The sequence below is a fragment of the Myotis myotis genome, unplaced genomic scaffold, assembly GCF_014108235.1.
Source record: "Myotis myotis isolate mMyoMyo1 unplaced genomic scaffold, mMyoMyo1.p scaffold_m19_p_9, whole genome shotgun sequence".
Lineage (NCBI taxonomy): Eukaryota > Metazoa > Chordata > Mammalia > Chiroptera > Vespertilionidae > Myotis > Myotis myotis.
In genome coordinates, this window is record NW_023416401.1 from 61,713,740 (window position 1) to 61,783,796 (window position 70,057).

Below are 70,057 nucleotides of genomic sequence, written 5' to 3' on the forward strand. Positions count from 1 at the left end.
CCATTGGCGATGACCGCCTTTGGAGGTAAAGGGTGTTGAGGGCTTTCTGGTCTTCAGGGCGTCTCAGCTGATGATGAAAACCCCTGCAACGAGTCCTACGTTCAGTGCATGTCAGCCGTTCCCAGGAGGATGAACTGGCTGACAGGCAGCCAAGGGTGAGATGCCGTGGGAAGGAGATCCTGAATGAGGGCTGGAGGAATGTGGGAAGCACCAAGGCAGGCAGAAGGATGGGGGCAGGGAAGTCAGCCATGGAAAGGGTGGGGCTGCTGTGAGAGCCCTGGGCTGGGGAGCGTGCTGTGCGGTGCTGGGCAAGTCTCTTTCCTACCGGGAGCTCCGATCTGGGTCAGTGCTATGGAACAGGCGTGTTTCTGGGTTTATCTTCAGGCTCTTGGTGTCAGGAAGTTGGCACCCCCCACCCCCCAGGGTGGTTACCGTGACAACTATCTCTGTGGAACTAGTGACCAAGGGGATTGTTGCTAGGACTACAGTTACAAGGTACAAGGGCCAAGTGATTGGCTATCAGTTCTGCATTGAGACAGGTTCCTCCCCTTCACCTCCTTCAATCACCCCCTGAAGTTCAGTGTGTGGGGCCAGATAAGTTGACACCCAAGGGAAGTGTCAGGTGCCAAGGACCTGTGTTCTAATGTCTTTTCGTGTACAGACAGGCATGGACCTTGGGCAAGTCTCTACTTTTCTCTAGGCCAGCGGCTCTCAACCTGTGGGTCGCGACCCCTGAAAATACATCCCGCATATCAGATATTTACATTATGATTCATAACAGTAGCAACATTACAGTTATGAAGTAGCAACGAAAATGATTTTGTGGTTGGGGGTCACCACCACATGAGGACCTGTATTAAAGGGCCGCGGCGTTAGGAAGGCTGAGACCCACTGCTAGGACTTAGTTTCCTCATCTGGAAAAGTAAGAGGTTACACAGGGCCCTTTCACTTCTAAATTTCTACCAATTTGCCTTTCAACAAAAGGCAGTTTTAAGCCAAAGGGTTGTTTCCAAGAGTAACAGGAAAATATTTACAGCCCAGCCGGTGTGGCTCAGTGGTTGAGCGTTGACCTATGAACTAAGAGGTCACAATTCAGTTCCCGGTCAGGGCCTACGCCTGGGTTGCTGGAGCTGCAGGCTCGATCCCCAGTGTGGAGTGTGCAGGAGGCAACTGATTAATGATTCTCTCTCATCACTGATGTCTCTCTCTCTCTCTCTCTCTCTCTCTCTCTCTCTCCCCCACTCCCTCCCTGACTCCCTCCCTCTCCCTTCCTCTCTGAAATCAATAAAACTATATTTAAAAATATTAACAGCTGTTATGAGTGTCATTCACCAATCTGCCCACAAGACCTGGACTACGCTGCTCTGGCAGGTGTTAATCTTCCAGTGCCTGTAAGCGAGGAGGCCTGGGTGGCCCCAGAGGGAGGGGCTGCAGTGGCCTTTGTGCTTGGAGGCGACTCGGAGGGAGCTTGGGACAGGGGTTATTAACAACCAGTTAGGACGTATCTAAATATGTTGATGACTGGTATGGCCATGCCTTTACATACTGAGCACCAGCCTTGTTTGTGTGTACGGTGGTGGGATGACAGGCACTGTGAGTAGTGAAGGGAGGTTTTCTGAGCCGAGGGGCCACCCTGAGATCACAGAGATCTGGCTGCTGCTGAAGCCGATGGATCGCGCTCCAGGCAGCTCTGCTCAAGATCTCCGCGTGTAGGATCAATCCTCCTTCCTGGCCACGGCACCTCCCTGAGTCACCCGTGCACGGTCCCCAGAGAGTCAGATTTGCCAGCGTCTCAGTTCCAGGATGGCCGATGCCCAGACGAGTGGGCAGGGCACAGCAGGAGCTGCCAGAGCGGGGGAGCCCAAGGAGGAACAGGAAGCTCGGGAGGCCTGCTCCCCCTCTCCCAGGAGACCAGGCCTTGGGCAGATGCCAGGTCCTCAGCCTCCCAGAGCTGTTCCTCTCCCCCCCACTCCAGGCCCAGCACCCCCCCGCCCCCTTTACCCGCCTTGCCTCTTTCAGCAGGACTTTGCAAACAGCTTCTCCGGATGGATGCGGCTGCCGCCTCCTCCCTGCACACTTTCCATTCCCAGCCCTGAGCCTCAGCCAGGGTTCCTCAGGAAAATTGGCTGAAAGAGACATTTTCCATGCTCTTGACTCCTCTGCCGGGTGGCTGTCCCTGCCTCCACTCCTGCAGTCTCTTCCCCAGCGGGTCACCCAGACCCAGGAGGAAAACATATTTGGTCAACTGTTTGCTGCTCACTCACCGTTTAACGTAGTGTGTCATTTTATCTCTCTGGGTCTCAGCTTCTTAATCGATGAAATGAGCTAGCTACCCCGGGAAGCAGGATGGGGAGTCAGACATTTTTTATTTAGTCCTTAGCTCTGCTGATTACTGTGTGACTTTGGACATGATACTCACCATCTTAGAGCCTCGGTTTCCCTCATCGGTAAGATGACGTTGTCTCTTACTGTTGTGAGGATTAAAGAAATGATCTGAGAAAAGGGCCTACCTCAGTGTTCTGCATATGGCAAGTGCTCAATGAATACTGTATTATTTTTTAAAGCCAGTGGACTTCTTTTTCTAAAAATATGTTTTTATTGATTTCAGAGAGGAAGGAAGGGGGAGAGAGAGATAGAAACATCAATGATGAGAGAGAATCATTGCCTCCTATACACCCTCCACTGGGGATCGAACCCACAAACTGGGCATGTGCCCTGACCAGGAATCGAACCATGACCTCCTAGTTAATAGGTAGATGCCCAACCACCAAGTCATGCCAGCTGGACTGAAAACCAATTTTTAAAAAATTAATTTGTTATATTAGTATCTACGAGGTGCCAGATGCTGTGCTATGTGCTTTACATACCTGCTTTCTTTTCTTTTTTAAAAAAATGTATTTTATTGATTTTTTACAGAGAGGAAAGGAGAGGGATAGAGTGTTAGAAACATCGATGAGAGAGAAACATCAATCAGCTGCCTCTTGCACACCCCCTACTGGGGATGTGCCCGCAACCAAGGTGCATGCCCTTGACCGGAATCAAACCTGGGACCCTTCAGTCCACAGGCCGACGCTCTCTCCAGTGAGCCAAACCAGTTAGGGCTGCATACCTGCTTTCTAATCCACCTAACACCTGTGCAAAATGTTTGTCATCCGTTTCGTGAAGCTGAGGCTCCAAAGGTTCAGAGAGGCTAAGTAACTTGCCCTCAGTCACACAGCCGTCAGATGGCTGAGCCAGAGGGAGTCCAACTCAGGTTTGGCTGATTCCAGACTCCCTGTTCTAACCAAGGCTCTGGTAACTGGAAGAAAAAAACACATCCCTCTACTCTAGGCAGATAATGAAGGGTGAAACAGCCTCGACTAAGAATTTAATCCAGCCCTTAGGAACTGTAATTTCAAAGCTTCACTGGGGGTTTTGGGCAGCTAAGGGCACAGTCATTGGGAGGAATATTACTCAACTTTGTTATAATTAGGGAAATGCAAAGTAAGCAATGAGACACTTTCTTTCCCAAGAGAATATCAAATGAGAAAAGACCGGTCTTTTGGTCCTGAACCCAATTCCTGTGTGTGTGTGTGTGTGTCCAGACTAACAAACAATTCTCAGACTATCTACCTGGAGATAGATAGCATCAGACTCCACAGGTAAAGGGCTCAGTCCCACAACACTGCCCTCCAATTCAGACTCCAACTGCAAGCTGAGGTTGTTACCTGTGCTTCTGACTGACCCACTACAGACAGGAGGCTCCAACGACCCCCTCCAACTCAGGATGCCAATCGCAAGCCCGGCGTGTTATCTGTACCTCTGACCAACTGGCTATAAATCAGAGGTTCTCATGACCCTCTCTTTGTATTTGGTTAATTTGCTAGAATGGCTCACAGAACTCAGGAAAACCCATTACCGACAAAATAGTTGATGTATTACAAGAGGATATGAAAGGATACAAATCAGTAGCCAGACGAAGAGATGCACAGGGTGAGGAGCGTCTGTCCCTGTGAAGCTGGGGGCCCTGTGCCCTGGCTTGTGACGTGTTCCGATTCTGCAACCGGGAGGGTCTCTGAACCCCCTGGAGGCTTCATTACTTAAGCAGGACTGAGTGACTCATTGGCCATGGGTGGTTGACTCACCTCTAAGCCTCTCTCGCCTCCCCGGAAATCAGGGGGTGGAACTGAAAGTTCCACACCTCTATTCATGGTGGGTTCCCCTGGCAGCCAGACCCTGTGCTTAGGTGCTTTCCAAAAATCACTTTCACTAACATAAATCCAGTTGTAGTGGAAAGGGGCTTGTTATGAATAATAAGACCAAATATTATATCAAAAGATGTTCCCATTGCCTTCTCATTCAGGAAATTTCAAGGATTTTGGAAGCTGTGAGCCAGGAATTGTATGGATGAAGACCAGATATATCTGAGAAATACATTTTGATCATCTGAGTGATCAAATATGTCTATTTCTTATAAATTGTAATACTGTAACTGGTGATACCTATGTGGTTCCTGGGGTGGGGAGTTGGACACTACTGGTGTGAATATGAGCAAAAGCAGTCCTTTTGGAGGCCACTGGGCAGTGTCTGTCAACAGGCGACATGTACATGCCCTTTGACCTAGTAATTTCGAACTTGGTAATTTCTCCTATGTGTGCAAGAATTCAGTGCCACACTATAAGGGCAAACCATTTCCAATAGCCGTAATGTCCTCTAGGGGGGAAACGTGTATATCCATACTGAGGAATATTTTGCAGCAATGAAAAAGAACAAGGAAAAGAAAAAATGGACAGACCAAAAGGAGATTTCAACACTCCTTTCTCAGCAACGGATAAGACAAGTAGGCATAAAATCATTTCGGATATGGAACACTTGGACAGCATTATCAATAACCTTGTCCTGATAGACATTTTTAGAACCCCACAACCCACAATGGCTGAATGCATATTATTTTCAAGTGCACATGGAACATGGGTCATGAAAGACCACAGGTTGAATTATAAAACAAGTCTCAAATTTGCAATAGAATTAAATTATAAATCAATAACAAAAAGACATATAGAAGTCCCACCCCAAATATTTGGAAACTGAGTCACCTATGGAAAGAAGAAATCACAGGGGAAATTAGAAAATATTTTAAGCTGAATTATAGTGAAGACACAACACACCAGAATTTGTGGGATGTATTTAGAGCAGTGCTTAGAGGGAAATTTAGAGCTTTCTATAAACTATATAGCTTTTTTCTAAAAGAGTTAAATGCATGTATTAAAAAAGGAGAAAGTTCTCAAGAAGTCTAAAAAAAGAACAAAATAAATTTCAAAATAACAAGGTAAATTTGTATGCATTGGCTTGGATAGAAAATCAGGATAATTGAACAAAAAAAAAGCAAATTATATTGAATATTTACAGTATCATGGCAGATATATATTGCTTGCTGCCCTTCAATGTCTGTCCTATCTTTCCTTGAACATAGAATCCCTGATTTTGAGTTGGTACATGGCTATTCAGAATAAAATACCCTAGACACCTTTGCATTAAGTGTGGTGATGTGACTAATGAGATGTAAGCAGTGGTAATGTGTGCATCTTCTGAGAGACGGTGCTTTTTCTGGGCTCCTCACCACTTCCTGCTGGCTGGAGTTTAGGCTGTGATGGCTGCAGCTTGAGCAGCATATGGGATGGAAGACGGTGGACCCAAAAGATAGAAGGAGCCAGGGTCATGCACTGTGGAATGCATGCCAGCCTTGGGCTGCCTGCCTCTGAACTTCCTTTCCGTGAGAGGGAAATATACTCCTATCTTCTTCCGATCACTGCTATTTTGAGTTTCATCCTTTGCAACTAAATTCAGTCCTAATGCATATAAGTGTGATCCCATTTATGTGAGAAATAAAGCAAAGGAAGCCCGGCTGGTGTGGCTCAGTAGTTGAGTGTTGACCTATGAACCAAGAGGTCATGGTTAGATTCCGATCAGGGCACATGCCTGGGTTGTGGGCTCGATCCCCAGTGTGGGGCATACAGGAGGCAGCCAATCAATGATTCTCTCTCACCATTGATGTTTCTCTCTCTCTCTCTCGCTCCCTTTCTTTCTGAAAGAAATAAATATATATTTTTTAAACAAGCAAATTAAACCTATATACGTCAGATGATTTTGACTTTGATACAGAAATCCTCAAGATAATTCGCTTCAGCATTGAAAACATGTTATCTAACATAGCAACAAGTTCAGAGGTGGGGCCGCCTCAGGAATGGTTAAGTCAGTGGCTGGACTGCATTGTTAGTGACTTAGGCACTTCCCATCTTCCTGCTTTGCTGTTCTCTGACTAGATTACGTCATAATTTCAGGATGTTGGCTACAGTTCCAGGCGTCATTCATACATCTTGATGACCATTAGAAGAAAAGGGACTGTCCCTTTCTGCTGAAGCTCTGTTTTTGTTTATGTCTTAGCACTTTTGTGAGAGCAAAGAAACTTTTTCTAGAACCTTCCAGCCAACTTCCCTCACACCTCATTGACCACAGCTGGATTGTAGTCCATCTTTAAGCCAATCTCTGTCTTAGAGCAATCAGGTTTATTCTTGACCCATGAAAAAGAGAAGAACAGCAAAATTGTAGCCTTGACAGCGTGGAAGAAAAGAAAAATCGCCAAATGTCTGCTTCGGCGTATATGTAAGTGGGCAAAAACATCTGGAAGGATACATCATAAAATGCTGATGGTGGGTAACTCCAGGGAGAAAGTGGAACTGGGGGAGGAATGAAAGGAGTTCTGTGACAAATGCCACATCCACCTATTCAACGACCCATACCCACTTCTCCATTGCTCACCAAAGCCATCTTGTTAGGGCAGCAAGGGGTGAATTGTAATTGGCCCACGCCAGGTGTGGCAACCTCATTCATTTTTGCCAGCTAGTTGCTTTCCCAACCTCTCTTGCAGCTAGAGGTGGCCATGAGACTCAGTCTGGCCAGGGAGATATAAAGGGGAACTGCTGGGAGAACAATTTCCTCCGTGGCAAAAAGGAAACGTCTTTCTGGCCTTTCCCCTCCCAGCCTGACTTGAGATACTGGTGTGAGGATGTGATGTTTGGAGCTGTGGCAGCCATATTGCAACCATGAAGAAAAAGCCTAGAGTGTTATGCAGATGCACACTCAGTGTCCTGGCATTTTCAGGCGGATGAATCAACCTTAGAATTGCCTACCTCTGGACTCTTGTTAGGAAATATCCTTATAAGGATTTCTATCATGTGTAGCTGAGAGCAGCTTAACAGACAAATGCAGCTATTTTCTATTGTTTTGACAGAGCCTTGTAATGAAAATCTATTATTTCTGTAATTCCAAGTTCAATTTAAAAAATAGACCCCTGGGCCCGGGCACCTTTGATATCCTAGCAGGCCTGGAGAGGCACTCTTGGAAAGGGGACTGAGAGAAGCTGAGCAGAAGGAACAAGCTGTTCTTTATAATATGGTATGAGGGGTGACCTTGCAGGCCGGGGGTGACTGAGAATACATTTCTCTATCACTATCTGGGTTTGGATCAGACGTTACAAACTGTCAGCCTCCTGTCAGAATTTGGCGGTGGATATATTTTGTTTCTCCTGTCTAGGGTTTTTAAAAGTTGGAATTAGCAATAATGATTTAAGGATTGAGATACTTCACACAAATATCTGGCTTGCTGGCTTTTGTGAGAAAAGAAGAAGAAGAAGAAGAAGAAGAAGAAGAAGAAGAAGAAGAAGAAGAAGAAGAAGAAGAAGAAGAAGAAGAAAAGGAGGAGGAGGAGGAGGAGGAGGAAGAGGAGGAGGAGGAGGAGGAGGGGGAGGAGGAGGAGGAGGAGGAAGAATAAGAATAAGAATAAGAAGAAGAAGAAGAAGAAGAAGAAGAAGGAGAAGAACTACTACTACTACTACTACTACTACTACTACTACTATCTGGCAACACGGGGTTCATACCCTAACAGCAGCAATAGGCAGCTTAGCTGTGCCCCTGCCCAGGGGGCAGGATGGGTGCTTCCAATTGGCCACAGACCCTGATGCTCCTGAACGTCCTTCACCCAGTCTACTCCACTGATTTATATCACCTTTCTGAAACAGTGGGCATTTGAGTTAGTGCCTTTGTGTGTAATATTCAACAATTACTTTCTAGGCAACTGGCCCTGTAAAATGGTCACCAACCTCATTCACACGGGTGGGCAAACCTTGAAGGGACCTGGATTTGGAGTGTGACACTCTGGACTGTCCTGTAAGCCTGGAAGAACGAAGAACACCTTTGATTGTCCTGCTGGGCCACTTGGAGCCTTAATCTAACCCCCAATACCTCAGACTTCCGAAGATGTACTGCTCGGGAGGGAGATAATTCGGAGGCGAGACTTCCGTCGGTGGGTAGGGAGTAGGTTTCTAAAAGGCAGATGGAGATGTGCCCACTGGCGGTTTGAAGAAGCGGGAGTTCTTGGGGAGAAGCATGGACTTGGGGAAGGAGAGTAAGGCCAGGCTCTGGGAACAGCATCCCAGAGCTCCTGACATTCCACTAGGACGCTACCCCTTTAGTGCAGGGCCTCTCCATTCATTAAAACGAGGTGGACTGTGTATGTGCAGAGAGAGGACCCGGCCACAACCTTCCTCCATCCCTCACTCTCTCCTGTTATGGTGGGCAGAACAGCAGCTCCTCGAATTGTCCATGTCCTCGAGTCCCTGGCAAAGGCGGATGAAGGTCAGAAATGGAATGAAGGTTGCTAATACACTGACTTTTTTTTTTTTTTACTATTTTTTTTCTTATTGCCTAAAGTTTTACATATGTCTCCTTTTCCCCCAATTAACCCCCACCCCCTCCCAGCCATTCCCACCCCAGACAAGCCCCCACCATCCCCAGGGTCTGTGTCCTTTGGTTGTGCTAATATGCATGCACACAAGTCCTTTGGTTGCTCTCTGACTTTTAAAATAGGGAGGCCATCCTGAATCATTCGGGTGAGCTCAGTGTAATCTCAAGGGTGGAAGGAGGAGGCAAGAGAGGGAGAACCAGGGAAATGGCAGCATGAGGCAGACTTGTCCCGGCCTTGTTGGCTTTGAAGATGGAGGAAGAGGTCATGAGCCAAGGAAAGTGGGTGGCCGCTAGCAGCGGAAAAGCAAGGATATAGAGTCTCCCCTGGAGCCCCCAGAAAGAAATGCCACCTCGTGGACACCTTGATTTTAGCTCAGCGAGACCCATGTCGGACTTCTATTCTACAGAGCTGTAAAGTGATAAATTTGTGCTGTTTTAAGCCATCAAGTTTATGGCAATTTGTTATAGCAGCCATAGGAAACAAATTCACCAGGCCAGGTGTAGGTGACATTCCAACTTCCTGCCAGTATCAACCTCCAGACATGCGAGTGATGACACCAGATCCGTGAGATAATTCTAGTCACTCCAGTCCCTGAGTTGCCCCGCTGGGGCCCCCAGAGAGAAGCTGTACGCATTTTGCCCAGATTCCTGACTCACAAAATATGTAAGTATAATAAAATGACTGTTTTTATGCCACCGAGCTTCGGGGTGGTTTGTTTGGCAGCACAGCAACTGGAACAGCCTTCTCTTCCAGCCTTGAACTTGAACCAGATGGGACTGGGGAAAACTGCACACACTGCTGAACCCAGAGCTCCCATTCCATCGTTCGTATTATTTTTAACTGAGCCCTGAACTGAACAGAAGGGAGCACGGCTGAAATTGAAACCGAACTTGTATATTTTTTCAAGCTGTGGAACTAGATTATTCAAATATTCCTGAGACAGCATCACGTAGAGGATTCTACCTTAACCCCTTCACTCTGTGTACTTTTATTGGCCTGAGGTCACAGGCTCATGGCAGAGCTGAGAGATTCATAATCTTTATAAACAGCCAGCGATGACCCTCTCTACCCTCCTTCCCTTCCCTTCCCTGAATGCAGGAAGGATTGAGTTGCCCCATGAGACGTGAATTTCCCACCATCCAAGGAGTCCCAGCCTGACCCTGATTCCTTGGGGGTCCCTGAGTGGTAGCTTTGTGTCCCTGGCTGAGATATTGGAACTTTCCATGAAGGTCAGTGATCCTCATATTCGAGCAGCCCGGCTGGGGTGTGTCAGGATCCAGGTGGCCTCCATCTCGCCTGGGTCAGGCCGGCACAGTTTGTGGCAAGGGGGGTGGGGCTCCGAGGAAACTTGGGGCCCCTGGGAGACGTTCATCTTTCCAGAGCTTTATCATTTTTTCCATAACACTACCCTCCCTTAAGGTGGAAAGTCCCAGCTGTCAGCTGAGGATACTCTCAATGTGCTTTTGTTCTCCACCCTGCCCCCAGCCCAGGCAGCAGGGTGCTGGCAAAGGACACCTCCCTCTTTATACCAGGCTGCTCCAGACTCGCTGTACCGACAGACACTGCAATAACACCATGGGACTAGATTTCTCTGGTTCAAATCTTGGCTCTGCTATTTGCTAACTCTGCAATCTTGGCAGGGTATTGAACTTCTCTAAGCTATAGTTTATCTGAAAACTGGCATGGTGATAATATTGAGCAGTTTTTTTAAAATATTTTTTTTATTGATTTCAGAGAGGAAGAGAGATAGAGACATCAAACGATGAAAGAATAAAAAAAAAATGAGAGAATCATTGATTGGATGCCTCCTGCACACCCCCTACCAAGGATCGTCCCAGCAATCCCATCATGTGCCCTGACGGAGAATCAGAACTGTGACCTCCTGGTTCATAGATTCAACCACTGAGCCATCGCAGCCGGGCAATACTGACCAGTTTTGAGGATTTAATATACGCAAAGCACTTAGCACAGCACCTGATACATAATAAGAGTGATATGATTGTTTGCTCTTATTATTACACTAGAGGCCCGGTGCATGAAATTCGTGCATGGGTAAGGTCCCTAGGCCTGGTCAGTGATCAGGGCCGATCTGTGGGGTGGCAGGCAGGGTGATCGGGGGTTGGGGGTGGGGCCCTGCTGGCACCTGCCTTGGCTGGCCTGGGGCCTGTGGGCTAGGGGCAGCTCCTGCGTTGAGTCAGTATGCGTTATAGCGACCAGTCATTCCACCATTCAGTTGATTTGCATATTAGGCTTTTATTATATAGGACTAGAGGCCCGGTGCACAAAAATTTGTGCACTCGGGAGGGAGGAGAGGTCCCTCAGCCCGGCCTGTGCCCTCTCACAGTCTGGGACCCCTCGGGAGATAATGACCTGCTGGCTTAGGCCTGCTCCAGGGTGGCAGAGGGCAGGCCCAATCCCTAGGTGCAGCCCCTGGTCGGGCTCAGAGCAGGGCCGATTGGGGAGTTGGGGCGCCGCCCCTGTCATGCACAGAGCAGGGCAGATCGGGAGGTTGCAATGCCACCCTCAGTCACGCTCAGGGTAGGGCCGATTGGGGGGTTGGGGCACCGCCGGCTGTCACACTCAAGGCAGGGTTGATGGGGAGGTTGTGGCGCCACCCCCTGTCACGCACAGAGCAGGGCCCATCAGGGGGGTTGGGGCTCCGTACCCTGTCACGCACAGAGCAGGGCCCATCAGGGGGTTGGGGAGCTCCCCCCTGTCAGGCACAGAGCAGGGCCGATCAGGGGGTTGAGGAGCTCCCCCCTGTCACTCACAGAGTGGGGCCGATAGGGGAGTTGGGGCACTGCCCCCGTCACACACAGAGAAGGGCGGATCAGGGGGTTGGGGTGCCGCCCTCTATCACCCACAGAGCAGGGCCGATCAGAGGGTTGGGGCACCACAACTGTCACACTCAGGCAGGGCCGATGGGGAGGTTATGGCTCTACCCCATCACACACAGAGCAGGGCCGATCAGGGGGTTGGGGCGCCTCACCCTGTCACACACAGAGCCGCAGGGTGATCAGGGGGTTGGGGAGCTCCCCCTATCAGGCACAGAGCAGGGCTAATCAGGGGGTTGGGGTGCCTTCCCCTGTCACAAACAGAGCAGGGTGGGTAGGGAGGTTGTGGCCCTGCCCCCTGTCACACACAGAGCTGCAGGGCGATCAGGGCGTTTGGGCGCTGCCCCCTGTCACACTGATCCCGGTGCCGGGAGATCTCGCGGCTCTGCTGATCCCGGTGCTGGGAGGCATATTACCCTTTTACTATATAGGATAGAGGCCTGGTGCACGGGTTGGGGCCGGCTGGTTTGCCCTGAAGGGTGTCCTGGATCAGGGTGGGGGTCCCCACTGGGGTGCCTGGCCAGCCTGGGTGAGGGGATGATGGCTGTTTGCAGCTGGTCACACACCCTTCAGGGTGGGGGTCCCCACTGGGGTGCCTGGCCAGTCTGGGTGAGGGGCTGAGGGCTGTTTTCAGGCTGGCGAGTGACTGAAGCTCCCAACCGCTCCTTTTTTTCTTTTTTTTTAATTCTGGGCCAGCTTTAGCTTTGAGGCTTGGCTTCAGCCCTTAGGCCTCCGCTGCTGAAAGCAGGTTTCTGGCCTTTGTTTACCTTCTGTATTTGAAACAATGTTGTGATCCTGATGGCTGAAGCCCCACGGACTAAAGCAGGTTTCTGGGGTTTTGTTTAGCTTCTATATTTGTAACATAGTTGCTTAGAGTTGCAGCTCAGAGGCCTGCAGTGGCAGGCGGGGAACGTTGGAGTCCTCCGTCACTGAAGCAAGCAAGCCTCATGTTCACTTTAAGCTGCCTGGCTGCCAGCCGCCATTTTGGCTGGCAGTTAATTTGCATATTTCCCTGATTAGCCAATGGGAAGGGTAGTGGTCATACGCCAATTACCATGTTTCTCTTTTATTAGATAGGATGACTTTGGGCAATTCATCTCCTTTCTCTGGGCCTCAGTTTCCCCAATTGTATAATGAAGACAGAAGTTTCTCCCTAGTCTGAGAGTAAATCCTGAATGCCCTTTTCTGCTATGTGGTCCTGGACAAATTTTTTGGGTTCTCTTAACCTCAATAGGCTCATCTTTAAATGGTACCTACTAAGTGGGTGGTATGGTGGTGATGAGATGAGAAAATGCATAGCAAGCACATAGCATGGGGCCTAGCACACAGAAAGTATTAAAACAAAGTTAGCATCCTCCCTCCCCCAGTATGTTTTTATGGATGAGAAAGAACTTTCTAGACTATAATTGGCCATGTCCCTGGGAGGAATATTGTGGTTTCCTCACATGCTTTCCCACCCATACCTCATTCACAGACTCTTAGAATCAGAGAGGTCAGGATTGGAAGGGCCATTTTACAGATTGGCTAATTAATACACTAAACAAATATTTACCAATTGCCTGTTTTGAGCCAGGCACTGTTGTAACTGCTCAGGAGAGAGCAGCATTGAGGGCCCTGCCCTCACGGGGCCTTCATTCCTGTGGGGGAGGCAGGCAGTAACCATGAGTACATGAGTATGTAATACAAGTTCAGTTTCAATCCCTTTATTTCATGTGTGGGGAAATGAGGCTCAAGAGGGGAAGACATTTTCCTAAAGTTCTCCAGTGTCATAGCAGGGCAAGGACTTCAAGCAAGTCTTCACAGTCTCAGAATACCCTACCCTCAACAAACCCTGGCTTCCCCAAGGTCTTATTATATAACTAGAGGCCTGGTGCACGGATTCGTGCACCAGTGGGGTCCCTTGGCCTGGCCTGTGGGGATAAGGCTGAAACTGGCTCTCCAACATCCCCCAAAGGGTCCTGGATTGTGAGAGGGTGCAGGCCAGGCCGAGGGACCCCACCAGTGCACAATTGGGGTCAAGGAGAGACCAAGGGAGAGCTCCAGGGTGTGTCCGGCCTGTCTCACCCAGTCCCGATCAGCAGGACCCCAGCAGCAAGCTAACCTACGGGTCAGGGCATCTGCCCCCTGATGGTCAGTGTGCATCATAGCAACTGGTCAAACAGTTGAACAGTCAGAGGAACAATTAACATATTAGGCTTTTATATAGATAGATAGCAGGAATCAACATTTACTGAATCTTCCTAGCTGTGGGAACTGCTTTAAGTACTTTACACATCATAAGTCATTTAATCCTCACATCAACTCTCAGGGAAGGAATTGTCATGAATCCTATTTTACAGATGGGGAAACTAAGGCACACAGAGGTGCAGGAGAGTAGGGTTTGAACACAGATCCCCTGGTTCAGGGTCCTTGACCTCAACCATGGTTCTGGCTGCATACTATTCCCGCCCCCCCCCCACCCCCACCCCATATTGGCACTATTTCTTTCTTCCCTCCCATTCCACTTCCCCCACCTCCCCAGGCCCCAATCCTGGTCTCAGTGATTTCTCTCACACTCCCAGGAGCCTCAGGTAAGCCCTCTCCCTCTCTGGCCCTCAGTTGCCCCACCTGTGAGCTGAGTGGATTGGACTGTCTTTAGAGCCCTCTATGACCACCCTGACTTTTAGCTCCTTCTAAGTTTGTAATTATTTTATTCACTTGTTTTCCATCTGCTCCCCTCCCCCCCCCCCAACTGTGAGCTCCAGGAACAGCGTCCTACTCGTTCTATTCATTGCCATCTCCCCAGAGCCTGGCACTGTGTCCTGCACGTAGTAGGCCCTGGATAAGTATTAGTGGATGAAGAAAGGAATGATAGGAGAGTCTTCAGTTTTCTCAGAAATTGCTCCTGTGCTCTCTCCCTGGCCCTTCTTCCTTTCTCAGCCTGTGGGGCCCCATCCCTCCCTCTCTTCTGCCCTCCCTCCTTCTCACCTCCCAGGGCCGACTCAGGCCCTCCATCCGGCCTGCATTTTTCCGGGTTTGATATCATTTTTTCCACTCTCCCGGCTGCTGCCGGCTGCCTCTGCCAACTTTCCACAACTACAGCCCCTCCCCCATGGCCACAGGCTGGGGACAGCTTGGGTGGGGGAAGACCCTCCTCCCTTCCTTTCCCTTCCGTTCCCCAGGCTGGAGCTGGGATGGGGAAATCCGTGCCATCAGTGCCTGGCTGGCAAGATGGTTGGGGGTGGGGGGTGAATGTCACAGCTGCGGGCTATGGCTTGCCTGCCCCTGCTTTACTCTTCTTTGGCACCCTGTTCCTGGTGGCACGGACAGGGCCCACGTGGGTGGGGGAGGGGATGAGGCATCTGGAAGGGCAGCTGTTTGGGGGCAGTGGTGTCAGGAGTCAGGGACACGTGGTCCAAACTGTTTACATCTTGTTCTCTTTTCAAATTAGTGACACCCCTTCACCTTACGCTGGAAACTCCTGCCCTGACCCCAAGACCCCATCCCCAGCCAGAAGCCTCACTACCTCCTGCTTCCCGCACAGACATAGGAGAAGGCTGGGCCCTGGGGTCTAGTCCTCACCCTCACTGGCTGGGTGGCTTTGGGGTGTTCACGTCCTCTCTCTGGGCTTCAGTTTCTACATTCTGAAAAACGAATGAGTTGGGCTAAATTGGGGGTCCATCCTGGGGATACATGGATTGAGTTCCACGGAGTCCACTCCCCTCCTTAAATTGTATGCACAATTGTGTTTGAAAGTCCATTTCCGGGGGGGGGGGGGGGGGGGGGAGGGGGCGGGCTCCATAGCTTTTTGTCGCATTCTCCAAGAGGACTGTGGGTAAGTTGGGTACAGACTCCAGACTGACAAGATGGAAATCCTGGCCGCTTCCCTTGTAGCAGTTGCATGAATTTGAGCAGGAGCCTTCACCGTCCTGAGTCTCTGTTTCCTAATTACTGAACAGGGGCTGTGAAGATTAGTTAATAATTGTGACGTCTTAGTACACAGACAGCTCCCAACAAACACCAGCTATTTTATTGCCAGGATGAGCGCGAAAGTTCTTTCCAGATAATGTTTTATGCCTCTACTAGAGGCCCGGTGCATGAATTCATGAATGGGTGGGGTCTGGCAGGCCGGCCCTGCCCCGGATTGGGGCGGGGGTGGGGGCGATCGGGGGTGGGACTGGCCAGGACAGGGGCCGCGGGCAGTTGGTTGGTGGGCTGGCCGGATCCCTGGTCAAACTCTGGGTCAAAATGACAATTTGCATATCAGCCTTTTATTATCTAGGACCTTCTAAAAAAGAAATGGGCTAATGAGAAGCTAGGAGGTCATCACCCTTGACTGTGGTTGTACTCCACTGTGTCTCCCTCAGAGGCCGGGGCAGGGAACGCACAATAGACCCAATGACTTTATTGACTGACCCTGACACAGCTCAGCAGGCTAACCCGGTCGGTAGCCAGTGTGGATGGGGGAGTAGGAGGTCGAGAGGCCTGGATGAACCCCAAAGAAGTCTGGGCATTCAGACGGGACATCCTTCTAGTCTGTGGTGTTTTTTGGGGGGTGGGGAGAGGGGTAGTGTTTCTGAGGGTTGGCCAGAGCTGGAGGATAAAGAAAAGTCGTATGTTTTGTTTTGTTTTTTACAAAAAGACACAAATCGTGTAAAAAAAACCCCCAAAACCCAACAAACCCTACTGTGTGCAGAGCTTGGGCGTCGGGTCCCATAGTCCGTACACCGCTTCCCGGGGCGGAGGGGTCCCTGAAGCGGTGGCTCCGGGAGATGCGCCCACGATGCACGCTCCAGGTCACTGCGCCTTTGCCCGTCGGGGCCCCTCCCTCGGTGGCGTCGGTAGGGCGTGGTGCACCCCAGTGTTCCCCACCCTGGGCGGGCGGGTGGGGCCTCAGAGCACCGCCAGGTTGTGGCAGGACTTGGAGCGGGCCTTGAGTGCGCGGCGGCGGGCGCTGCGGGCTGTCAGGCGGGCCAGGAAGCGCCGAGCTCGCTGGCCGAAGCTCGCCCGCCGTCGGGGCGCGGGGCAGTCCCGGGCGCTGTCCTGGCGGCGCAGGCGCAGCTGGCGCACCACGCCCTCGAAGAGCTCGGCCACGTTGTGCTGCAGGGCGGCCGAGGTCTCGATGAACTTGCAGTCGAACACGACGGCGCAGGCGCGTCCCTCTGGGAGGCGGGGACGGGCGGGCGTGGAGGAGGAGATAAAGGTAGGAAGCAGAGAGGGTTCAGTCTCCACGGGAAGCAGTTTTTTTTCTTTCCCCAAACATTGTGCCAGGGCACTCAGAAAGAAGTCAGATCTGGCTTTGAGGAAGGAGTGCACAGGCTAGCGACTGATACTGGTGGCAGAATGAGGTTGGGAAGATGCGGGGGAGGGGGGGGGGTGGGTTGGGACTAGGTAGGGAAGAGTCTTGAATGCCAGCGAAGGAGTCTAATTTGTGCATCAGAATCATCCGGGGAGAGGTTCTGATTCAGTGGGTTTGGGGTGTGCTCTGGGAACCTGCATTTTAAGGGAATCTCCTGGGATTGTGCTACGGAGTTTTGGGGGTCTGCTCACAAAGCATAGGGTCTTCCATCTTCAGGATGCCACTGGGCTGGGAGGCAGGGACCTGAGTTCCAGTCCTCAGTGGCTGGTGACCCAGTGGAACTGGCTTCCTCTCTCTCTCGGTCTCAGATTCCATAATTTTTAGATTGGTCCCTGAAAGTAGGGCCATTTTTAGATCTTTATGAGTCCCGTCTGACATGCCAACCATTAAAATACCCCCACCTCACTTTTAGTGCTATTTATACATACTAGTAACTTAAACGTTTTGGTTTGCAGGTGCTGGATGGCACAACAGCATGTTTTATAGACAACTAAAGCTTTCTGAATTTGGAATTTATAAATTCTCGCTCTATTTGGCAGCCAATAAATGGAATTTTTAGGTCTCAGTAGTTGAAAATCCTGTAGGACTAGGCCTATCAGGCCTGGTCCATAAAGTGTCGCTGACTAAGGGCATGAGAGAGCCAAATGGGAATTTTTAAGCGAAGAAGTGACAAGGTCAAATCTGGTTCTGGGAAACCGTGGCAGCTGTTGAGAACTCATTAAGTGGGGATACAGAATTAGGGTGGGGGCTGGCCCAGACTAAAGTGGAAATAGCGGAATGGGTCAGAGGCTATGGGAATGGGGTGAAGGGAATGTGGGGTTAAGGGAGGGTTTTGGGACTGGTTTGGGGGAGTGTGAGAGGAGACAGGAATGGTTCCTAGCTTTCAGGCAGAGGCAAGGAGATGCAGAATGGGGGTGGTAGGTGGCAGGCAGTCACTGAGATGAAGACACACTAGAGGAGGAACAGTGACAGTGGGGCTGAGAGGAATACGGAGGAGGGTGGACCAGAGGGCTCACCTTCCACGGAGACTTCCCGGCAGCGTGCCAGGTCCGCCTTGTTGCCCACCAGGATGATGGGCACATGGTCCGCCTGATGTGTGCGCCTTAGCTGAATGCGGAGCTCAGAGGCGCTCTCAAAGCTGCCTCTGTCTGCGATGGAGTACACGATGACGTAGGCACTGCCCACCTGCAGGCAGGACTCCTGGCTCCAGCTTTCATCCTGTAGGGGAGGGACCCCAGGCCCCTCCTCAGAGGTTACCTTGGCTGAGAAAGGGGCTGGGATGGTTTAACGGGTGGGATGGAGCTAAGGTTTATACTTTGGGCAGGTTTGAGGGACAAATTTTGCCATAATTCCCTGTTCTCCTCTCAAAGTAGTGATACGCTGATCCTCTGTGAGCCTGTTTCTCTGCTTGAAAAATTGGGCTAATGACACTACCTCACTACATTCTCTCATTCATTGGTTCCTTCTGTAGGCTGGGCACTAGAGACCAAAAAAAAAAAAAAAAAAAAAAAAAGTTGGTTCCTCTTCCTGCTAAGGAGGGTTTGCTGTTTAGCTGTTCTGGCTTTGCCTGTTTAATGGGATCGGTCATATAAGACAGCTCTTTTGGTCTTCTGCCGTCTCCTCAAAAGAGAAAAAAGGAAGGGAGAGGAGTGAGGATGGAGGCTGATTTCAAGGGAAGGCATTTTCAGGACGGTTCTAAAGAGATGAAGGAGCAACTGTGGGGTGAAAGGATAGGGAGTGGGAGAGGCAAGTGGAGTACTTGCCAAGTTTTTTGACCAAGGAAAGGAAAGAACTGGAATGATTTTGATGCTCCATTTTGGATGGTGCTCTGTTGTCAGGGAGAGCACTCAGACTGGACCACCTCGGTAACAACTTTATAAGACACAGTTCTTGCCCTCCAAAAGCTCATGGTCTGGAAGGGAGGCTATGGAAATGGAGAGTTATAATGCACCGTGATAAGTACCCAGATGAAAGTAGCTGGAGAAGCCAGGGGGGTGGGGGAGGGAGGCCAGAAGAACTCAACCTGGTGGAGTGTGGGAGGGCTCACAGTGGACCTGTGAGTGGGATTTGAAAGGATGAGCAGGTGGAGCAGGAGAGAAGAGAGTGGGCCAGGCGTGGGAAATATTGAGTGTGGTGGAGGAATTGTTTGTGAGGGGGAAAGAAGCCAGAAAAGTTATCTGATAACCAGATAAGATAGATGAATAGAAAAGCATCGGATCCATCGTCAACATCATTGTCAAAGGGGGTGAGTTTTCAAGAGCCACATCAATCCTTCCTCGGGTCAAATAACTGTGGGCTGAGTCAGATGGCTGTAGCTGCTCATTCTGGGTTTTCAACCTCGACTATGGACAGGTCCCTTCCTCCCTCTGGGTCTCAGTTTTCTCATCTGTTGAATGAGATGGTGAGTCTTGACCATTCATTCATTCATTGCAAATATTTATGAAGAATTTGCTCTATGGTTAGGATCACAAAAGCCAGTTGCTGCATGGACTGGTGGGTAAGAATCTCTTGGGATGTGATTTTAAAATATAGATTCCAGGATTCTACTTATACAGGTTCTTATTCATGATGTCTGGGGTGAGGCCTGAGAATTTGATTTTTAATTCGCTCTCCCTGATGGTTAGATACTAGTAAGTGAGTGCACTACTGGATGAGCCAAAGGTCCACCCAGTTCTTTCAGATTCTGCCTCTCTGACTAGCCTAACGATGGAAGGAATGGAAGCTTCTTCCAACAAGGTTGCTACTGTATGGGCCCTGTTTGGGAGCTACCTTCATAGTGACTGACCAGGGAAACTGGTTCAGTTTTCTTATTTTACTTGTAGGAAAACCAAGGGCCAGAGAAGAGAAAACTTCCTCATGGCCACACAGAGAGCTGGGTACAGAACTCCAGTCCCTGCTTCTAGTCCAGGACTCTTCCTCCTCCATCTCCCAAATGGAACCCTCGCGCTGAACACTCTTCTTAATCTACTGGACTCTGCCCCATAGGATCCTCAAAGTAGCCCCTCCTTTACCAGCATCCAAAAAAAATAGCTCCTCCCTTAGCAGCCTGTGAGCTCCATGGGGCCAGAAAACATGTCTACCTTATTCACTGCTGGGTCTCCAGTGTTCTGGCCAATGATTTATACCCAGCAAGTGTTTTTTTTTCCCTCTTTTTTTTTTTTTATCATCACCCGAGGATATTTTTCCATTGATTTTTAGAGAGAGTGGAAGAGCGAGGGAAAGACTGAGAAATACTGATGTGAGAGATACACATAGATTGGTTGCCTCCTGCATGTGCCCTTGACCAGAATTGAACCAGGGACCCTTTGGTCCACAGGCCAATGCTCTATCCATTGAACCAAACTGGCTAGGGCAGCAAGTGTTTCTTAATGAACAAATGGGTGAAGGAGTGGAACCTCAGCTGGAGGGTCAGAAGGTGATGCTACCAGGGGAGATGAAGGGGCTATCCTAGTGCATAAACGTGCAGACTGTGGGTTCTTCCAGGTCTGGGTTTGGATCTCACTTGCTGAGAACTTTGGACACATTACTTAACCTCTCTGAGCTTCCATTTCCTCATCATAGAATAGGGATCAGAAGAACACTCACTGTATAATTTTTGTCTTAACTGAATGTCATAATGTATGTCCAGTGTTTAGCACAGGGGCTAACACTTAGGAAGAGGATGCTTCATAAATGTCAGTTGCTGTTAAGAGAATCATCATCATGCCTTAACCAGTTTGGCTCAGGGAATAGAGCGTAGGCCTGGGGACTGAAGGGTCCCAGGTTCGATTCCGGTCAAGGGCATGTACCTGGGTTGCGGGCACATCCCCAGTAGGGGGTGTGCAGGAGGCAGCTGATCGATGTTTTTCTCTAATCGATGTTTCTAACTCTCTATCCCTCTCCCTTCCTCTCTGTAAAATATCAATAAAAAGATATTTTTTTTAAAAAGAGAGAATCATCATCTTTATTATGTTCATTTGGACTTGGGTTTCCTTCTATGCTTGTTAAAAAGAATTGGCTAAGCAGCTCCTTCATCCCCAGCCTTTGGGCCCATCACTAGAGCTGTCGCCATTTTTGTCAATCACCCAACACTGCCCTCCTAAACCCTCTGTGGCCAGGCCCTCCCTGAGTTTTAGGGAAGGAACCTACTCCTTAGAGAGATGGAATCTCAGGTGATTTTTAGATCCTTCTCTTTGCTTGGTTGTATTCTTCAAAGTTCTATAGTGAGCATATACTACTTGTACAGCAAGAAAAACGGAAAACTCAAAAAAGATAAGAAAAACACAACAGGGACATGCCCCTGCCTGCTGCTCTCTTCCTGCTCGAGCAGGGCCTGGGAAGGACACCCTTTGGTTTCCTTTTCCCTTAGCTACTAAATTATAATTAATGAGTTGTCATTTTTTATGATTCTTTGCCCATGTTCAGCATTTTTTTTCATGCTCAAAACTGCTTAACTCTCTGAAGTTGCATAAGAATTTAAAGAAAACAAACAGTTGGTGAAGAAGGCGGGAATGATCGACCCATTTATCAGGTGAGAAAACTGAAGCTCAGAGCACGAAAGTCACAAAGACACACAACTGGTCAAAAAAGAAAGGGGGTTGAACCTCAGACATTTTGATGCTAAACTCAGTGTTCCTTCCTCTGCACAGCGCAGGTGGGTGGAGCAGGATGAGGGGGCTAATACGAGGGGGAGGCTTGCAGGGGAAGAAGCACATCCTGGGATGGCTGTGGAGAGGGGACCAGAGGAGTGAGCAAAGGAGGTGAAGGGCGCGAGGTTCTGTCTTTGGTTGGAAAGGCTGTGGGGTTTGGAGGGGTCTGGTTCTAGGCTCAGCACCCATCTCCCCAAATCCTGCTTGGGCCATACCAGTTTCTCAGCCTCCCAGGTGTCCATGACCAGCAGTGTGGTGTCTTCTCCATCCACTGTGAGGGTCCTCTCGTACACATCTTCTGTAACGGAGGGAAGAGCTGGATCTCAGGAGGAGGGCAGGCCTGGGGAGGGTGTGGCTCCCTAGCCCCTCTTTATGGTCACTGCACCCCCTCTACTTCTCCATGAAGTGTTCACCACACTCATGTGATGCCTGTGTCTCCTGATAGGTCAAGAAGCTCCAGGAGGAGGAGCTCCGGTCTCCCCAGCTGCCAGCATGGTATGAGGCACACAGTAGGTACTGAGACAGCGTTGGTGGTTGTGGTTGCTGATTGAATGAGTGTGGGGTGGTTAAAGTTGGGCTGGGAATTCTCCAGTCCTGCCCTGTCCCAGGCTTACTGTATACTTCAGGCAGGTCATGTTGCCCTCTCTGGGCCTCAGTCTCCCCATTTGTCTGTCACACCTACAAATGCATATATGCACACGTCTCGTATGGGTTCTCACCCTCAGAAAGGCAGAGCCTGGAGAAAGGGCCTGGCTAGAGTGCCCCTCACCTTCTCTCTGCTTTTAACCCACTCCCCACCCCACTTACCCTAGTCCTCTCGGCCAGTCCTGTGAAAACCTATCTTCATTTCCTCTGCCCTATCCCCATCCCCCATCATCCTAGGGCCCCTGCTCACTGCATCTTGTGGGAATAAAGGAACCCAGGGCCCAGAACCTGGAGTCTGAGAGTCTCCATTTTGGGCAGGATATTAGTTTTGCCACAGGACGTGGTGGCCATGGGTGGTTATCTATGGAGCTGGGGTCATCCGAGAGTCAGGGGAGAGTCGGGACTAGGGCTTTCTAAGCGAGGTGGAAGTCCACCATTTCTTTATACTTGAGACTCAACCCCATATCTCTCACCCATGAAAACTGGCAAAGTTCTCACTATTCAAGGAATCTCTCTCCCACAGCCATTGTGCAAGCTGTGCCCTGCATAACTCTAGGGGGGCATATCCACGTCATAGTCTGTGCGAATGACGCCCCTATGAGCTGAGCAGTGCATGAGTTGTACAGCTGTTATTGGCAGCCTTGTGCCCTTGATCACTCCTTTGGCCACATTCCAGCCCAGCCCCGTGTCCCTACCTCCCAGCTGTTCATGGAGCTCCCGCTCTTGCTTCCCTGCGAAGAGGCTGGCCAGGCTGGTCTTCCCTACGCCAGGATCTCCCAGCAGCACCACGCGGTAGAGGGCCTCCCAGGAGCCCTCCGAGTCGCTGGATTCAGAGGACCAGCCGTCGGGGGCAGGTGAAGGCTGCTGGGTGGGAGGGTTGAGGGAGGCCGACTGGCCCAGGCGTGGGTGCCGGGGTTGAGTGGAAGTGGAAGGCGCTGCGCACAGGCCAGGCTGGCGGCCCCGGGAGGACAGGGGCAGCGGGGTGCTGGCTCGCCGTCGCAGGGGCGTCTTTGCTTCCTGCTGCGTGTTTAGTGTCATCCTCGGGAGGGGGCCTTGGCTCCTGCCTTCCTCCTTCTGTGAGTAAGAAGGGGAATGGGCGGTGAGCAGGTGCGCTGAGCCCCTTCTGCAGGGCCCCGAGGTGGCTTCCTCCAGAGCCTCCCTCCTTGGGGTGGGGGCTTCCCGGCTTCAGGCCCAGGGTCTGCCTGGGTCAGGCTGGGAGGGTGAGTGTGCAAGCTGTGCACGCACATATGTGCACACCCAGAGGCCGGTTCCTGTGCTTTGAGGATGATCTCCTCCCCCACGGGCAGCAGAGGGGCAGCAGCGAGGTGATGCCCCCACGAGCATGCACACACGGTGTGCACAGACCTGCCTCTCCCACGCAGAACACGAGACCCAGGCTCTGAAAGGATGTGAATTACCCGGGACGCCCCTTCCCCCAGGCCTCTTCCCCTCGGTTGGGAGATAGGGGTGTGGAGGAGGGGTAAGGGCCCCTGGGGAGGGGTCACTTCCGCTGCCCCGCCTCAAGAGGGCTGAGGAAGAGGCAGGAATGGGTGGGCTGGGACGCTGAAGCGCGTGGGGGTCCGGGGGTTCCCTCGGCGGTAACCCGAGCGCCCTGGTGCCATGGGAACGGCGTGTCCGGCCCGCCCCCTACGTGAAAAATTCAGCAGCGGCTGGCACTGCCTCCAGTGGCTGCTGGGGGGGCGGGGGCTCCGAGGCTGCGGGGGGCCAGGCTTGGTGCCGGGACAGGGTCCTGGCAGGGGGCGGGGAGGGGCGCTCCCGGGCCGGGAGTGCGTGTGCCATTCTCCGAGTCTGAGTCCCAACTTGCCCAGCCCGCGGCCCTGGTTGTGAGTCCCCTGATCCGGGCGGGGTTCTTGTCCGGGGCTACCCAACCCTCTGGGCCCCAAGTTGGAAGGACCCTCACCCCTGGGATGTGAGTTCGAGGCCCCCCTCGTCCCCGCCTGCCCGCAGGACACCGTCCCCCCACCCCCCGCCCCATGCGGGCGCCGGGCGAACTCCGCTCCAACTTGACGAAGTTGGCGGCGGGCTGCGCGGGCCGTTACCTCGGCTTGGGGAGGGGTCCAGGGTCCCCGGCCCGCAGCTGCCGGCTGCTCCAGGCTGTACCACCGCCTCGGCGCGCGGCCCCTCCGGCCTGTCCCGCCCGCCGCCCCGCCGCCCCGGCGGGGGAGGAGCCGCGACCCCGCCCCGTCCAGCCCCGCCCCAGCGGGACAGCCCCGGGGTCCCCGCCCCGAGGCCTTGGCCGCTGAGTGACTCCACGCAGGGGTCAGCTGACCCGCCCCTCACGGCCTTTGTCGAGGGTGGGGGTGGCAGTGTTGGGGTGGGGCCCAGAGAGAGGAAGGAAGTGGGTCTGGGCCATCTGTGCACCCCCAACTACCCGCTCCAGCAATGGGGCGCCCCGACGACCTTGGTCCTTACAGAAACCACTGGGGGAGCTTGTTGGCTGTTCAGAACCCAGGCCCACCCGAGACAGATTCAGCAGCCCTGGGAGGGGCTCGGGGATCTGCGATTTAAACAAGTGCCAAGTGATCCTGGTGCAGAGTTCGCGGGCTCCACTGCCAGAAACTCTGCTTTGCAGGGATGGAGAATTGATTTTGGAAGGTGGCTTGAGGGGAGGGGGTGGGGGGGCGCAGGAAGTCTGCACTGGGGAGTTCTGGATACCTTATTTTTGCATCATTCCTTCACTCACCACATTCTAGGTTAAGCAGCTAGGGCTGTCCTGTACCTGGAAGAATGGCTGCCCACTCTCTGATTCATATTTACTGAGCACTTATGCCCGCCTGGTATGGTCTGAATTCGTAGCTCGTTTAATCCCTAAGCAACACTAAGGATGAACATACCCAGGCTTACCTGGGCCTGAGACTCAGGGGCCTCTCAGCCTACTGTCCCTTTCTATCACGGGTTTGTAGCTTTTTAAAAAAATCTTTTCCCAGCAATGTAGGAGGAGGAAAGACACACTGTGGTCTTGGTTATAGAAGAGAAGTTGGCTGTAGGGAGGTGAGTTCGGCCATCCATGGGCCAGGTTCTAAGCTCTTGGGGAGGGCGCTTCCGTTTAGGTCATGAGGGACTGGAGCAGGTGTGTATGTGAGGCCCCTGGAGACTGGCTGTACCTGTGGGTGGGGCTCATTGTCATGGCTGAAGGGGTCCAAGTGTCCAGCTCAGGGCAACTCCCACAGCAGCTGAGCCCCTTCACGCCTGGCTTCCTTCTGTGGCTTGGCTTTCCTTCCCCACCTACAAGATGGGCTGGGAGTGGTGCAGGGTCATACATTGTCTGGGAGTGAGGCAAGTTTAAGTCCCAGCTCCACCTCTGTTCTTTGGATTTTGGTTTCTTTCTTTTTTAATTCTCACCCGAGGTGGTGGGGGAGGAAGAACCCTCACCCAAGGATATTTTTTCCAGTGATTTCCAGAGAGACTGGAAGGGAGGGAGGAGGGCGAGAGAGAGAGAACATCAATGTGAGAGAGACATATTGATTGGTTGCCTCCCACAGGTGCTCCCACGGGGGCTGGGGGACCCGCAACTGAGTGCCTGCCCTTGACTGGAATCAAACCCTCTACTCTTTGCCAGTGCTCTAACCACTGAGCCCCGCCAGGGCTGGATTTCTGTTTCTTTATTTAAAACTCAAATCTCCAAATATTTGGTGACAGATGATTTGACTGGGTGGTAGACACACAATGCAATATACAGGTCATGTATCATAGAAATGTATACTTGAAGCGTATATGATCCTATTAACCAACGTCACCCCAATAAATTTAATAAAAAAAATAAATTAAAGCCCTAGCCGGTTTTGCCCAGTGGATAGAGTGCCAGCCTTTGTTCGGACTGAAGCGTCCCGGATTCAGTTCTGGTCAAGGACACATGCCCAGGTTGCAGGCTCAATCCCCACTAGGGGGCGTGAAGGAGGCAGCCAATCAATGAATCTCTCTCATCATTGATGTTTCTATCTCTCTCTCCCTCTCCCTTTGTCTCTGAAATCAATAAAAAATATATACAAAATAAATTAAAAAATAAAACTGAAATCTAAACAGGTTACACCTTTGCTACAAAACTCCAGTGTCTAAAAGCCTGAACTCAGTACTCAAGGCCCATGGTAAATACTGGTAAAAGCAGGGCAAGGGGTTAGCATAGCGGTGCAGGTGGGGTGGTGGGAGAGGTGAAAGGTCTCGAAAAAGTTTAAAAATTTGTTATTTCAAATGTACATGACAGTGAAAGAATAATATAAGAAACAACACAAGCTGTTGAAAAACATTGTATTATGGAAAAATGTAAACATGCAAACATACAGAATAATGTAATGATGTGAGTTTTAAAAAGAAACTGTCCTTTGCAGGGTCATTTCCAATCTCCTCTCAACACATTCCTTGCTCTGGCCATGCCCCACACTCCCAGGCACATTATGTTTCTTCTGCCTGGAATACTTTCCTCTCCTCATCTTTCAAGATGCAACTCAGATGCCTGTGTACCAGACGCTGTTCTAAGCTCTGCACACATATGCTCTATCTCTGGGGTTCTCAAACGTTAGCAATATGCTCGAATCAGTCGGACGGCTTCTTAAGCCACAGCCTGCTGAGACCCACTCCTGAGCTTTTGGTTCAGTAGGTTTGGGTAGAGCAGTGGTTCTCAACCTTCCTAACGCCGCGACCCTTTAATACAGTTCCTCATGTTGTGGTGACCCCCAACCATAAAATTATTTTCGTTGCTACTTCATAACTGTGATGTTGCTACTGTTATGAATCGTCATGTAAATATCTGATCTGCAGGATGTATTTTCATTGTTACAAATTGAACATAATTAAAGCATAGTGATTAATCACAAAAACAATATGTAATTATATATGTGTTTTCTGATGGTCTTAGGAGACCCCTGCGAAAGGGTCCTTCCACCCCCAAAGGGGTCGCGACCCACAGGTTGAGAACCTCTGGGGCAGAGCTTGAGAATTTTTACTTTTAACAAGCCTCAGGTGTTTCTTGCTGCTGCTCGCTGGCCTGGGTGCCACACTTTGTATTATTATTATTATTATTATTATTATTATTTTAAATATATTTTTATTACTTTCAGAGAGGAAAGAGAGATAGAAACATTAATACTGAGAATCATTGATTGGCTGCCTTTTGCACACCCCACACTGGGGATCGAGCCTGCAACCTGGGCACGTGCCCTGACCGGGAGTTGAACTGTGACCTCCTGGTTCTTAGGTTGACGCTCAACCACTGCGCCACACCGGCCAGGCCACACTTTGTATTATTTTGTGTAATCGTCTAAATGAGCTAGGTAACAATTACTCTCTGTTTGGGGGGAACTATTACTCTTCTCATTTCCTGCATAGGCCTGAATACGTGCTGTTTGGACAGCTCAGTGAGTTCTGGTTTCACCTTCTTGGCTTCAGGAAGGGACTCCTCCATGCATTTAGCTTTGCAAGGGGGGCTTGCGATCATTTCCTAGATGATAGCCTGGGGCTCAGAGAGGCTAAGAGACTTGTCCAAGGTACCACAGCAATTAGAGGGAGTTGCTGGCATTGAAGCAGGTCTCTCTGAAGCCAAGGCTTTCCCTACCCTCTTAGGTGGGGAAGCTGTCTAGTTTCTGACCCCAGACATTGCTTCAGGAAATTCTGTCCCCAGTTTCAGAGCTCAGCAACCTCTGGAAGCGTGTCCAGCCAGTTCCCCACAGAGCTGGCTGAGATCCAGCTGCATCCTGGAGACCACAGGCCTCAGACTCCCACTTAAGTCTCCTGCTGCCCACGCTCCTGCCTTGATCTGCAGTTGAATAAAGGCTGGGCCCCAGGCAGCCAGGTTTGGTGGGCTTGGCTCCTCTCCTCTTCTGTTCTCTCCCCAGTGGCCTCCCAGAAGCCCCGTGGCCATGACACAGCTGCTTCTGCTCATTGTGTTTCTCCTGGTCCTGGGTCATGTGCCTCCAGGTAACATCGTGTGTGTGTGTGTGTGTGTGTGTGTGTGTGTGTGTAGAAACAAGGAGTAGGTTCTCACCTCCTGGGGAAGAGAGGAGGCCTGGACCAATCTTTAAATTCTGGCCCCATCACTGGCTTTCTGAGCAGCTTAGAAGGGGCTGCTAGATCAGCCTGCACCTCAGTTTCCTAATCTTTAAAATGGGACTCACTCGACAAATGTTCATTTGAAAAATATTTACTGTGTGCCAGGCACTGGTACAATGGCTGTGGATCCAGCAGTGAGAGAAAGCAAGGTCCTTGCTTTCATGAAGTTGATATTTTAGTTAGTGGAGACAGAAAAGGACCAAATAAACATATACTCTTTCAGGCGGTCATAAGGGCTAAGAAGAATAAACGCAGGGCAAAGGGTTAGTGTGGTGTGTGCATGGGGTGGTGGAAGAGCTGAGAGGCCTCTGGTAAGTTCTGTTTTTTAAAAAATATATTTTATTGATTTTTCACAGAGAAGAAGGGAGAGGGATAGAGAATCAGAAACATCAATGAGAGAGAAACATCGACCAGCTGCCTCCTGCACACCCCCCACTGCGAACGCGCCCGCAACCAAGGCACATGCCGTTGACCGGAATCGAACCCGGGACCCTTCAGTCCCCAGGCTGACGCTCTAGCCACTGAGCCAAACCGATTAGGGCTGATAAGTTCTTTTTTTAAGTTTTTAGTTCAAATGTACCTGAAAGTAGACAGAATAATATAAGGAACAAGTGAGCTTTAAAAAACCTTTTATTATGGAAAAAGGTAAACATGCAAAAATAGAGAAAAACGTAATGATGTGAGGTTTATTTTTTTTTTTTAAAAATCATTTTATTTGAGAAAACTTCAAACCTAAAAATATGGTATAGAAAACTCCCCATATCCATTACCCAACCTCAACAATGATCAACTTGAACCAATCCTGTTTTGTTGTTCACTTGCCCCTTCTGCCCAGTGAATTATTTTGAAGTAAATTTCAGATCTCTTATCATTTTATATAAGGTAGGTTTGAGCAAGGATCTGACTACAGTGAGAATACAGCAGGTTCTGATTAACATTGTTTGGTTATAAGGCTGATGAGGTGCTGTGGGAACTTAACTCTTGTATATATCAATTAGCCCTTGGTAAACTTGATGTCTTTATACATTTCATTTAAAGTCACAGAACCTATTGATGATGTTAAGTGAGGACTTATTATATAGGGATGATCATCCCAGACAAAGGGAGCAGCAAGGATGAAGGAGGCAGGAGGGCGATAGATGATAGATATATAGATAGATAGATAGATAGATAGCTAGATAGATAGATAGATAGATAGACAGACATGTTTCAGGAGCAGCGAGGAGGCCAGTGTGGCTGGAGTGGGGAGCACAAGAAGAAAGGTGGAGGGAGATGAAGTCAAAGGAAGGGATAGCAGATCATGTGGGAGAAAATAGTGGCTGTATCTCAGGATGGTTGGAAGGTTGAAATGTGATTAACAGTAGTTGTTGTAGGAACTGCCTTCAGCTGGGAGTCACGGTCTTGGGTTCTGGTACCAGCCCCACCACTTACTGGGCCGGAGAAGTTGGGCAAGTCCCTTCCTTTCTTTATCTGTAAAATGAGAGGGTTGGCCTAGACTGAGCCTTGGTTGCTTCAACTTGCTAAGCTGTCATTCTGATGAAATCACTTGCCATTTATTGAGTATTTACTCCCTGCCAGCCACTGTGCTAAAATGATTAAAGCCCCTCTCACTGCCCTCTGAAGGAGGGATGTACAGATGAGGAATCTGAGGCCCAGGCCACGCGGCTGGGAAATGGCAGAGCTGGAATTTGGACTCAGGGGGTCTGAGCTGGGTGCACACCACCCCGTTAATCAGTATACTGCAGACCCCCTTTAGCGTGTGGGTTCTCTGCCTCAGGGAGCTTTTGAGATCAGCTCTGTATCATGCTAAGTTCTCTACCTTGGCAAGATAAAGGATGGGCCGGTTGACAGGGCTGAATAACACCCACGGTATCATGTAAAGATTCTGAGGACTCTCTTTTAACTCAGGGAGAGGCACTTCTCCCCTCCACCTCCCATTCAGCCCCAGTTCTTCTGAGTTGCTGGGTCGTATGTGTAGAAATATCGCTGTGACAGACAGGCCTTGTAGAAGTGCTCCTCCTCGCACCCATGTTCCCACACCTGCCCTAATGGGCAGTCACCCATTCCTTCCTTCCGGGCACTTACCACCTCTACGGCCAGTGCCTCATGTTTGCTGAATGAATAAATGCAGATGCTTCCCCACCCGCCTGCTGTGACCAAAGACCCTCAGAGAGGGTGCAGGCCCTAGGCCCCCAACACCTTACCATTTACGAAAATTCTTCCGCTAAGTTTTAATGTTAAACAGGTCCGTTAAGTGTGTGTGGCAGGTAATGTTAAGGCTATGAGTTTGGATTCTGGAGCCGATTGCTTGAGTTTGAATCCTCACCCTGCTCCTCAATGGCCATGTAACCGTGGGGAAAGTTGTTAATCTTCTGTGCCTCAGTTTCCTTAAGTGTATAACAGGGGTGGTTATACAGTTAATGAAAGACCAGCTACAATAATAGAGTGTTATTTTGAAAAGTGCTTCGAGTGTACCTGGGGTATGGATTAATCTGGACAAGAAACTGGTCTCTAACTTATAACCAGTGGTCTTACTTGTGATCTGTGGGCTAAACCTGAACTGAGATTTGAGGTCTAAATTGTAGCTAGTTGTCTCTGGGAGTCTAGCCCGTTACCTCTAGTCTAACCCTTGACCTGTGGTCAGAGCTCATGTACTGACTGTGGCCTAACTTATGAGCTGTGGACGGCTCTATGACCAGCCATCTAGCACATAACTAGAAAGCGAACTGGTAACTTATGATCTAACCTGGCCCCGTGGCCTCACCTTTGACCTGTGGTTATATACGATCACAGTGGCCTAACCTGTGACCCCCGGGCTATCCTGTGACCTGTGGTCTTCCTCTCCACAGGGAGAAGCGAATTCAAACGGTGCTGGAACGGCCAAGGAGCCTGCCGCACTTACTGCACCAAGTACGAAACCTTCATGCACCTGTGCCCCGATGCCTCCCTGTGCTGTATCCCCTATGGACTCAAGCCGCCAGCGCCCCATAAGCCCGACCATGTGTAGCCGGTTCGGGGCTGGCACATTTGCTCTTCATAAAACACATGCTGCCCATCGTCTCCTCTTGCTTCTTGCTCACCGCCCTCTACCCCCACCTCCTCCGGGCTGGGGAGGGGAGAGAGGGGCGGTCCGGGATACAGAAGAGATGGGGGGTGGTTGGTGGAGGGAGTGAAGTGCCCGAGGAGAGCGGGCATTAATGACCATTGGAAATGGCTCCGGTCTTGCCTGTATCACATTTGCTCCGTCCAACTTGGGAAAAAAATTGCTCAATTTCCCTCAGCCTCCCCAGTCTCCTTATCCATGAAGCAGGGATAATTATCATATCAGGAGATTGGACTTTATAGAAGGAATGCAAGAAGAAAGGCAGAGTTCATAATAGGAGTTAATTGTAATAATCACAAGAATTATCAAGAAAGTGAGTTAATTACATTAAGAATTAATAATAGAGTTAAAGCCACAATTCTGGCATGCAGAATGAGGTGGTGCATTAGGCTCGAAAGGTAGGTCCTACTGAGAGTGAAAGGACTTTTCTATGTTCCTTTATCTTCTGTCTTAGCATTTTAAGAGCCTGCCCAGGTAGAAAATAAGGATTTGATGAAAGCAAAGTTTTCACGTAAACAGGGAGGAGGAATAGAGGAACACTCGGCCCTCCTGGGCCCAGGGAACTGTGGGGACAGCAAACCAGGGAGATGCCTGAGCGGAGTCGGGGAGCTGGGCAGACAGACACGCATTCTAATCTTCCTGTATCAGGATTGAGTTTAGCTGAAAAAACTGAAAACTCAATTTTCAGGAACTACTTTTTCTCACGTAAAAAAAATCTGGAGGAGGAGCCCTGGCTGGGTGGCTCCATTGGTTGGAGCACTGTCCCCTACACCAAAGGCTGAAGGTTCAGTCACCAGTTAGGGTGCATACCTAAGCTGCAGGTTCAATCTCAGTATGGGAGGCAACCGATCGATTCTTCTCTCTCTCTCTCTCTCTCTCTCTCTCTCTCTCTCCCTCTCTCTAAAACATATCTTCATGTGAGGATTTTAAAAGAAAATCTGGAGGTAGGTAGCAACCATGTCAGGGCAAGCATCTCTGGGGTCCTCTTGGGTCACATAACTTCAGGCCTCATATCATTGTTTAACTTTAAAGCAAGAAGCGGGGGGAGGGTTGGCACGGGGTAGTTTCTCACTTTTATCAGGAAAACAAAAACTTGCCCTGGAAGCTCCCTCACAGACGTCTTACCTTTCACGGCCCAGCTTGGGTCACATGGCTGCTCCTGATGCAGTGAAGGCCGGGGAGGAAGTGTTTAGCTCAGCGGTTCTCAACCTGTGGGTCGCGCCCCCTTTGGCGGTCGAACGACCCTTTCACAGGGGTCGCCTAAGACCATCCTGCATATCAGATATTTACATTACGATTCATAACGGTAGCAACATTACAGTTATGAAGTAGCAATGAAAATAATTTTATGGTTGGGTCACCTCATGAGGACCTGTATTTAAAGGGCCAGAAGGTTGAGAACCACTGGTTTAGCTGTTCTAGCCTCTAGCATAGACTTCCACTTGGGAGGAAGGCCATTGAGAGACCCTCAGTGTTGTTCCATCTTCACCCTGAGATCGAGCCCAGAAGGGGGCAGGCGTGTGGGATAAGTTGAGAGGAACCCCACGGGTGGGGAGCTCTGGTCCACTGTCCTCAGACTTTTCAGAGAAGTCTGGGGTAGAGGTGGAGGGAGAGAAGGGACCCTGCGTGGCCAGGCTGCGAAAGGAGTGGGGGAGTTCAAAACACCTAACGTCAGACCATCAGAGGAATGTGGAGCCTGGGGCCTGAGCAGAGTCTTGGAGGGGACCTGCTGTGCCAGGTGTTAACCCTTTAGTGCAGCGGTTCTCAACCTGTGGGTCACGACCCCTTTGGGGGTCGAACGACCCTTTCACAGGGGTCGCCTAAGACCATCGGAAAACACATATATAATTACATATTGTTTTTGTGATTAATCACTATGCTTTAATTATGTTCAATTTGTCACAATGAAATTGGGGGTCACCACAACATGAGGAACTGTATTAAAGGGTCGCGGCATTAGGAAGGGTGAGAACCGCTGCTTTAGTGTCTGGTATGAGAGGGACCTGGGGATACGCCAGAGGCAGCTGGAGGGGAGGAGGGAGATGCAGCTCTTTCCCAGCCAGGGGGAAGCCAGGGGGGAGCGTTCAATTAACCTAATAACAAAGCGTGCACCTGCATCTCAGCCCTGCTTTTGAGCCTCCCGTAGGTTCTGAAGACATTGACCTGGGAGCCACGAGGCCTGTGTTAGGACCCAGCCTGGTGGGGGCAAGGTGGTCATGGATTCAAAGCCTAGGAACAGGACAAGATAAGAACCCCAGAGATGACCTCAGAGTCACAGCGAGCTGCATCTCCACTAGGCCTCAGTGAGTCCGCAGGAGGCCAGACCAGTTCACCAGGCACCAGCCATCGCTGAAAGCCAGTGGCTGGCTCAAGCCACCTAGATCCCAGCAGATGGCAGCTGCACCCACCATGGAATCTTCCCACCCTGACCAGCCTTCATATTGGGAGGAGCAGGGGGAGGAGAGGAGGCATCTGAAAGACAGAGCAATTATACAGAGACCAAGTTTCTCCGAACTCAAGAAACCTCAAGAGAATATTTAAGTTGTTGAATTAGACCAAGTTTTTAACTGGATTGAACTAAATTTAGCTCTGCACTCTGACCCCGCCCGCTCAGTTGCTCTACAGAGTGTGATGAGGCCAGGTTTCCTTTGCACAGTCTCAGATGTAGTTGGAGGGCATTTGTGTCCTTGTTGCAGAGAAGATGGTGGTGATTCCTGGGAGTGAGTCACACAGACTCAAGTTCAGACTCCAGCTCTGCCAGGTACAGGCCACAGGCTGTGCGATCAGGGCAAGTCCCTTCCTGTGTCTGATGTCGGGATTCTTCTCTGCAAAATGGCTCGATGACAGCTCTTAATGGGGCAGCTGAGGGGTCAGATGAGATCATCTGGCACCTTGTAAGTGCCCCGTCAAAGAAATGCTACAACTGCTACCACTTCTACTGGGCAAGAGGAGTGCCACTAGCCGTCTTCTCCACGTCATTTCAGACTTACAGGAAACCTGTGAGAGTAGTCCAAAGAATCCCCATAAGCCCTTCACCCAGTTTTTTCAATTTCTGACAAATATTGGCCTGGCCAGCGTGGCTCAGTGGTTGAGTGTTGACCTATGAATCAGGAGGTCACGGTTCAATTCCCGGTCAGGGCTCATGCCGGGCTTGCGTGCTCCATCCCCATTAGGGGGTGTGCAGAAGGCAGCTAACCAGTGATTCTCTCTCATCATTGATGTTTCTATCTCTCTCTTCTCCCTTCCTCTCTCTGAAGTCAATAAAAATATATATTAAAAAAACCATACAAAGAAACTAAAATTGATTTCACCTTACATTTCTCTCACTCTTTTTTCTGCTTACTGTATTGTATGAATACAGTATATAATACATATAACATTTAAGAAAGTGTTAATCGACTGTTTACGTTTTTAGTAAGACTTCTGGTGAACAGTAGTCTATTAGTAGTTAAGTTTGGGGGGAGTCAAAAGTTATATATGAATTTTTTACTGAAAATTTGACTGTGTATATATATATATATTTAAAACTTATAAACTAGTGTGTATGTGTGTGTATGTATAATATATCCATATGGATATAGATATCTATATATTTGATATAGATATATTATATATAGGTACCTTTCCATGGACATATTTAAGATGTATAATTTATATAAATCTATATGCATTTTTCACATGCATTGAGATTCTCCTGTTGGAGTAGAGATTAGCAGAGCTTCTCATACTGCGATCAGATGGCTCCCTTTGGGCTCACACGAAAAGAACAAGGGAGTTAAAATGATGGCTATCGTAGGAGGTCAGGTACGATATGGTGACTCCTCACTCTCTTCCCCACTTGGGTTGCTGTTGTTTTTTGTTTTTGGTTAATCTCACTGGAAGATATTTTTTCCATTGATTTTTTTTTTTTGAGAGAGTGGAAGGGAGGAAGGAAGAGGGAGAGATAGAGAAACGTCAGTGTGAAAGAGACACATCAATTGGTTGCCTCCTGCATGCTCGGATCCAACCTGCAACCCAGGTACATGCCCTTGGCAGGATTCAAACTCGAGACTCTTCTGAGCGGGTGGGGGAGGGGCGGGGGGGGGCGCGCACAGCACTCTAACCACTGGGCACACCAGCTAGGGTCCCACTTGGGGTTTTGATGGCAGAGTGTTGAGTGGAATTGTTCATTTTACCAGCATTACCAGTACATTTATGTTGGAGAGCCAGGTGACAATCACCTATGGCTCAAATTACCCTTGAAAACCACTCAGAAGTGTGCCTTTATGGAGACTGACAAACACAGCAAGTTTTTCTCAATCAATGGAACACATTAAAGCAAAGGAACTGATTGGTTACGTTTAGGGGCCATTTTTATGAAAAATAAATCTCTCTCCCCAGTGGGACCCCACAGTGCAGTGTGACGCCTTCATTGCCCGGTGCTCTGGCTGTAATGGAAACCGAGTCAGTTCTCGTCTCCACTCAGGCTCTGGCTCCAGGAGGGACTCCTTCGGCTTCTTTGGACTGTGATTGCTCATGTTTGCAATATATACATATATATCTCTCCAACAAAGGACTCATTTCCAGAATGTACGAAGAACTCATAATCAGTCAGAAAAAGCTCCATAATAGAGTGGGCAAATATTTGATCAGACATTTTACAAAAGGAGGTATGTGAGTAGCAAAGAAGCCCATGAAAAGATTCTCAAAATCATTAGTCTTCAGGGAAGAGCAAATTAAAACCACAATGGGATACTACTACACACCTACCAGAATGATTAAAACAAAAGCAAGGCTGGCCATGGCAAGTCCTGGTGAGGATATGGAGCAGCTGGAATGCAAATACACTGCGATGGGAATGTAACATGGACAACCACTTTGGAAAAACAGTTGCAGAGTTACGTATAAAATTAAATAGAAATATGCACATATAAATATTTCTCTATTAATGCTTATAGCAGCTTTATTTATAATGTCCCATAACTGGAAACAACTCAAAGGTCCAATAAGTAAATGGATACATTGAGTTTCATCCATATGGTACAATCCCATTCAACAAACAACAATAACAATTTACTGATACACATAACATGAATTAATCTAAAAAGCATTATGTTAAGGCAAAGAAGTCAAATACAAAGGTGTACACACTAAATGACTCCATTTATATGAAGTTTAAGAAAGGCAAAACTACCCTGGCTGGTGTGCCCAGTGGTTAGAGCGTTGGCCTGCGCCCCAAAGAGCTGGGGTTTGATTCCTGATTTGATCCCCTGGTAGGTATGTGGATGTTTCTCTCTCCCCTTCCCCTTCCTCCTTTCTTCTCTCGCTAAAAATCAATGGAGAGCATATCCTCGGGTGAGAATTAACAAACAACAACAAAATAGAAAGGCAAAACTAACTTGACTTAAAAAGTGAGAAATTTTTTTTCAAAAAACCTCTGAAAACCTTATTTCCCTCTGTTTGTATGAGCACATGTAGTTGTATTTGGGCAAGTGACATGTGCTTGTGACGCAGCTGCTCTTGTCTCAGAAAGGAGAGACAACCCAGGAAGGGAACGCTGCCAATGGCTCCATCAAAGGAGAGATACTGCCCTCTAGAGGTTGTTTTGGGAATGCTGGTGGCATTTAAAAAAAATTTTTTTTTTAATTGTTAAAATTAATGGGGCCGCTACTGGAATTTAGTAGGTTGGGGACTCAGGATAATTCTCCGGCCTAGAATCAAAGGCTGTTTTGTATTATCAAGGGATGCTTATACTGTGTTCTAGTCAGGACTTGGCCCAAAATGTTCACCATTTTGGAAAGTCAGGACACAGACAGCAAATGCTTTGGGTAGTATTTGAGCTGTACACACAGCACACCCTTTTATGCCTGCGTTTGTAGCTGTTACACTCATGCTGTGTATGGTACAAGATCTGACTATTTCATTAGGTCTTAAAATGTCAGAATACATATTATCATAAAAGTTTCTCCTCCTTTATATTATAGTTAGCTCTTAATTTGATTTTTCTTGAAATTATGTGAGTAGATAGGTTATAATACTTATGAATATAGTAAAAAAACACCTCACTCAAGGATATTTTTCCATTGATTTTCAGAGAGAATGTAAGGGAGGGAGGAGGGGGAAAGACAGAGAGAGAGAAACACTGATGTGAAAGAGACACATCGACGGGTTGCCTCTCGCATGCACCCCCACCAGGGCCGGGGAACCTGCAATTGAGGTACGTGCTCTTGACCAGGAATCGAACCCGGCACCCTTTGGTCCATGGGCCAATGCCACCGAGTCAAACTGGCCAGGTCAAATATTTATGAATCTGCCCTAACCGGTTTGGCTCAGTGGATAGAGCATCAGCCTGCGGACTCAAGGGTCCCAGGTTTGATTTCGGTCAGGGGCATGTGCCTTGGTTGCGGGCACATCTCCAGTAGGGAGTGTGCGAGAGGCAGCTGATCGATGTTTCTCTCTCATAGATGTTTCCAACTCTTTATCCCTCTCCCTTCCTCTCTGTAAAAAATCAATAAAATATATTTAAAAAAATAAAAAATATTTATGAATCCTATTTTAAGGACAAAAAGGGGGCATTGCAAAATATTTATTATGAAAAGGAAGCATTTGGTCTAATAGGACCCCCAGTGAAAATCAAGCTCTCACCAACAGATTAGTGGGACCTCACGAGGAGATGGAGAGGGGAGCTGTCCCCTTCCTCAGATTTCCACCAAGAAGGCCCACGTTTTATTGATGTTCATTTCCCTCTAAGCACAGGGGCTCGGGGCTTCATGAGGCGAGGAGCGACATATTCTTTCCTGTAGAAGTTCATTGCGAAGCTACACGGAAAAGTGAATGCATGGGACACTGTGCAGGTCCCTCCCATTCACACGCTTCCAGCCCTGCAAGCAGCCCTGGATGAAATGACAGGTATATGCAGAACAGGAAGCCACTCTCCTCTATGCCCCAGACGCAGCTGACTGGACAAGAGGTGGGCACTTCCCCAAACCAAGCTAATTCTATAGCCTGGCCAGCAACCTACACACAAGATGGATTGGTAAGAAAATGTTGAACTGGGTCAATCAGATTCTCTGTTACAAGGGTTTGAATTGGGAAATATAGGGAATAACGTAGTTCATAATTGGAGTTGAAGCTGAAAAGTTGCCTTAATAAAAGTCAAGAGTGCTGTAGGTTGTGGGAGGAAGGGTGGAGGAAAGCATAATTTGAGGAAGCAGAAGCAATGAGTAAATAGAAGCGATTGGAGGTAAGGCAGACAGTCCTCTACTTCAATACATAATGTAGTAAATGTTTAAATCCAAACACAATCCAGTGTTGTGGGGTCTACCACACTGTCTAACTCATCTTGGGTCTCTCCTCTTTTTTTTTTTTTTAATATATTTTATTGATTCTTTACAGAGAGGAAGGGAGAGAGATAGAGAGTTAGAAACATCAATCAGCCGCCTCCTGCACATCCCCCACTGGGGATGCGCCCGCAACCCAGGCACATGCCCCTGACCAGAATCGAACCCGGGACCCCTCAGTCCGCAAGCCGACGCTCTATCCACTGAGCCAAACCGGTTTTGGCGGATCTCTCCTCTTATACACCAGGCTTTAGCCACCTGTCGTTCTTTCTGTCTCTGGAACAAACCCTCGCCTCCTAAAAGGCCTAGGCACATGCTATCTACCTGGAATATTCTGCAAACGCCCTCTCAACTCTTTGCAAATGAGTTCTCATCCTGCAGATCCCAGGTCAAATGCCACCTCCTCAGAGAGAGGGTTACCCTGATAGCGCTCTCATAATCCCCCCCCCATTCTCAATTATTATACTCTTCATAGCCTTTCCATCGTATGTGATTATAAGTATTTCTTTTGTTATTTTTATTTATTTTTTAAAATATATATATTTTTTATTTCAGAGAGGAAGGGAGATGGAGAGAGAGAGATAGAAACATCAATGATGAGAGAGAATCATTGATTGTCTGCCTCCTGTGCACACCTTACTGGGGATCGAGCCTGCAACCCGGGCATGTGTCCTTGACTGGAATTGAACCCAGGACCCTACAGTCTACAGGCCAATACTCTATCCACTGAGCTAAACCGGCTAGGGCTGTTATTTTTATTTTTATTGATTTCAGAGAGGAAGGGAAAGAGAGATAGAAACATCAATGACGAGAGAGAATCATTGGGGATTCTCTAATGGGGATTGAGCCAGCAACCTGGGCATATGTCCTTACCTGGAATGGAACTGTGATCTCCGGTTCCATGGAACACTCAGCCACGGAGCCACGCTGGTTGGACTGAAATTATTTCTTGCTTAATGCTTTCCCCCCAAATTTGTAGACTCCCCACAATGGCAAAGCCCATGTTAGCTGATCAACAGATATTTGCATATGACAAAATGAACAAATGAATATATGTTTTTCAGGATTATGGTGCAATAGATGTAAGACATGGTAAAAAATTTCTTAGCTTCACAATAGTCATGCATTGATTACGGATGGGGATATGTTCTGAGAAATGTATTGTTAGATGATTTCATCATTGCGCAATCATTATAGCGTGCAGTTATGGTTAGAACATATGGTACATTGAACTCTCTAGGAAACTGCCCGATTGTTTCCAAGTGGTGGTACTATTTCACATTCCCACCAGCAGCATCTGGGAGTTCCAGTTGACAATACTTGTTCCTTGTCAACAATTGCTAAGGTCAATTGCTTTAACTTTAGACATTCTGATATGTGTGCAGTAATATTGTATTGTAATTTTAATCTGCATTTCTCCAATATTTATAAATTTTCATGTTTTTATTTGCCACATACATAGCTTTTTTGGTGAAGTGTCAGTTCAACTCTTTGCTTATTTTGTTACTGGGTTGTTTGCCTTTATTTTTTTAATTGAATCTTGAGAGTTCTTTACATATTTTGGGGAAAAAATCCTGTATACGACGTGCAATTTTCAAATATTTTCTTTTCTAGGACTTTTTGACTGATTTAGCTTTTTAATTATTTTTTCTGGTCTTACAATTCTTAAGGCATTTAATGTTCATAGCTTTTATCTCTCTTTTTTAAAAAGCTTGATTTTTATATATTGAGAAGACAAAAATACTAAAATTTATAAAAGTATAAAAACAATGATAACAAATATCTCTATTTCTATCATCCTGATTAAAAAAATAGAATATCAGCACTACTTCTTTCAATTCCTATGTTCCTAGAGTTAGCCATTAACTTACATTTGTGCTTTATTAATAGTTTTGTCATCTATGTCTATGTCTCTAACAAAATATTTGCTTATATGTGCACAATTTTGATTAAATTCTGGGGGAAATATTTTTAAAGAAAGAGTTTGGTTGGAATTTAATTGAATCTAGGAAACAATTGGTATAGAATTGACATCTCTAAGATATTGAGTCTTCTAATTCATGAACATGGTATATCTCTTTATTAATTTAGGCTTTCTATAAGGGCTTCTAATTTTCTGCATAAAAACTTTGAACATCTTTTGTTTGAAATATTAACAGGTATTGTGATGTAGGGTAGGGGCAAGGTAGAGTGACAGGCTAACACAGGAATCAGCCAGAGGTGTTTATTGATAGAATTCAGGAATCTTTGGGGTTCAGACTCAGGATAGCTCCATCTGTATTTTTATGGCTTTAGGCTTCAGAGAACTCAGAATAACCAGGGATGTTGTTTTGGGTGATACTTGGGCTTCACACAGCACGGTTTACTATTTGTGCAGTAAACGTAGATCCTTTCCTTTTTGAAGCATGTGTGGCGGCATTTGCCAAGAAGATTCCAGCATTTTTGGGTGCCACCTGACACGAAAAATGAAAGAAGAATGGAAACAATGTCAGTCCTAAGAAGAGATAGGTTCTGGATTTGAACGGTTTATAAAAAGGATTAAAACAGATATGATAGACGATCCTCAGTTTCCTCTGCTGTCCTTCCTCTTTTATTCTTTCCCTTCCTTTAAAAGAATTGTGGTAAAGTACAAATAATATAAAATGCACCAGTTTAAGCATTTTAAACTGTACAGTTCAGGGGCATTAAGTACATTCACAATGTTGTGCAACCACCATCACCATCTAGTTCCAGAACTTTCAAAATCATCCCAAACAGAAACCCTGTACCCATGTATCCTTATGCCCCCCTCCCTCCCCCACCCCAGCCCTGGGCAACCACCAATTTGCCCTCCTTTCTATAGATTTGCCTACTCTGCATATTTTATGCCAATGGAATCCTATCTAATAATAGACAAAATGGTAATTGACTGTATCTTCGTTATGCCTCCCATGGGCTAATCAGCACGACATGCAAATTAGCCGCCAACAAAGATGGTGGCTAATTTGCATACTGAAGGTAGGGCGGGACAGCGCGAGCTGCCATCCGGGCCCTGTGTGCGGCCCTGGGCAGCGGGGCTCAGGCGGCGCAATCGTGCTGCCTAACCCCCGCCCCCAGCCGGGACCCCATGGTGATTAGAGAGCAGGAAAGTGCCGCCCACAGGCAGCACCCAGCAGGGCCTGACCCCAGGTGCCCTGGCGATCCAGCGATCAGTGAGTAGGAAAGTGCGGCCTGTAGGCAGCACCCAGCAAGGCCTGCTCCTGGGTCACCATGGCGATCCCAGAGCAGGAAAGGGCGGCCTGCAGGCAGCACCCCACCCTGGCCACAGCTCAAGGGAGAGTACAACACGCAGTGGAGGCCAGGAGCCTGAGAGATCAACAGAGAGGGTGCCTGCTCCAAGCCTCCATGGTGTGGCTGGGGACAGACCCCCAGCAGGGACACACACACACACACACACACACACACACGGGACGCCTGCTCTGAGCCTCTGCTACCAGACTGTGGCCGTCAGTAGGACATCCACTGAGGGCTCCCGGACTGAGGGAACCCCACCCCCCAGTGCACGAATTTTGTGCACAGGGCCTCTAGTCATATAATAAAATATGTGGCCTTTTGTGTCTGGCTTCTTTCACTTAGCATGATGCTTTTAAGGTTCATCCATATTGTTTGTTTGTCTTTTCCATATTGTTTTTTTACTTTTCTGTTTTGTTAACATTCCATCACTCTGTTTATAATTTTACTAGAAGCCCATTGCATGAAGATTTGTGCAATAGGCCTTCCTTCCCCTGGCTGCTGGCACCGGTTTTCCTCCGGCACCCGGGACCCAGGCCTTTGGTCCAGCTGCAGCGAGGCTTGACTTTCCCTCTCCTGCTGCAGCAAGGCTTGGCTTCTCTGCTGTGGCCACAGCAGAGAAGCCAAGCCTCTTCAGTCTTCACTCCGGTCGGAGCCTTCAGTCTTCGGTCCATGCCTGCGTATGCAAATTAACCACCATCTTTGTTGGGTTAATATGCATAGTTGCTCTGATTGGCTGGTGGGCATAGTGGAGTGACACCAATTTGCATGTTTCTCTTTTATTAGTGTAGATTTTTATTTTGCTTTGTTTTTGCCAAGGCACCTCATCAAGAAGGTGGCTATACTTAGTTTTGTTTTTAATTGTGGTAAAATACACTTAACATAAAATTTACCATCTTAGCCATTTTTAAGTGTACAGTTCAGTGGCATTAAATACATTCACATTGTTTTGCATCCATAATTGTCATCCATCCCCATAAGTAAAACTGAAACTATATCCATTAAACAATAATTCCCCATTCTCCCTTCCCCTGAGCCCCAGGCAATAATCTACCCATATTATTTTTGATACCTTTCCTGTCCCAGAATCTTGGCTAACCAATAAACTACAAGGCTTACAAAAATAGCTTTCAAAAGAACTGTTTGGACAGTGTTGGGGTAGGATTGTACCAATGGCATCAACAATGAGGCACAAAAATCTGGAACAGTTCCCAACTATTCCAACCACAAGTTTTGCAGCAGTTAAAGATGAAATCTGCTACTCAAGCCAAACAATGACATTATCCCTCTCTTCCTTATTCAATAAAAACTCCAAGCCAGCTCAGAGTTGGGTTTTCAGGTGCTCCCTGATGTCCATCAGCTGAATAAAGACTGTAACCTCTATTTGTCTCAATTGAATTATTTTCTTTAGACAGTTTGGTGCCGTGACCACTCTCTATTTCATTAATTTATAATTTACTCTTTGTTGTTTCCTTTTTTCTGCTAAAGATTTAGACCAGATTTATTTTGTGATCAAGAATAAGTTTTCTTTGAGATTATCTTTTGGCCAAAATGGGGGAAAATTTGTGCTCAATGAAAAACTATGTGTTATCTGGAGCAGTGCTTTCAACTGGGTGATTTTGCCCCCCAGGGGGTGTTTGGTAATGAAACATCTGGAGACATTTTTATTTGTCACCACCGGTGGTGGTGGTATTGGGGTTACCATGGCAATTACTGGGTAGAGGCCAAGGATTCTTCTAAGCATCCTGCCATGCACGCTACAGCCACAACAAAGTATTATCCAGCCCCAAATGCCAATAATTGCCAAGAGTGTCAATAGTCCCTGGTCTAGATAGGTGACAACCTTCAGAGCTAGCTGATTTCGATCATGTGAGAGTTATTTTACAACTTTATGAGCTTGTTTGTCTTTCCCAATTCTCAAAAAGGCCAGACTAAAGTGACAGAATAGTGGTTGCTGGTGGCTGGGGGTGGGGGTGGGGGCGGGGTAGGGGAGGTAACTGATTGCAAAGGGACATGGTGGAAATGTATTATGCTGATCGTGGTGGTGGTTACATGAATATATACATTTGTTGAAGCTGACATTTTATACTTAAAACTAGAGGCGCGATGCACGAAATTCGTGCAAGAGTAGGCCTTCCTTCCCCCGGCTTCCGGGACCCGGGTTTCTCTTGTAGCCCTGGCTTCGTCCGGAAGGTCATCCGGAAGGACGTCCAGTCTAATTAGCATATTAGGCTTTTATTCTTATATATGTGGGCATTTTATTTTATGTAAATTTGAATTCAGTAAAAATGATAAAAAAAGAAACAAGAGAAAAATTCAATAGAAAGTGACAACCATTGACGATAGGCAAAGGAGATTCAACACAGAGACAAGAAGAGACCTTGAGGGGAAAAAGCAGAGCAAGATATCAGAAAAAATGCTCAAACCATAATTCAGGATGCTCTTTAAATAACAGATGACTTGAAAATGCTGAAGTTGAAGAAGTACACAGTGTCTCTAAGAATGTTGGCGTGGAAGAAGGAAAAGACAGGAGGAATATGGAATATTTTGACTACAAATCCTGTAGTCCTCACTTTGAATAGAAAGTGTCAATATGAATTCATGAGGTATTTTATATACATTTAAATGTGTTGATTTTCTCTCCTAGCTCTGTCTACTGAAAAGAAAAAGAAAGGACCAATTTAGTAGCATTGAATATCTCTAGCACTAGATCATAGTTCTAGTTTTAAAAATACCATTTTCCTATTTTTAGAAATCAGAGCTTAAAGAAATGGCTTTCATGTTCTGCAGCAGGAGTTGTACAAGATGAGCCTGGAATATCCTGTCATGCCAGATAACCAGATAAATTCTAAAGACAAGAAAGGGATGAAGATGTAACCAGTACATTAAATAATCTTAAGGGACATCAGATTTTTAAAGTGGACATGACAAAAATAGGATGTCTAGGGATGCATCGTTAGCAATGAAACCATAAAGAAAATGCAAAGACTTGAATGCTATACTGGTAAAAGTCAAGAGTTTGCTTAATTTGGGGAAGGGAGATAGTTGTGATGGGGGCAGGTGGGGTTTTTGTGGGTGTCAATGTTTTATTTATTGATCTAGATTGTGGTTACTAGGCTGTGTGCTTTATAACAATTCATTAAGCTGTGCATTCATTTTATGTGGTTTCATAAGCTGTAGTTTTGTGTTTTATTTTACAACACCCCCAAACCATTGCAATAAAAATCTCAATTTTAAATTCAAGAGTGTCAAGATGAACTGTTGGTGATAGTGAGAGGAAAGATGGTCTTATACACTTGGTTTTGGCCTCCTTGGAAGCTACTTAGCAATGACTCACACACTTTAATATTAGGAACAGAATTTTCTTTCCAGATGTCTATCCTAGAGAAATACTCACATGGGTAGATTGAGAATATATTTGTTTTGGAGATACAACTAGAAACAGGTTAGAGATAGACACTGCCTAGAATTTCCAGTCTAGTGGTGCTGGTGGTGGTGGTGGGATAGCCATTAAAGAAATAACTTCCCAGATATTTGATTGACTAGAGTTGTAATGAATGTTATAAAGGAAGAACTCTGGGTGCTATGAGGAGGGATAGTAGAAAAGTAGGTGACATGTCCCACCTAAATCTAATATCTGTCGGGTTCTCAGGCTTCATATATATGTCCAAAATTTCCACAATTAACCTAACTTTCATAGTTTGAAAATATTAAAGTAATATATATTTCATTCTTCTTTCATTTTGGTTGCCAAAAAGCAGAATTAAGCTCTTCCTGGGTTTTAGAGAAATAGTAAAGAACAGTTAGAATGACAAAGTCATTGCTTAAATGAGATGAGTAGTTTTAATTCATAGCAAGACTAGAGAAACTTCCATTCAATCTTTGCCACCATCACACCCAACAGAAAGTAGAAGGGAAATGCTCTCCCTAGGAGAAAGTGGGCACTTAAATCCACTTCTTGCAGTAACAGCAGCAGCTACAGGCCTGAGACTTCCACTAAAACCTCATACTTCACCTCGGCCGGCCAGGCTGATGGTGGACCTATCAGCAAGCTAGAAATCAAGGTTTTCTACCCCTTCTCCACTATTGGCCTGCTGGTCAACCTAGGTCCTAGGACGTAGAGACAACTAATTTGAGAAAAGTAGGGGTAAGACAATCATTTGCTATAAACACCCAGATTGGTCTGGACAAACGGCCAGCATTCCTTGCCTGAGCATGGCCCAGTTATTGCTAACAGACTGGGCACTCACATCATGGCGCCACCTGGAGGAGGATTGGAAATGGCTGAGTATCTCCCTCTGCTTTCTTGTGGCATTAAATAGACCAGAAGGTCCCTAATTCTCTGTGTTTCTGGTTAGGAAAACCAGTGAGAAGCTAAGAGCCTGTGGGACTTTTCAAGAGGAGACCTCTGTGCATGAGGCAGTGGGAAGGGGTGTGAACAGACTAAACCTAAGGGCCAGATGGAAGATTTGGCTGAGATCAAGGGCTAAGCCAGTGGGACTCTGACAGGACTGAGATTTTATCAGCCACGGGATCCAGTAGCAAGTGCCAGCAGGACACTCACTGACCATAAACAATGAAGGACATTGTCCTAAAATCCAGTGAAGGTTCAGCATAGGACCCTATCCCAATTCCTTATGCTCCTGACATAGGGCCTTTGCACCCCCAGATTGAATGTTCTACCCCAAAAACCCACATGGCTTATTCCTTAGCCCCCCTCAGGTCACAATGGGGCCATCCCATGAGCACATCTTTAAAATGAAAAGTCCACCCCACTCATATTTGCTATTCCCCTTGCCTGTCTATTCTGTTCATTATATTCATCATTTGACATTCCATATGTTTCATTTATTTCAATTTTTTTTCTGTCTCCTTGAATAGAATGTAAGCTCCAAGAGGACAGAGATTTTGCTTATCTTGCTTTGTTCTGATTGGTTCACTGCTCTTTCTCTTGTACCTATCACATTGCCTGGAACATTCAATCTATTCAACCATGTTTCCTGAATGAACCAATTAATGAAATCATGACATATCAAGTTAGTTTCTCTTAAACCCAATTCTATTCTGGGAAGGAGAAGGGGAGCATAAGAAAGGAAAAATGCTGAAAGACCGAATATTTATTCAAAGGGACAGAATGAACCTGGTAACCAGTTTAAACCAGAAAGGATGAATATTTAACTGCTGGGTTTAGGCACAGCTCCTATGCTCCATCTGCCTCCCAACTGTCCCACCAGCATGATGGAAGTTCCAGGGGGAACTCAGATGAGTTACACAGAATAGAGAAGCTACCTGTTTTTGCACACCAAAATGTCAGTGTGTTCATTGCTGTTCCCTCAACCTGACCTTGCTACACAGGCACTATGGGAGCAGTTCGAGGAAGGAGGACATTGAAACGGAGCAGCCGGGCTGCTTGCTGGAGGTCCCAGTGTGAGAAAAAGCTGGGCAGTTTCTAACAGGTTCCGGGGCTTTCCTCTCTACCCAGGTGAGCCGTTTCAGGCATCTTCCCACAGGCAGATACAAGGAGTGAGGGCAGCTTGTTTGAGGAAATTCACACATTCCCACACCTGGGAAGGTTAGAGGAAAGCCTGGGGGTAGCAGAAGCTCTGGCAGCTGAGCAGGAGGGGCCAGGTAGCTCCTGCTGGGGTGGGTGGAACGGGCAAGTCTGATGATGGCCCTTCTCTCCGTAGGCCTTCCCATGGCTCCCTCCCAGGCATTTCCGGCCCAGCCTCAGCTTTACCCCTCGCCACGCCCCTAACCCACGCCTCCATTTGTGCCAGCTCCCTAAAGGCACCGTGATCTCTCCCACATCTGGACCTTCACATACGGTGATTTCTGCCGGGCACCTTTTCGATTTCCACCTTCCCCTTCTGTCTTCTACACATTTTTCAGGATGTGGGGGGGATTCTTCTGGGAGGATGCCCCTGGCCCTCAGCCTGGGCTGGTCCCCCCTCCATGTGCACCCCAGCCTCCTGGCTCCCTTTATCACAGCTGGAGTCACTCTGGGTTGTAAATGGTATTTGTCATCGCCCCCAGGGCCGTGCCATTTACCTCTGTGACCCTGGCTCCCCACACAGGCTCTGGCACAGAGACAGCAATAGGAAACAGGAGCTTTTCTCTCCTGGTTCGGTGGTTGTGACCTTCACACAGCGAGATGGTTCTGGGGACTATTTCTACTGTCCTCTGCTCTTCCTGCTTCTCTGGCCCACCCCTTCCCTTCCCTCTCATGGTGCTAGGCCACCTGGGCACGCTCCCTGGGGAGCAGTGATGGCGTGGCTGAGATCGGCACCTGCTGGTGAAGGTGCCCTCTCTAGACGGCTCTGAAAGGTGACCTACCTGGAGTGAGCTGGGACAAGAGCAGCAGTGCAGTCACAGTCAGCAAAAGGAGCTTCATGGCTGAAAGTGGCCCAAGGTGGAGCTGCAAGTCCCAGGCGATGGCAAAGCTAATGGGGGAGAGATCCGGCCTCTCTCGCTTGCGCTCCCTTTGACTAATCGGAACAGCTGCCACCCACACGTGCCCTCAGCTGCCCACAGGCACAGCCCCCGCGCCCCCTGAGCCACAGTGTGCAGCCACGCACTCAGCTGGCACGCTGCCTTCCGTCATTTAGGTCAGCAGGGAGAGGTCGGGCAACAACAAGGCCCTTGGTCCAAGACTTGCACGTGTCCTTCCACCCAGCTCTAAACGAAGGGACCACAAGGGGGCGCCACGACTGCGTGTGGGGTAGACTTCACAGAGAAGGTGACATTGAACAGTGTCATCACCAGGCAGATGAGCCAAAATGGTGTTCCAGGCAGAGGAAAGTCTGTACAAAGGCTCATGTTGGTGTTGAAAATGAGAAGTATGACGTCCCTGGAGCTAAAACTGGAAGGAAAATGGTAGTAAGAGATGTAGCTCCCGGCACCAGCCTGGCTGTGCCCTCTCAGAATTGCCAGCAGCCACAGCCCCCTGCCCTCGGAGTACTAACCATGCACTAGGCCTTATCCACAGGCTCCTGCCTCTGGGCACCAGGCTGTGCCCCTTCTCAGAGACCCAAGAACCAGCTATTTGGGGTTTCTCCTCTGAACTCTTAGGTTTTGCCCTGAGGACACCTGCAAACTTGAGGCTTTGATGGCCTAGAGGTGAGAGGAAGAGAATTCAAAGGCCAGGCCCACTCAGGGTAAAGTTCAGTAAGAGATTCTGTCCGCCCATTAAGCTGGGACTACAGAGGACCATACATTGAAAGTAAGGGCGAGCCATTAGTAACCCTGCTACCCTTCTCAGATGTTTTTGTTGTTGCTGTTAAGCAGAGCAAGACGCTAGAAAAGTCATTAGGCTGTTGTCCCTACAAGCTAATCTTCAAGTGTTTTTGTAGCTCAACTACAGTACCAACTGAATTGTAAAACAAAACAAAACAAAAAACCCCAAGCTTTTGAGTTCTGATTTTATTTGAAAATGTTCCCAGTCCGACCGGCATGGCTCAATGGTTGAGCATTGACCTATGAAACAAGAGGTCATGGTTTGATTCTCAGCCAGGCACATGCCCGGGTCGTGGATTTGATTCCCAGTGTTGGGTGTGCAGTAGGCATCCAATCAATGATTCTCTCTCATCATTGATGTTTCTATTTCTCCCTCTCCCTTCCTCTTTGAAATCAATAAAAATATATTTTAAAAAAAGGGAGAGAGAGAAAATGTTCCCAAACTGGAAATGTTCCAGACATTTGACAGAAGCAAAAGTGAATGCTCTCTAAAGGAAGGCAAGGTCATCTAGACCCCCATGAAACCACAAATAAATTCAAGGACAATTGAGATAAACCAAGATGGCGGCATTAGGTAATCACCTATACTTGCTGCCTCTCACAGCCACACCAAAATTACAACTAAATGGCAGAACAACTACCACCCAGAACCCCGGGAAAGCTGGCTGAGTGGAAATTCTACAACTAGAGAAGTGAAGAAAGCGCACTGAGACTGGTAAGAGGTGCGGAGGCGCGTAAAGTGCTGGCACCTGGATGTGCTGTTCTTTAAACCGGGAGGGAGATACAAGCTCCTGCTTGCTCTGAATTCCAGTTACGGGCGAGGCTCTGGGGGACCCAGACACATATAGGGAGAAACTGGACTGTCTGGCATTGGGACAGGAACGTTAATGTGGCTTACGCTTAGAGGTGCTTGAAGCAATCATTGTTCCTGCATGGGTACACGGGATGTGGAGAACCAGGGACTTCTCCAGTTCAGGGAAGCCTGTTGCTGTTTGCTCTGCCCTGGTGATTCCCAGAGGCCCCCCCCCCCCCCCCCAATTTACAACCCCACCCAAGCTGTATGCATCAGCTTTTGCATATGAATTGCCTGTCCTTTCTCCTAAAACAAATTGCAGTTGGGTCAGAGAGCCCCAGAGATTCCAAAAGAAGGCCCAATACCTGGTAGCAGCAGCAGCCTTGAGTCCCAGCTGGGCCTCGTCTGGGCACTTCCAAACCCCATACAAAGAAGAGGAATCTGCAGATGTCTCTGTAGCTCCTGCTGGGCTGCCCCAGACAGTGGCTGACCTTGCACCTCCTTGGAGATGATAATAGATTACAACTCTTCACATCCATAAGAGACACACTCAAGGGGAAGACTCAGTGAGCACCAAAGCCCCACTGAAGCAAGTCCTGCCCCATAAGAGTGTATCCTGTGCAACAGATCTTCCAGTGTAGACACAGCTGGACACCACAGCCAACTGGCCTGGAGGTCAATTCCTCCCAGTGATACCAACAGCAATCAAGGATTAACTACAACAAGACTGTGCAAATATCCAACAGGGGTGCACAAAGAGCGTCCACCTCAGGTGACTGGGGAGGCTGAGCCACTGGGCCCTATTGGACACCAACCACACAACGCCACTCTATCAACTCAAGGAGACTTAGCAGCTACCCAGTACATAGAAACAAACACAGGGAAGCAGCCCAAATGCGGAGGCAAAGAAACAAGTCACAAATGAAAGAAATGGATGAAAGCAAAATACTGGATATAGAGCTCAAAACCATGGTTATATGGTTACTAAAGAATCTTCTAGAAACCTCCGAGAAATTTAGTGAGACCCTCAAGGATATGAAAAAGGACCAATCAGAAATAAAGCATACACTGACTGAAATAAAGAATAATATACAGAGATCCAACAGCAGACTAGAGGATCCCAAGAAACAAGTCAAAGATTTGAAATTAGAAGGAGCAAAAAACACTCAACGGAAAAGAAAAAAGAATCCAAAAATATGAAGATAGTGTAAGGAGCCTCTGGGACAGCTTCAAGCATACCAACATCAGAATTATGGGTGTGCCAGAAGAAGAGAAAGAGCAAGATATTGAAAACATATTTGAAGAAATAGTGACAGAAAACTTCCCCTACCTGGTGAAAGAAATAGACTTACAAGTCCAGGAATCACAGAGAACCCCAAACAAGAGGAATCTAAAGAGGACCACACCAAGATGCATCATAATTAAAATGCCAAGGGCAAATGACAAGGAGAGAATATTAAAAGCAGCAAGAGAAAAACAGTTACTTACAAGGGAGCACCCATATGACTGTCAGCTGATTTCTCTACGGAAACTATGCAGGCCAGAAATATACAAAGTGATGAATAGCAAGAACCTACAACCAAGATTAGTCTACCCAGCAAAGCTATCATTCCGAATTGAAGGTCAGATAAAGAGCTTCACAGACAAGAAAAAGCTAAAGAAGTTCATCACCACCAAGCCAGTAGTATATGAAATGCTGAAGGGTATTCTCTAAGAAGAGCAAGAAAAAGGTAAAGATAAAACTTATGAACAACAAAGTGACAACAAATACATATCTATCAACAAGTGAACCTAAAAATCAAGTGAATAAAAAATCTGAAGAACAGAATAAACTGGTGAATATAATAGAATCAGGGGCATAGAAAGAGAGCAGACTGACAATTCTTGGTGGGCGGGGGTGGGGGGGGGGAGGCGGTGTGGGGGGTACCAGAAGAGATTGGACAAAAATCTTACACCTATGGATGAGGACAATGGGGGGTGGGGGTGGGTAAGGGCATGGTGTAGGCTGGGAACCAGGTGAACCAGGTGAAGGGGAGCTATGGGGGGAAAAAAGAGGTACAACTGTAATAATCGGAACAATAAAGATTTATTTAAAAAATTCAAGGACAATTAATAGTACATATTCAAGATTATGAAGCACACGGAGAAACAAGGCACCATCAACAAGAACTGTAAGAACTACACTTACAAACTTCAGTTATTAGAATTATCAGTGTGTGTGTGTGTGTGATGTTTAATATAATATTTAATCAGACTTCCAGAGGAGAGGAAAGAAAATGGCTTCCAGGTTATTTCAGAGAGTTAATGGTGGAGAATGTTCTAGAACTGATAAAATACATAAATTCAATAAACTCAATGAATCTCAAGCAGAATAAATAAAAAGAAAACAACCTTTAGACATGTTATACTAAAATTGTAGATCACACATACATGCAAACACACACATTATAAAAATATCTTAAAAGTAGCCAGACAGAAAAGACAGATAACCCCTAAGAAGCAACAGTTATGCTGACAGTTGACTTTTTAAAAACTATAATAATGGAACACAGAAGAGAGTAGAATGATATTTTCAGCGTGCTAGATGCCATATTTGGCCATATAACCAGAAAAAAGGTTTTATAAGAACCAGGGTGAAATAAAGACATTTCTCAACAAATAAAAATTGATCAAGACTGGTAAAACATACTAAAAGAAATATTAAAGGATATACTTTATGAAGAAGGAAAAATAAACCTATGTGAAAGGTCTTAGGTGCAAGAAGAAATGATTAGCAAATAAAGTGACATGTATAAGAATAAACCTGAGAAACCAAGATGGCGGCATAGGTTAATGCCGGAGATTGCTGCCTCGAACAACCAATTCAAGGGTACACCTAAAAGACAGAACGAACACCACCCAGAACCACAGGAAGGCTGGCTGAGTGGAAATTCTACAACTAGGAGGAAAGTTAATATCATACCCAGACTCAGAGGAGGCGCAGTGCTGAAGTGAAATACTCAGGTGCGGAGTGCGTGCACAGAGCGGGCTGGCGGCGGAGGGCGCGGTTGTTGTTTTCAATCGGGAGGGAGTTTCAGACTCTGAGCTCCAGATCTGGGCGAGTCTCTAGGGACCCAGACTCAAACGGGAGAAGTGGGATTGTCTGGCTTCGGTCAGAACTCGAAGGCAGCTTTCTCTCGGAGGTTTGCAGCGGTTGCTGGGACTCTGTGAGGCAGAGCACCTAGGGACGGAACTGAGAGTAGCCATAACTGCTCGCTCCGCCCGCCCTGTTTGATACAGTGCGACCCGCCCCGCCCAAGCCCTGCACAGAGCCATTTGCCAGATAGCCTCAGACAAAGGCTAGATTAGCACCTCCCCAGAGGACAGAAGTTTTCCCACTGCAGACACAGCTGACTCTCATAGCCAGTTGGCCTGGAGGTCAAATCCCCCCAGTATTAGCTACAACAATCAAGGCTTAACTACAACAAGACTGCGCACAAAGACCACTAGGGGGTGCACCAAGAAAGCATAAAAAAAAAATGCGGAGACAAAGAAACAGGACAAAATTGTCAATGGAAGATATAGAGTTCAGAACCACACTTTTAAGGTCTCTCAAGAACTGTCTAGAAGCTGCCGATAAACTTAATGAGATCTACAAGAAATCTAATGAGACCCTCGATGTTATGATAAAGAACCAACTAGAAATTAAGCATACACTGACTGAAATAAAGAATACTATACAGACTCCCAACAGCAGACCAGAGGAGTGCAAGAATCAAGTCAAAGATTTGAAATGCGAAGAAGCAAAAAACACCCAACTGGAAAAGCAAAATGAAAAAAGAATCCGAAAATACGAAGATAGTGTAAGGAGCCTCTGGGACAGCTTCAAGTGTACCAACATCAGAATTATAGGGGTGCCAGAGGATGAGAGAGAGCAAGATATTGAAAACCTATTTGAAGAAATAATGACAGAAAACTTCCCCCACCTGGTGAAAGAAATAGACTTACAGGTCCAGGAAGCGCAGAGAACCCCAAACAAAAGGAATCCAAAGAGGACCACACCAAGACACATCATAATTAAAATGCCAAGAGCAAAAGACAAAGAGAAAATCCTAAAAGCAGCAAGAGAAAGAAACTCAGTTACCTACAAGGGAATATCCATACGACTGTCAGCTGATTTCTCAACAGAAACTTTGCAGGCCAGAAGGGAGTGGCAAGAAATATTCAAAGTGATGAATACCAAGAACCTACAACCAAGATTACTTATCCAGCAAAGCTATCATTCAGAACTGAAGGTCAGATAAAGAGCTTCACAGATAAGGAAAAGCTAAAGGAGTTCATCACCACCAAACCAGTATTATATGAAATGCTGAAAGGTATCCTTTAAGAAGAGGAAGAAGAAGAAAAAGGTAAAGATACAAATTATGAACAACAAAGATGCATCTATCAACAAGTGAATCTAAGAATCAAGTGAAGAAATAATCTGGTGATCATAATAGAATCAGGGACATAGAAAGGGAATGGACTGACTATTCTTGGGGGGGAAAGGGGTGTGGGAGATGCGGGAAGAGACTGGACAAAAATCGTGCACCTATGGATGAGGACAGTGGGTGGGGAGTGAGGGTGGAGGGTGGGGCGGGAACTGGGAGGAGGGGAGTTATGGGGGGAAAAAAAGAGGAACAAATGTAATAATCTGAACAATAAAGATTTAATTAAAAAAAAAGAATAAACCTAAACAATATGGAAGCAACCTCTGTGTCCATTAACAGACAATTGGATAAAGAAGATGTGGTACATATACACAATAAAATATTACTCCGCCATATAAAGAAGAAATCTTGCCATTTGCAACCATATGAATAAGCAAAACAAAATTGAGCAGACTTATAGAAAACCAATGGTTGCCAGAAGACAAGAGGACAGGGGGAAGGGTGAAAAAAGTGCAATCTTTTTTTTTTAATTTAATTTTTTTACAATCTTTAATTTCTTTATTGATTAAGGTATTACAACTGTGTCCTCATCCCCCCATTAACCTCCAAGCCCCCCCCCCTCATGTTTTCATCCCCCTGTTGTCCATGTCCATTGGTTTGGCTTATATGCATGCATACAAGTCCTTTGATTGATCTCTTCCCCTTACCCCCACCCTCCCCTACTTTCCCTCTGGGGATTGATAGTCTGATCGCTGTTTCTCTGTCTTTAGATCTGTCCCTGTTCATCAGTCTATGTTGTTCTCTATAATCCACAAATGAGTGAGATCATGTGGTATTTATCTACCTCTGACTGGCTAATTTCACTTAGCATAATGCTCTCCAGTTCCATCCATGCTGTTGCAAATGGCAAGAGTTCCTTCTTTTTTACCGCAGCTGCAGCATAGTATTCCATTGTGTAGATGTACCACAGTTGTTGTTTTTTTACTGAATTTATGTGAAATGCCCCCATCTCCATAGGCATATCCCTGGAGGCATATCCCTACAGAAAGCAGATTAGTGACTGCCTGGGGCTAGGGCTGGAGGACAGGGAGGGGCACTGGGAAAGGGAGGCGGCTGTTAATAGGTATGGGTTTAAAGTCCTACAATTGGCTCCTCTCTGAGGGGGTGTGGCTAGGCCCTGGATCTAGGGCAGGACGAGCCAGTTTAAAGCCCGGCTGAGGCGCGGCGGCCCATGCTGTGGTGGCTGTTAAGCGTGGAGGCATGGAGGAGTGCGCTTGTCTCTGCGGCGAGGGCTCTTCGAGGGGATGTCCGTGTCCTCAGAAGCGCCAGCGCCCCGCTGAGACGGCAGCGGCCGAAGCCAAGCGGTGTCATCAGGAGTGCCAGCGGCCAACGGCAAGCCGGCCCCGGCAGAAAAGCACGTCGAGGCGGACTGAGGCGGACGCGGCAGCGCGGCGCTGTGCGGGGAGGGGAGGAATCGCGAGCCCCATGCCGCCCCCGCCCCCGCGCTGCTCGCTGCAGGACCTGCCGGTGGAGATGCTGGTGGAGATCTTCGCCTCGCTCCCCGGCACCGATCTGCGCAGCCTGGCCCAGGCCTGCACCAGATTCCACCACATCCTGCACACCGACAGCATCTGGAGACGGCGCTGCCGCGAGGAGTTTGGCGTTCGTGAAAACTTGCAGGGCCTGAAGATGATCGGTATGTCTTACCGAGAATTCTACGCGAAGATGTTCCCATACAGACACATTTTGGGATTGTGGCAGCTAGATCATGGCTGTAGAACACTGCTGAACGTCGCGGTGGACGGCTTATGCATTACTGGTTGGACGTGCAGGCCTCCCCTTAACACCCATGTGAGTGGCCCACTGCAATTCGAGCCCTCGTTCAGAATTCGCCTGACGGAGAGGAAATCCGCCGCGGTGGAGTGCCTGGAAGGCCTCCTCGGCCGGCCCCACAGCGGCCACATGCAGATTCAGGAGCACAGGCTCACCATCCAGTGCAAGAGGACCGACCACCGAACGGATTCACCAACGCGGCTCAGGGGAGAACGGGGGCGCGGGCGGGGGCGGGTGCAGGAGGACGGACAGCGGTATGACTGCCTGACCTACCGCCGCCTCTACCTCCCGCCGCGCCGCCCGGACGACCTCATCAGGCCAGGCCTCTTCCAAGGCAAATACGATGCCTACGGCCTAACAATTGCCTTGCTCAGCTTCCACGGGAAGTACGCCAGGGTCACGAAGGTCATGGGAATAACCAAGGCGTTAGAGATCCACCTCCGGCGCCGCATCCAGCTGCGAGATGGCGAGATCTTCCGCAACTTCGACGAGCTCTCCCGCGTGGTCCAGGAGATTGACGAGCAGGTGATCCGGGAGCAGCAGCAGCAGCAGCAGCAGCAAGAAGATGGGACTGAGGAAAGCCAGGGCCGTGGCTGGCAGAGCCCTGCCCAGCCCAGCGTCGGGGAGTCCGGGGCTGCAGCTCCGGAGGAGCAGCCTGTCCCGTTTGTTCTGCCTGTGGGTGTGCACTCAAGAGACCAGAACTACCCCCGAACCTGCAGGATGTGTTTCTACGGCGTGCACATGCCTACCTTCCATGGCTTCACCTTCCCCAGGCGCTTCCCTGGAGTCTTCATCCTGTTCGATGAGGACCACTTCGGGTTCATCTGGCTGGAGGTGAAATACTTCATCCTGTACAGCAGAGTCCAGAACACCTTCCAGAATGTGGAGGCACCATCCCCGCAGGCCTTCCTGGAGATGCTCAAGAACATTTAGCCCAAGCCCCCTGGGAGGAGCAGCTTGCATGCATTTTTTCTGCAATCTTTTTAAAAATATGCTTTTTAAAAATTGATCTTAGAGAGAAAGGAAGGGAGAAGGAGAGAGAGATAGAAACATTGATGAGAGAGGAACAACAACATCGGTAATTGGCTGCCTCCTGCGCACCCGTACCAGGATCCAGCCCACAACCTGAGCATGTGGCCTGACCGGGAATTGAACCGGTGACCTCTTAGTGCGTGGGTTGATGCTCAACCACTGAGCCACAGGGGCCAGACAAAAAGGTACAATCTTCTTAGACATAATATTGACCAAAAAAATCCAGAAATATGTAAAAATGTTAACATTTTGTGACTTAAGTGGTTTGAGATCCAGAAATGCAGATTTGATTTAAAATGAACCGTGTTGGCCCTAACCGGTTTGGCTCAGTGAATAGGGCGTCGGCCTGCGGACTCAAGGGTCCCAGGTTCGATTCTGGTCAAGGGCATGTACCTCCGTTGCGGGCACATCCCCAGTGGGGAGTGTGCAGCAGGCAGCTGATCGATGTTTCTCTCTCATCAATGTTTCTAACTCTCTATCCCACTCCCTTCCTCTCTGTAAAAAAATCAATAAAATATATTTTAAAAGAAAAAATAAAATGAATCGTTTTGGATTGAAAATCAAATACAGAAATTAATAGCCTTTTTAGGCACCCGGAATAAAAAGAGAATATAATTTTTGAAAACACACCATTGAGCTTTTCGGGAAAAATGGTGGGTTAAATACACACACTTTTTAGGCATTCAGTTCCCAAGTTGCACTTAAACTATAGCAACTACAGAGATTTTTAAAAGTTATAATCCAAAAAATAAGAGGAGAATGAGATGGACACAACACAATAACCATTTGGAATCTTGAAAGCAGATAAATGGGCTGGAAATAAATTAGCAGACTAAAGAAAACGGAATTAAAGCTGGCAGTGAGGAAAATTAAGACCCAGCCCAATTTAAGCCACAGAATAAATACAAGCTTGGAATCTGGTGGCACCAGGCACATCTAGAAATAGGGAGAAACGTGGAGGAGTTAAAATAGGGAGGTTTAACTAAAAAGATGTTTAAGAACCAAATCCTTAGATACTCAGCCTCTTCTCCCTTTTATGCAGAGAGCGATTACCTTAGACCTACAATATGCAAAACTCTAATATGACAAAAAACGTAAAGACTTTCTCTAGCAAGGGATTCCAAAGTATCATTGAAAGTAAGCTTAATAAACAGAAAATATGAGGATTAATTGAACCACATGCTGGGAAATGATTTAGCCACCAGCCTTCATTCCCATCCTAACCCCTAAAATTCCTAGTTGAGAAGGAGAAAGTATTTAAAGATACTGACCATGGCATTTCTCACCAAATGGCCCAGCCAAATCACTTCACTGTCAATGTCATGATTGGCAAACCCTCTCCATATGAGCTTCAATCGGCATTTTAGTACCTCACTTTTATTTATTTTTATTTTGTTTTCATTAAATTTATTGGGGTGACATTGGTTAATAAAAATATATAGGTTTCAGGTGTACAATTCTATAATACATCATCTGTATATAGTATTGTGTTCACCACCCAAAGTCAAGTTTCCTTCCGTCACCATTCATCCTCCCTTAACCCTCTTCTATCTCCCCTCACCCTTCTTTCTTCTGGTAATCACCCTACTGTTGTCTGTGCCTATGAGTTGTTGTTGTTATTATTATTATTACTACTACTATAGGCCCAGTGCACGAATTTGTGCATGGGTGGGGTCTGGCCGGCCAGGGGGAGGTGCTGCGGGTGGTTGGCTGGCCGCCCCCACCCACAGTCAGGGTGTGGGGGGCTGATCGGGGCCACAGTGTGCATCAAAGCAACTGGTCATTCCGGTCATTCCAGTCTTTCCAGCATTCTGGTCGCTTGGCTTTTATATATATAGATTTTTTTTGCTTAATCCCTTCACCTTTTCCTCCCAGCCCCCTCTTCTCTAACAGCTGCCAGTCTGTTCTCCATATCTATGAGTCTGTTTGTATATTGTTAGCTTATTTTGTTCATTAGATCCCACACATCTCCGCCCTTCCTATCAGTCTCACGGTGGCTTCTGTGAACCCTTCTGATCAGCTAGTCTTCAGTTAGTTATACAGGTTCATTGTTCTATATTTTAGCTGTAATTCCAGTTTGGTCCTGGGAGGAGGTGAGTGTAACACTACCATCTTAGATCCACTTCACTTTTGAATATTAACACATACATACTATCATCCAAGTCTCTCATCCTATATAATAAAGATGTAATATGCAAATGGTTGTTAGGCTGTGAAGCCACGTAACGACCAGATCATGGATCAGCAGGAGGGTGGGGCAGCGAGCTACAAGGGGGCAGGGCAGCAAGCTACCAGGGGAGGCAGGGGGAGCTACAGGAGGGCGGGGCAGCAGGTGGAGAGCTACTGGAGGGTGGCAGCGAGCTACCGGCGAGCTACTGATGCACGGATTTGTGCGCAGGGCTACTAGTAGGAAATAGACATCAAAACCAAATTGAACAAAGCACTCATGGAGTTTCTAATAAGCTTTGCAGTGTACACCCTTAAATATGAGTACATAGTTAAGGATCATGAGTCACGTGATCCTTGATTAGAGGAAAAGATCTCATTTAAAACAGACCAACTAACGATACATAGGAAATAGATTATGTAGGGAGGAAAATATCATTCAAATCCTCAGGGAAATTAGAGAAGCTACTACAACCATGAAACAAGAATAGGATGTTATAAAAAGGAAAAGTCAAAGAATAAGTAAGAACTCATAGAAACTAAAAGTATGATAGCATAAAATAGAAAGCAAAGATTAATAGAAGGGTTGGAAGATACATTTGTTAAAATTTCTCAGAAACTAGAGGGGAAACACCAAAGGAATGGAAAGTAGGAGATACAATGTAAAAAAAAATTAAAGAATTAGTCCAAGGAGCTCAACATCTGAAAAATAAAAATTTCAGAAATAGAAAACAGAAAAATTAGACAAAGGAGAAGAAATGCCAAAGAAATTCTGTAGAACAATGGACAAAAAATATAAACAGACAATTCACACAAAAATAATAAAGGCACTTAAACATATGAAAAGATGTCCAATTTCACTCCTAATAGGACTTTTTAAAAAAATATTCTTATTGATTTCAGAGAGAAAGGGAGAGGGAGAGAGAAGAAACATTAATGATGAGAGAGAATCATTGATCAGCTACCTCCTGCATGCCCCACACTGGGGATCAGTCCGCAACCCCAGCATGTGCCCTGACCAGGAATCAAAATGTGACCTCCTGGTTCATAAGTCAATGCTCAATCACTGAGTCACGCCAGCCAGACCCTAATAGGAATTTTTAAAAACCATCTGTTGTGGGTTAAATTATATCTCCCCCTAAAAGATATGTTTAAATCCTAACCCCAAGTAATGGTAATGTGACTTATCTGGAAATAGGATCTTACCATGTAAGAACAGGTTCTTCTATGATTACTCATCTGTATCCCATGGACCCTATCCGGAAATAGCCTGGTGTGGTGAGACCCATTCAGGATCCTGGAGAGAAGATTAAGGCTTTATAATAACCAGAGCAAATCTCTGGGCACTGTCTACACAGGGAGCAGGCCAGAGTGGGACTGTGGTTTGCAAATGCCATATAGCATACTGGATGTCAGGAACAAGGGGAGAGGCTTCTGACCCCAGTGTGTAGAGAGTTGGAGCCTGCTGAGGACACCTTGAGAATCCTTAGGTGTAAACTCAATTAGGCTGGCCTGGATTGGTGGCAAAAACGCACAGCACTCCACATTCTGTGGCTTTTCAGCATCCAGAGAACCATAGCATACTACAGCCCATCTGTTCCAATCTGCTCATTGGTGCAGTTAAAGCCCAGAGAGGGCAAGTGACTTTCCTAAGGTCACACAGCAAGTGAGTGGCACAGCCAGCGGAATATTTTCAATTCTTCCCTCTCTCACTCTCGATGACAAAATCCTTCCTGAAGCTGAACATTTTTTAAAAATATATTTTATTGATTTTTTTACAGAGAGTTAGAAACATTGATGAGAGAGAAATATCGATCAGCTGCCTCCTGCACACTCCCCACTGGGGATGTGCCCGCAACCAAGGTACATGCCCTTGACCGAAATCGAACCTGGGACCCCTGAGTCCTCAGGCCGACGCTCCATCCACCGAGCCAAACCGGTCAGGGCTGACCATTTTATTTTTAAAAAAATATATTTTATTGATTTCTTTTACAGAGAAGAAGGGAGAGGGATAGAGAGTTAGAAACATCGATGAGAGAGAAACATTGATCAGCTGCCTCCTGCACACCGCCTACTGGGGATGTGCCTGCAACCAAGGTACAGGCCCTTGATCGGAATCGAACCTGGGACCTTTCAGTTCGCAGGCCGATGCTCTATCCCAGCAGTTCTCAACCTGTGGGTCACGACCCCTTTGGGGGTCGAACGACCCTTTCACAGGGGTCGCCTAAGACCATCGGAAAACACATATATAATTACATATTGTTTTTGTGATTAATCACTATGCTTTAATTATGTTCAATTTGTAACAATGAAAGTGGGGGTCACCACAACATGAGGAACTGTATTAAAGGGTCGAAGCATTAGAAAGTTGAGAACCACTGCTCTATCCACTGAGCCAAACCGGTAAGGGCAGAAACTGAACATTTTGGACAGTGGGGACTTTTCTCTTAGAGAGAAAATGATCAGATAGACACATTCTTCCCAAGGTCTGAGTGAGTGTCGTTCTTTCTCTCCTCCTCTGCCCTCAAAATGGAAAGTTAAACTCGATAAAGAAGTTTGCCTAACTTACATTAAAATCACCATAACGGTGGATCTCTAGACCAGATAAGGTAGGGCTTTGTAGGGCATAGTAAAGATTGTGCTTTTTTTTTTTTTCCTTCAATGTGTGATGTGGAGTCTTGGAGGATTTTGGGTTATAACAAGGGCTGACATCTGGTTGTATGTTTTTTAAATCCTTCTGGCTGTTGTATGACTTCTCCCTGCTGGTCCCAGAAAGGTGGAGATGGATGAAGGGAGACAGGGCAGCTCGGTGGTGTGAGTGGGGATGCGGGGGCCCTGAGATAGTGACTGAGAAGTGTGGGGGCGGCAGGCTGTTTCAGGGCAGACTGTACCCGTGGGCAGCCGAGGGCACGTGCAAGTGACCCAGTTGATCTTGTCCTGGCTGATGAGAGCGAGCAGAAGAGTCCAGGGCTCTCATCCACTGGCTTGTCGCCTCTCGAGACCCAAGACTACTCCTGGGGCTGCTGAAGTCATGACGCCTTTTATGCTCACTCTGACTGTGCTGGTGCTCTTGTCCCAGGCCATTCCAGGTAATGTAGACCTCCCCGGGGAGGGGCGGGGTGGAGAGGGGCTCTCGGTCAGGGCACTCCAGGGCCTGGGAGGACGGGCTGACAGGTGGCAATGGGCACCACCACTGATCTGGGGAAGAGGGAAAAGCCCCCAAGTACTGGGTTCGACCCTGCCCCACCTTTATTAGCTCCGTGATGTCCCCAGAGAACGACTTGGCTCCAGTTGCTTTCAATGTACTCATTTGTCCATTTGAAATAATGAATCAGGTTGTGGAATCAACATGAACACACTGGCACTTTGGTGTGTAACAAGCGCAGCTTCTTTATTTTTTAAGCCCACCCCAGAGGGGACCTGGCATCCAGACAGCCACCCTGGCCAGGAACGGGCGCCAGCTCTTAGGAACCAGCTGTAACCTCCAGACTGTTCCCTCAGCCGCCCTCTCAGACCCCCTTTCTTTGGCCAGCTCCAGGGATCAGGGACAGGAGGTCTGCTGTTCGAGGAGGAGTGGGGCCGGGCAGGGGAAACAGGAAAGAGTGGAGGCAACAGTGACCCTTTCTGCCCGTGGTCCCTGGAATTACTTGGATTTTGCACTATTCACAGCTGCCTTAAGGCAGCCTGTCAGTACCAGTCCCTGCACCAAAGCCATGGAATAGCTTTCAGTAGAGAAGGGCCCTCATCAAACTTGCCCAGGCCAAGGTGCTAGCACCATCCCCTCATCAGAGAGGAGCTCAATTCCCCGCCCCCACCCCGCCCACCCCCCAGCATCTCTAACTTTCCACAGGCCAGGATGTGAGTGGATTGCTTGGGAGCACGGCCGCACAACTTGGGCCTGCTCACGCCAGACACAGGCATGAAACACCATCCACCTCCAAATCCTGGGTTAGAACCTGCTCCATCAGTTTTTAGCTCCATGACACCCGACAAGCCATTTGGCTGCTCTGAGTTCCAATGTACTCATTTCTCAATGTGGAATAATATGTTAGCTTGAGGAGTCAATATTGGGGAAAGTTTAGTGAATGCAGGTTGTGGTATTCTGTTGCCTTGACTTTATTTCTTCTTTGGTGCTTCCTGTTATTTGTATGTTGGAGTTCTTTTGCTTATCATCAATATTTGTAACTTTCTATTAATTTCTTTTTACCTCTTTCTTCCTTTCTTTTCTTAAAAATACATTTTAATTGATTTCAGAGAGAGAAAGGAAGAGGGAGAGAGAGATAGAAACACCAATAATGAGAGAGAATCATTGATTGGCTACCTCCTCCTGCACGCCCCTTATTGGGAATCGAGCCTGCAACCCGGGATGTGCCCTTGACCAGAATCGAACCCGTTACCCTTCAGTCTGCAGGCCAACACTCTACCCACTGAGCCAAAATGGCCAGGGCACTTCTTCCTTTCTTTCTGAGGAATGTATCCCCTTTTTCACCTTGTGTTTCTCAGAAGCCATCATCTGTTGCATTCATTTGCTCACGTGCTCCTTCTAGTTTTATCTTTACTTATGGAATGGTTTATAAAATTTATAATTATTTTTGAAGTCCTGTCATGATTTATCTGACTTTATTTAATGGTTTTTATAGACCATTTCATTTAATCCCCACAACAACTCTCTGAGGCGGGTGCTATATCTTATTTTTAGAAAAGAAGAAATTGATGCTCTGAGAAGGGTAATGGCCTGCCCAAGGTCTCCCAGTTGGCTTGTGGTGTAGACAGATTTAAAATCCAGGTGTATGGTTCTCAACAGTCCATGTTCCCAGCCATTAGGACGCATGGAACCTGTGAGAGAACTTTCAAGAAGGGCTGGACTTGAAATGGGGTGTCCAGAAAGGATGCAAGACTCTACCACCTTATAAATCTAGAGGTGACTCCTCCATCGTCTATTGCACTCCCCCCCACACCCCCTTCAGCCTGACTGTTAGCCTTCTCAAGCCAGGACTCATTTCCCCTCGGGACTGATTTGCCTCCCTTCTCTTTTTCTCTTTGTATCAGGCAGCACTGAAAAATGCTGGAATCTTCATGGCAACTGCCGGGAGGAATGCCGTAAGGACGAAACAGTCTTTATTTTCTGTCCAAGCGGCAAACTGTGCTGTGTGAAGCCCAAGTTCCAGCCGAAGATAACACGGCAGTGAATTAGTGGCTGAAGCCTGAGGGCGCAACAGTGAAGAAAACCCTGGCCTGAGTCTGACCACGTAGATCCCTGAGTTTTATTAAAACGCCGTTGGCTGACTTCTGTGCGTGTTTCTTAGTAACCCTAATCAAACTCAAGCAGAGGTGTGGGTGAGGAAGTATTTCCAGGAGGGGAAAATGGACTTACACATATCTTACCTCATCTATTCCTTTCAACTACCCTAACAAGTAGATTGTGTCATCACTTTTATTTTCTGGATGAGGCTTGGACCGGAGAGTCCTTTTACCCAACGTCACATAACTAACCTGAGGAGGTTGCTGGATTAAAGGTCGGTCTGCATATAAGTTTGCAATTAGCTCCTTGTCTCCTGCACTATTGCTATTATACATAGAAATGCGTATTATATTCATTAGAATCTCTCAAAAGCCAGGGGTAGACAGTGTTGCACTGGGGTCCTATTTTCTGGGATTGTTATGGAAGCCGAAGAGTTAGGCAGAAAACTGTTTATCCCTCAGCCTACTTCATACTCTGTTGTCTCTCTCTCTATATATTATCTTAATGTTTTAATATTTAGTTTAAATTTTCATCAAAACAATACATCCACGTGGTTTTAAGAGTCAACTTTGAATAAGAGAGGATAATAAATTATCAGAGTCACCCATTTCCCTTCTTCCATTTCTTGCTTTCCAAAGAAAACCATTTTCACATCTTTTGTTGTTTCTTTGAATTTTACTTCCATATCTATAAACAATATGCTAACTTATATTGTTAATTCATAATTTTTGTTTTTCAGTTTTACTAGTAGGTATTACCCATTAAACTCCTAGTATGGGAGGTGAGCATTTGATTCTTTTATCTTCAGTGAAGATGTTCAGCACCATTAGGGATTTATCAATTTTATCTTCTTGGAGAATTCTCTTCTTGGGCATTTGGACCTGCTCTACTCTGAACTGGTTGTCTCTACACCTGGTGACCTGCTGCCATCCTGGATGTCCATTCACACCATCTGGGAGAATCTCTTATAGTCTCCTAAGATAAATGCCCTGCTTTTTGGATCCTGGGTCTGTCTTCCTCTCTCTCTTTATATTTTTTTGTTGTTAATTCTCACCTGAGGATATTTTTCCCATTGATTTTCAGAGTAAGTGGAAGGAGAGAGGGGGAGAGAAAGAGAAAGAGAGAGAGAGAGAGAGAGAGAGAGAGAGAGAGAGAGAGAGAGAGAGAGAAAGAGAAACATTGATGTGAGAGAGACACATTTACCGGTTGCCTCCCACACGCAACCAACCAGAGAGCAGGGAGTGAACCGGCAACCCAGCATATGCCCTTGACTGGGACTCAAACCTGAGATCCCTCGGTGCTCCAACTACTTAGCAACACTGCCAGGGCGGGTCTTTTTTGATATACTCCTTTATTTTGGCAGAAGACCTCTTGGCAGCTTCCTGAAAATGTCTGACCTCATTGCATTAATCTTACAATTGGTTAGCATGTAGTTTGGTTGCTCATTCCATATTGTAAATGACTCTCTCATTTTTAAGGTCATTGTTCCACTGTCTTTCAACATCTAGTGTCACTGTGAAGAAAGCTAGTCATTCTGAATCTGGTCTCTCTGTATGGGACCTGTTATTTCTCTCTGAAAGCTTGTAAGACTTTTCTCTTTGTCTATAGGGTGTTTGAAATTTCATGATGCTGTGCTTAAATTTACTGAAGGTTTATTTTAATCAATTTCACTGAGCACTCAATGGGCCCTGTCAATCTGGAAACTTATGTCTTTCAATTCTAAGACTTATTTTTTCTTGATTTATTTCTTTAATGATAGGTATCCTGCCCTTTGTTTTTCCTGTTTCCTTTCTCTGGAATTCTTATGTTTCAAATGTTAAGTTCCCCGACAGATTCCCTTATTTCCTTATATTTTCTCTACTGCTTTTATCTCTACCATTTTATTCTATTTTCGAGAAATTTCATCTTTTTACTTTTTACTTTTATTCTCTAAAGTATTTCTTATGTTTCTTCTTTTCTTTTTGAAAATAGCATCCTTTCTTGTTTCATGCTTACAATAGCTTCTCTTATTTTTCTGAGAATTTTGATAATTTTTCCCCGATGATATTATCCCTTGCATAATCTCTTTCATTTTAGTTGCATTTATTTATTTATTTATTTATTTACTTATTTATCTATCTATTTATTTATTTACTTTTAGTGTTAGAAGCTTTCCTTATCTGGTTAGTCGTTCTTGGCCATATGCTTATAGTTTGGAGTGGGCCACTACTAACTGGTTTATTTTATCAGCGAACATACAGTGCCTGCTTGTGTCTTTAGTTTTTTTCCTCTTGGACAGTCTCATTTTTCTGGGAAGAATCCTCCACAAGCCTTTTAGACTGAATGTCTATGCCTCCCAAATTTATATGTTGAAATCCCAATTCTTGGTGTATTAGGAAGTGGGGCTTTTGGGAAGAGATCAGGTCAGGAGGATGGAATCCTGATGAATGGGATTAGGGCCCTTCTACAAAAGACTCACAGAGCTCATCTCCTCCAAAAAGTGAGGAGACAGTGAGATGAACCAGGAAGTGGGCTCTCACCAGATGCTGACTCTGCTGGTTCCCTGATCTTGGACTTTCTGGACTCCAGAATTGTGAGAAATAAATGTTTATGGTCTCACCCACCCAGTTTGTGGTAGTTTGTTACAGCACAAACAGACAAAGACATACAGTATCTGTGTCGTCAGGCATTTCCTTTGTGGTTGCATTTCCCTGGGAAGAATTCTTTACAATCCTGCTTGTCACTATCCTCAAAGCTTAGATGGGGAAGAAGGCAGGGTCTTAACATCTATACTAATAAAAGGGTAATATGCTAATTAGAGTGGTCGTCTTCTGGACATCCTTCCAGACAAAGTCGCAGCAGCTACGAGGGCTGAGGTGAGCATGGGAGGCTATGAAGGGCTGAGGCTCAGGCTGGCAGTGGCAGCAGCATCAGGGTAATGGGGGCAGTGCCTTCCCCTGATCCACCAGGTTGCCTCCTGCAAAGGGAGGCCAGACTGGGGGCTGAGGCACAGGCAGTTATGGGCAATCAAGCTGGCAAAGGGGCAAGGTAGGGGCGATCAGGCCGGCAGGTAGAGGGTTTAGGGGCAATCAGGCAAGCAGTTAGGAGCCAACGGTCCTGGATTGCTAGAGGGATGTCCGACTGCCGGTTTAGGCCTGATCCCTGGGATGTCCAACTGCCGGTTTAGGCCCGATCCCTGTGGGCCTAAACCGGCAGTCGGACATCCCCCGAGGGGTCCCAGATTGGAGAGGGTGCAGGCCGGGCTGAGGAAACCCCCCTTCCCCCTGCTCCATGCATGAATTTTGTGCACCGGGCCTCTAGTTACATTTATAAAACCTCACTTAACTCTCCCACTGGCATCCTGTCCCTTGTCCCAGAGAATCTTTGTACTAGTCTCCTGAGCTAACGAAGCTCTAGTTATCTGCTGGGAAAGGAGGAGGATGATCACCGGAGGACTCTGCTGGGCTTGACTACAAAAGATCTGACAGAGAGGGAGAAGGGAGAGAGGGCTTACAGCAACCAATGCTCAGATCCTGGTGGACCACATCCCTGATTGCAACATAGTCCCAGCAGGAGTCTCAGCCATCAGCTCTACCCATCTGCAGAGCTGAGCTGGTGACCCCATCTGACTGAGAGCTCAGTTGGCAGATTTGAGTCCCCAGACAATGAACTGTGATGTCCATTTAATGGTTGCCCAGACAGGAAAGCAAATTTGCGGTCCTGCACAACTGCTGAGTATAGCCTGCAGTCCTGCTGACCAGGACACCTGCTCAGAGAACCTGGGCAGCCACAGAAATCCTGGCAGCCCAACCAGCTGCCCAGCCTAGCTGTTAAGTATAGCCTCTGGCCTTGCATAACCAGAGAGCCTGAACAGTGATCCCGCACAGCCTTGGAAATCAACACGTGGCACCATCCAACAGTGGAACTCAGTGGACAGCCCTGCCCTGAAGCCCAGCCCAGCCTATGGCCTTGCTCAATAGCTGAACACAGCCTGTTGCCTCACCCTGGCCAGGAACCCAGCCAGTGACCCCACCCAATCACAGGGAACAGCCTGTAGCCCCACAAGGGAGCCCGAACAGTAACCCCACCCAACCATGGAGCATTGTCTCTGGTCCCACCCAACTGTGGCATACATCTGGAGGCCTCTCCTGACCAGAGAGCTTGGTCAGTAACCTTGCCCGACAGTGGCGCACAGCCAGTGGCCCACCTGATTGTGAAGTCCAGCCTACAGCTCCACTGAACTTGGGGGCACGGCCTACAGCCCTGCTTGACTGCAGCATTTTCATTGCTTCCAAGTGGCTTGCAAACATTTCTGCCACCACTCCTCTCTTCACACTGCTCTCCTCTCTGGAATATGCTCCGACATCCTCTTCCTCTTCGCCATTTCTCTGAAGTCTATCTTCCTTCAAGTTTTGGAGAAGGTCCTCCATGCAACCTTCTCTGACCCTCCCTGGCCTTTGGTGATTGTCCCCACACTTCATTCTACTACAATATGTTTTTTTTTTTTTATTTTGATTAATCACAGGCTACTTTGAATTGTTTTTATTCATGTGGCCATTCTGCCTGACCACTATACTTGTCTTTTTGGAGGTCATTAAGGCGATTCATCAAATATTTCTGGCTTCCTGGGTTCTAGGCCTGTGGTAGAATTGCACTTCTTGGCCCTCTTGTGGTGGAATGGGGCCATGTCACCATTGCAGCCAGTGAGTTATGAGCTACACGTCCCTTCCAAGGTCAGGACCTATGTAATGGCCAGTTCAAGACCCGTCAGAGCTCTCTTTTATTCTGCTGTGATGATGAGCAACAACTGAGTGGCCATTCAGTCAGTCTGGTTCCAGGATGAGGAGATTCGGGCCCAGTCTCCAGCCAACCTGCAATGACTCTGCAGCAGGTGTGAAGAGTAAACCTTTGTTCTTACAATTCACCGAGATTCCTTTCTCTGTAACTGCTTCATAACTTGGTTCATCCTAATACAGCCGACTAGTAGGGGACTGGACCCTATCATGCTCTGTATTTCTTGTGCTCAATAGACTATGGGCACATAGTAGATACTTACTCAAGATCTGATTTATTTGGCAAATGTTTCTTGCATGTTTTGGGGAGGATATAAAGCTTATTTAAAAATTCGTGCTTTTCCTTTTCCTAAGGAAGCTGTAAGGATTTCAAGGGCAGAAACCCTTTAGACAGTTCGTCTGCCACCACCTCAGTCCTCAATCCACAGGAAACTTAAAACGGCCTGGGTGGTTTCGGAAGTGGAGGGGGAGGTGAGAGAAGGGCATTCTAGGAGGGATGAAAACATGACCAACGGGGACAGAGCAATGGCTGGTTCCTGGGAAAGTAGACACATTGAATGAAGGACTCGGGGAGAGAACTGCTTCTGGAAAGTTTA

At 47.4% G+C, this 70,057-nt stretch overlaps 4 protein-coding genes across 8 annotated transcripts; 2 read left to right on the plus strand and 2 right to left on the minus strand.

Moving 5' to 3' along the window:
• Window positions 1–15,602: 15,602 nt before the first annotated feature.
• Window positions 15,603–24,413, minus strand: REM1 (RRAD and GEM like GTPase 1). 3 transcript variants are annotated; one of them, XR_004970060.1, is made up of 6 exons: window positions 24,287–24,413; window positions 22,922–23,300; window positions 21,797–21,879; window positions 17,970–18,171; window positions 16,282–16,756; window positions 15,603–16,187 (listed from the first exon to the last, which is right to left on the minus strand). XR_004970060.1 is itself a non-coding variant. In XM_036323127.1 (5 exons), the coding sequence occupies exons 2-5, from the start codon at window positions 23,262–23,264 to the stop codon at window positions 16,488–16,490; spliced, it is 894 nt and encodes a 297-aa protein (XP_036179020.1). In that variant the 5' UTR covers window positions 23,265–23,300; window positions 24,287–24,413; the 3' UTR covers window positions 15,603–16,487. The 3 variants fall into 3 exon arrangements, 2 of the variants coding, with proteins under 2 accessions (XP_036179020.1, XP_036179019.1); XM_036323127.1 differs by having other exon boundaries at window positions 15,603–16,756; window positions 21,797–21,876; XM_036323126.1 differs by having other exon boundaries at window positions 15,603–16,756.
• DEFB124 (defensin beta 124) lies at window positions 21,329–31,357 on the plus strand. 3 transcript variants are annotated; one of them, XM_036323128.1, is made up of 3 exons: window positions 21,329–21,463; window positions 22,027–22,076; window positions 31,139–31,357. In XM_036323128.1, exons 1-3 carry the CDS (start codon window positions 21,444–21,446, stop codon window positions 31,294–31,296), a joined length of 228 nt encoding a protein of 75 aa, XP_036179021.1. In that variant the 5' UTR covers window positions 21,329–21,443; the 3' UTR covers window positions 31,297–31,357. The 3 variants fall into 3 exon arrangements, 2 of the variants coding, with proteins under 2 accessions (XP_036179021.1, XP_036179022.1); XR_004970061.1 differs by lacking the exons at window positions 21,329–21,463; window positions 22,027–22,076 and adding an exon at window positions 22,943–23,080 and having other exon boundaries at window positions 31,139–31,275; XM_036323129.1 differs by lacking the exons at window positions 21,329–21,463; window positions 22,027–22,076 and adding an exon at window positions 27,936–28,157.
• A 9,564-nt stretch (window positions 31,358–40,921) lies between these two features.
• Window positions 40,922–48,461, minus strand: DEFB123 (defensin beta 123). The gene is made up of 2 exons (XM_036323448.1): window positions 48,315–48,461; window positions 40,922–41,164 (listed from the first exon to the last, which is right to left on the minus strand). The coding sequence occupies exons 1-2, from the start codon at window positions 48,370–48,372 to the stop codon at window positions 41,019–41,021; spliced, it is 204 nt and encodes a 67-aa protein (XP_036179341.1). The 5' UTR covers window positions 48,373–48,461; the 3' UTR covers window positions 40,922–41,018.
• A 7,215-nt stretch (window positions 48,462–55,676) lies between these two features.
• LOC118663847 (F-box only protein 31-like) lies at window positions 55,677–57,182 on the plus strand. The gene has a single exon (XM_036323866.1). The coding sequence runs from the start codon at window positions 55,677–55,679 to the stop codon at window positions 57,180–57,182; it is 1,506 nt and encodes a 501-aa protein (XP_036179759.1).
• Window positions 57,183–70,057: the final 12,875 nt, after the last annotated feature.

Bases quoted from the DNA above. Each gene is read 5' to 3' on its own strand.
- DEFB123 (XM_036323448.1), bottom strand. From the start codon at position 48,372: ATGAAGCTCCTTTTGCTGACTGTGACTGCACTGCTGCTCTTGTCCCAG. The intron at 41,165-48,314 runs GTAGGTCACCTT...TTTTCGTGTCAG, and splicing joins CTTGTCCCAGCTCACTCCAG to GTGGCACCCAAAAATGCTGG.
- REM1 (XM_036323126.1), bottom strand. From the start codon at position 23,264: ATGACACTAAACACGCAGCAGGAAGCAAAGACGCCCCTGCGACGGCGA. The intron at 21,880-22,921 runs GTAGGGACACGG...CCTCCGTTACAG, and splicing joins GCTCCATGAACAGCTGGGAG to AAGATGTGTACGAGAGGACC. The intron at 16,757-17,969 runs GTGAGCCCTCTG...CCCGCCTCCCAG, and splicing joins CCGGGAAGTCTCCGTGGAAG to AGGGACGCGCCTGCGCCGTC.
- DEFB124 (XM_036323128.1), top strand. From the start codon at position 21,444: ATGATCGACCCATTTATCAG. The intron at 21,464-22,026 runs GTGAGAAAACTG...GTCTCCTGATAG, and splicing joins ATGATCGACCCATTTATCAG to GTCAAGAAGCTCCAGGAGGA. The intron at 22,077-31,138 runs GTATGAGGCACA...TCCTCTCCACAG, and splicing joins TCTCCCCAGCTGCCAGCATG to GGAGAAGCGAATTCAAACGG.
- LOC118663847 (XM_036323866.1), top strand. From the start codon at position 55,677: ATGGAGGAGTGCGCTTGTCTCTGCGGCGAGGGCTCTTCGAGGGGATGT.